The 71,255-nt window shown below is 50.0% G+C and overlaps 2 long non-coding RNA genes across 2 annotated transcripts in view; one reads left to right on the top strand and one right to left on the bottom strand.

The window, feature by feature from the left end:
* Window positions 1–2,794, top strand: part of LOC124231143 (uncharacterized) — a 4,292-nt gene extending 1,498 nt beyond the window's left edge. The window contains exon 2 of the long non-coding RNA XR_006886387.1: window positions 1–2,794. This exon is cut by the window's left edge and continues 1,221 nt beyond it. This is a non-coding gene — a long non-coding RNA (uncharacterized LOC124231143).
* A 31,147-nt stretch (window positions 2,795–33,941) lies between these two features.
* LOC124230696 (uncharacterized) lies at window positions 33,942–40,360 on the bottom strand. The gene is made up of 3 exons (XR_006886275.1): window positions 39,220–40,360; window positions 35,851–38,196; window positions 33,942–35,226 (listed from the first exon to the last, which is right to left on the bottom strand). It is a non-coding gene; the product is annotated as an uncharacterized LOC124230696 (long non-coding RNA).
* Window positions 40,361–71,255: the final 30,895 nt, after the last annotated feature.

The following is a 71,255-nucleotide window of genomic DNA, read 5'->3' as shown; positions in this document are numbered from 1 at the left end:
CCTGGGCTCGGGTAGACTCCCATCCCTCGGGACGATCTGGCACCGGGGTGCATCACTGGCGTTCCTTCACCAGCGAGCATACAGAGGCTCTGAAAGCTCCTGCAAAACAGTGGTGCACACGTCACTCCAAACGCTGCTGGTCGGCGTTGGCACCTGGGGCTCAGCGCCCTCCCTACTCTGCTCTCATGTGACTGTGGACACTTAAGATGTGTTAGATTGGACTTCAGGTTCAGCTTGTGTTGCATAATGTACCTCCGGCTGACCACTGGGCCTCGCTCAGCAACGGCTCACCCTGATGTTGAGACCTGCCCTGTTGCGGGAGGATGAGGCAGGATGGGGAGGCCGATTGCTCATTTCCATACAAAGCAGCCGGCCGGTCGGCACTTGCATCCATCTCCACTGTGGCAACAGGAAAGACGAGATCCACAGTAATTGGCTTCACCTCTTGATCTCTGGTCAGAGCTGTTCCCAGCTGTCACAGTGACATATTGCTCCCTGACACAATGGCCATTGCAACACTTTTTTTGTTTTTTTAAACAATATGAATGCAAGGAAATTTTCAGCTCCTTCGAGATCCCTGTGGTTGATGCGAAGGGACAATTCTTGTCCCCGAGATGTGACGTTGCTCATCCTTTCCTCTGGCTGGAAGACCTATTGTGTTTAACGCAACCTTTATTCTAGGATCTTAAAACGTCTTTTAACCAAATAGTGATGATTCATTTCTGGATGGGGCAGCAGCGCTAAAAGATTAAGACTTGCCGTTTTATCTCCTCATCTAACCTTCCCTTTCTTCCTAAGCTACCCCACCCACCTTCCTCTGGCCTCCTCTCCAAGCCCCAATTAGCAGATGGGAGGGGCTGCTTGGTCAAGGGCGCCTTGTTGTGGGTGGTCCAGATTGTTGCGAGCATTTCCTCGCTGCATCTCCAGCTCCGGGGAGATGGGCAGCTGACATCAGTGGGAAAATCTTCCTGGGAGATTTCAAAGCTTTGGAGACTCAACTGTTGATGGCGAATTAAGAAAAAAAACAAAGAGGCAAAGTATCCCAAAGGCGTTATTTGGACAAAGTCATCTGACCTCACCCTGTCCCAGCGTTCAGATCCTATGATCTTGGGCTTCCCCAGACCATTGGACTTTGCTATTAACGGGGAGAAGCAAGACAGCAAGGAGGAAGCAAGACAACGAATATCTGTCAAGAGCTTTCTGTGTGCCACGTGCTTGTTTTTTGTACCCATAGATTTCGTCACGCTGGGCCAACAATGGTGATGATGATGCTAGCAAACACAGATGGGGGGCACTATGTGTCAAAAATTGTTCTCAGTGCTTTGCATGTACTAACTAATTTAATTTTCGCAGCCGTCTTATCAAGCGGGAACTATTCTTATCCGATTTTACAGTGGAGGGTTTTGAAGCACCAAGGTGTTGAGTAACCTGATCAGGGTCACACAGCTCAGAGGTGACGGAGCCAGGAAAGAAACCTAAATAGTCTGACTCCAGAATCTGTGCTGCTATCCATTGTTTTTTTCAGACTGCAAATTACTTAATAGTGGTAGGCTCCCCCAGACTTTTGTAGCTGGCGGGGGTGGGAGGATGTTGACGAGTCGGGAGCATGGGAGTGTGGCATATCTAGACCTCAACTCTGACAACACTATGAACACAATTCTCCCCAACGCGCCTCCCTGGGCGAGAGCACAGGGTGGGCTCCATCTCTCTCAGACCAGGCATGGAAAGAGGTAGATGCGTCGCTATGACACAAAGCAGACCTCCACCCAGGGGAAATGACAGTGTAGGGCACACAGGGCCAGGGCCACAAAATAAGTCTGGGGTGGAAGGGGTCGGGTATCGTTGCTGCTGCTGTTATCATTCTCTAGCGAGGTGCTCTGGCTGTTGAAATCAGTCGGTGGAAGGGAGCTATGTTCACGTACACGATAATTACTAAGGCGTCCTTGCTCCACTGGGGCTTCCAACCTTCATCCATCCACCCTTTGGTTGCTCGAGTTGGAGAATCTCTGCCCACGTTGCTCCAGCCAGCGAGCCAGAGAGTGGATGGGTGGGTATGTGGAATGAGGGTACCGCCATCATCAGGCGGAGGGTTTCGGAACTGCACATGCTCGTGGGCAAAAGCCAATGGACTTCTGTCTGGCCAGGAGTGTTCCTGACTCCGTGTGTTTCCTGATACACATTTACATGTGCTTTGCTTTGTCTCGTCTTATTTCGTTTTATTTCCCTCTGATTGAATGGTTCCTCCTTCCCACGTCCTGGGGAGTGGGTGCCGGTCTCCGCTCTCCCAAGGATGAAGCAGCGACGGAGTGACTGTGGCCCCACTGGAGGACATACTTGAGGAGTGGCTGCCCCAGGTCGCAGATGTGACACCAGGCTCGGCATTTTCTTCTAGTTTGCCAAGGGTCCCCCACGTGCTGGGCCTTCCCTTCTGGTGAGTGGCTCCTCCTCCCGCTTTTCCTCCGAGTCTTCAGTGGAACAGGGTGGATGAGGAGACCGGCCACTGGGACGGCAAAGCCCTTCTCCTTGGTGACGGCAGCCACAGCTTTTGCCAGGTGCCAAGTCCTCTTGGCCTTCAAGGGTGCTGAGTTTGGATCCGAACACAGCAGCCCCTTTGGAGTTGAAATTTGTTTTCCTCTTGGAAAAAGGCAGCTTCCTGATTGCTAGAGAAAGAGAAGAAAGTCTTTAAAAGGCTCTGGCGTTCCTGGTGGCCTCCAACCCATCAGCCTACAAGATTTTGATGATATAAGTGTCGACGGATTAAAAACATGTGGTCTGTGTTTCCTCTGAATTCAAATACATGTTGAACTTAAAGGAAAGTTAAAAAAAAAAAAAGTCGAGAGTCAGTCTGAGTTTTACTCAACGCCCTGAGTTTGAAAACTTGATATAAGGTATGTACAGAGCACAGCTTTCAAATGGGTCCTCCTGGGACTTGGGGGCAGAAGGGACTTTTGTGGGCCCCGGATCCCCCAGGACTGGACCCAGGCTGGCTTCGTGCAGCTCTGCACACTGGGAGAAGTCTCAGGTTTGAGGAGAAAATAAAGCTTCCACTGCCTCTGTCCCGGAGACCCCCTTCCATCCTAAATTTGCCCAAAGTATATCAATGTCTGGCTGGCCAACACCTACAGATCATTTACTATGTTCCAGTATTCCACTGGATTCCATGGTGAGTGCCCCGTGCTTGTTCTTTCTCATCCCGTGCTCTATCCGGCTGAGCCACCCGCTGTTCCAGCCTCTGCCTTTGCCAGTGCTGACTGCTCTTCATGGCATGCCTTCTCCCCATGTTTAGCCAACCAACCCTTACCTGTTCACACCCACAATATTCACTCCAGGGCTTTGCCCAGAGTCTGTGCTCCATCAGGACTTGGGAGTGACATCGAAGGACTCACAAGAGACTGGGCTCCTCCAGGCCCGGGACTTATGACGAAATCTGTAATTGCTCCCCTTTAGATTCAGCACGTCGAGCCGAGTCACGGCATGTTGGCATTTGTTCCTGCTGCTAAGCTCCACCCCATCATTTTGGGAGGGTTTTCTCTGGCCCCTTCCCCCTCGTGCCTTGTTTACTGCAGGCAATGATTTTAGCTTAATAGAACAGGGAAGGAATTCTGCTTTCATGTGGTTGGGAAGGAGAGGCCCACACAGATACCCACGGAATTGACGGCCAAGCCGGGGGGCTGGTAAATTTGTTGGGGAGAGCCCTGCTCCCAACAGCTCCCTGGGAACCAGGCCTATAAATAGCTCCTGCCAGTCAAAGCATAATGATTTCAATCTTCCCACTGTATAAATAAACTGTATTGTTCAGGAGTTCTCCTTGGCTGCAGTTTTGGCCTGAACGTCTCAAAGACTTCCAGACGATCCAGCTGGAATTCTCAGTGAAGGCAAAGAAACTGATGTTTGGGGAGTGACTACCGTGTGCCCAGCCGCGTGTGAGACATTTCAATAGGAAATCCCATTAAAGCCCTCGTGCCAACCCAAGGATCAGAGTGGTCCCCGTTCAGGGGACGAGGAGCTGGGGGTTCAGAGGCAGCAGGAAGCGTGCCCGGGATGGCAGGCCAGGAGAAGGAAACGAGCTCACGTCTGTGGATTGCAGAACCCTGGCACCTTCACGCCCCCTCGTTGTCCTGCTCATCCTGCAACAACCCTACAAGATCAATATTTTTGTAAGACTTGTGTTTTCCCTGGGTGATATAAATAACACATGTTCTTTTCTCTTCAGGAAAGTTTGAACATTTAGAAACGCATAAAGAAAATTAAAATCACCTGTATCCTGGCTGCCCAGAAAAATACACACAAGTGTGTTTTGTTTATGTTCTCCCAATGTTTAGACAGATAAGTAGATAGATCTGAGAAAGAGAGATGACCTTACGAAGCACATACTGATGGATAAAAATTTGTTTTAAACAAAACCGAGAGAATAGAGTAGATTCTGTTTTGTAGGGTTGTTGCACTTCACGTTTAGGATGCAAATACTGTCCCCATTTTCCACAGGGGGCATTCGAGGCTCAGAGAAGTGAAATGACTCGTCTTCGCTTACACAGGTGAATGGGATCCACCTTCCTTCCTGTCGCCACCTTTTCTCCTCTCTCTCTGTGCCCCCATTCTGGTGCAGATATGGTTTGGGGCATAAATCGGCTGGTCCATTTGCATTTCTCCGGATGCTGTGGATCGCTGCAGGTCAGCGTTCCAGTCCTGAGTCCGGGACTTACTACCTGTGTGGCCTGAGGCAACTCAGCTTTCGGTGTCTCTCATCCACAAAGTGGGTATATTGTGACTCTGAAAGTCTTTGGTGAGGGGTGATCTACGGATCATCTTCGGAACTTGGGGAACAGGGTAAAATACAGGTTTGAGTTTTGAAGCTGGTTTTGCCACCATTTACTGGGAGAGCTTCGGAAAGTCATTTAACCTCGTCTCAGTTTTCACATCTGTAACACGAGGACAAGGATATCTACCTCACAGAGTTGTTGTGAGGTAATAATAATAGGAGATATTTATGGAGTTCTTGCTGGGTGTCAGGGGCTGTGTTGAGGTCTTTTCATGGATTCAATCATTTAGTTCTTGTAACAACTCTATGAGGTTTAGAAATGATTATTATCCCCATTTTCCACATGAGGAAACTGAGACAGAGTTAAGAAACTGAGGATTGAGGTTATACACCTAGGAAAATGGATCTGAGATGCATGAAGAAACTGGAAACCCTTTTGTATACAAGACTCAAGCCAGGCAACTTGTTAAATGAAGTTGGTTTAGAGCGTTTTTCTCTATTACTGTCCCTTGAAATGTATCCTAGTCAACAAATAATGAAAATGAAGCAATTTTTCATTTTCCTTGAAACAAGAAAAAGTCACAATCCCAAAGCATAGGACATAATGCACATCTTCCAAAACCTGTGACATGCAAATCAGCAAGAGGGTGCCCTGAGAATTGGTACCCATCTCCTTGGGGCTCGAGCAGGAAACACGTTTCCCTAAGAGTGAGAGACTCAGGGTTAAAAGGCATATCCAATGACCCATTGATTACAACAATATCATCTAGGGCGTGAGCAGGCGACGTCCCTATGGAGATGGAGGTGGACATCACGCAGGGATTGGGCAGTGGAGGTACAGGAGAAAGTAGGGGCTGGGACCAAGGCTCCTGGTTTGAGGAACGTGATGGGTATAAAGCCATGTGGAGGAAGACAGAAAGACAGGTGCTTCCGGATCAAATGCAGAGACCTCCCATGGTAGAGGAAAAGCCTGGCTTGAAAGCCAAGCAGTGCAGAGACGTACATCAGGGCAAAGGAAGTCACACGTAAGAATAGGGGCTTCCAGACGACAGGCTGTGTCCAGGTGTGATACGGTAATTCATTATCTTCCCCCCTCTGCCCCATGTCAACACAAGGCTAGCTCCATCCAATACCAAAAGTGACATAGAGGAACCAGCTTATGACCTATGTACTAGAAACAGAAAAAAACTTTAAACACAGAGGGAAAAAAATCCCTCATCAAAAGGCAAAGAAAGGGAATATATAACATAAATTGCCCAAGAAAATAGTAAGAAAATTTAGACAAATATTTCTCTACAGTATTGAAAATATTATAGAAAATAGGATGATTTTAAGATCGAGCACAAAGAAGAAATTATAAAATAACACCATAAGGGGATGAAAATTGAGCTGGTGTCAACCAAAACCACCCCCTACTTTCAAAGTGCAAGGATATGAAAGTGATTATAAAGATCTTATATCTTTATAACAGAGAGGCAGTCGAGAGAAATATGACAAAGGCATAAATTTGTCTCTTTAGGAAGAGACCAGAACAAACGACACAGAAAAATATTAAATGATATAACTGAAGAAAACTGCGGAAATAAGTAAATGGCTGATGAAATGGGCATCATGTCCCAGGAAAATATGACACAGAATGAGTAGCATCAAGGCACCCCCTTGTGAAAATACCGAATTTCAAGAGTCAGGAAAGAATTCTATTGGCTTCTAGGAGAAAATGTAAATTTTAAGATATAAAGGAGAAAAATAGGGTTATTTTAGAATTTTCTACAATGATAGTCAATGCCAGAAGACTAATGCCTACAAAGTGGTGAAGGCAGGAATGAAAGGTGCGCTTCAAGAATTATAAACCAGGTTGCACTGTCCTTCAGATATAACGGTTTTAGAAATATTGACAAGTGTGCACAACTTTGCAGATTGCAATACCTATGAGACTTTTAGGGAAAATAACCACAGTTCGGTTCTTCAGTTGAACCCGCTAATTTATTTTATGTTTTAAATCTAGACAACATAAAGATGAACTAAAATCAATAATGTAGGAATGATGACATTACAGTGAGATGGTGAACCTCACAGGCATTAAACATAGGACTAGCCTGCCCAATGGAAATTTTGTCCCCTGAACAAATATAAGGCTAGACAATAGTGACACAACTAAAACAAAGTCGAGAGGTTGAGAAGGAGAAATGTATGGTGTTGATTTCCTCCTCCTTCAAAGCAGGGAGTTAACAGTCCAAAATTAAAATGTAATTTGAACATGACTCCAACTCCAAGCGTGCCATAATCTCTTTTCTTAATTTAGAAGGATCTTTTCAGAAGGAAATCATATCCCATCTAGTGAAGAAAACCAATCTGAAATGAGTCTTCCAATTTTACTTTAGCTTCTTTTTTCTTCCATTAAATTCAAATAAGAGAGAATTTAGTACTTTTAAATATTAAAAATAGTGTGCCTGAATTCCTATTTTTGTCCCCTATCTTTCTTTCATTTTATCATCTCTTTGTCCTTTTATCTGTCTTTATACATCAAATAATGGCTGGAATGATGTTCACCAAATATTGATGACCATTGTTTCCGAGTGGTGGAATTTTGGAATGTGTATATGTTTTTTACCAGCTCTTTTGTTCTTTTCTTATATTGCTAGAGTATTTTCACAGTGATCATGTGCTATATTTATTAAACAAATGAAGTCAATATTCTAAAAAAAAGGAATTGAAGCTATCATAGTGGAAGAGGTATTGGAAGAGGAAAGGCAAAGCTAGTTTTGTTTTATCTCTACTCTAGGATGGGTGCTGCCTATCTGGGCTGCCCATTCTCTGAACTCAAATTCTAATCATGAGGGTAAATTGACCTTACCTGTTCCCAACCTCTTTTCCCAAGAATATCTGAAGTGCTTTACAACTCAGGTTAAGTCTCAAAGAAACGGAGCCATACAATGGAACAAAGGCAAGCGCATACACATACGTTAATTATAAAGGATGCATTTTTTTAACTATGGTGAGATGATACTGCAGACCCCAATGCCCCTTTCCTTGGGAACCGTCAGACACGGAGGCAGGTATGACTGAGGTGAATGCATCTGTTGTGACTTCAGATACTGACTTGGTGTCATCTGCTGATTCACTCCCCATAATATCCCATGATGCTGATGGGTAATTTAAGTCTGGTACTAGATAATGCTCTTCATCTGCACTCTGCTAAATGCTTTCAGCTATGTGATCTCAATAACAATCTGTGGGAGAGACAGCATCACACCCATTTTATAGACCAAGACACAGAGGTTTAAATGACTTGCATAGGAGTTTAACTTTTGAGCCAGAAATCTGAACCAAGATCTTGAGTTGTAGATGAAGGTGTGGGAACCAGACTGTCAGGAATGGACTTTAGAGTTTATTTCCTGAGACAGTGGTCTGTTACTTGATGAAGCCCTGATACACCTGAGGATGTGTGGCAGCACCTCTGTCCATCCGTGTCATTTGGATGGGGCTTACTTCATTCTATTAATCCAAGATTATGCAAGTGACCTGAGTGCGGGCTCAGGGTGCATTCCATTGCCCTGGGTACCATTAGTTTAGGGATGGGCAATGACTCCAGCTGGTCCATGGGAGTGAACACTGGGGCTTTTTCTGTTGTGACCAGTAAAGAGAGATTCGATTTTCCGTGAATACAATAGTAGCCAGGATAATGCAAGCCTGTACCTGCTAAGCACTACCACATGGAGCCCAAGAGTAGAACCAACACAGAGGAAAACAGAGCCAAGAGGTGGAGACAGTCTAAGTTCCTGTTGCATTGCTGAAGCTCCTGGATCCAGCCATGCCTGAATCTATCCACTATGGACTTTGGAGATATACAAGACGGTGAGTCCTCTTTTTGCTTTATTGAGTTGACTTCTAGTCACTTGAGGCTGAATGGCCCTTATGCATTTGGAAACACCCCACAAGGCAGAGCAGAGGTGGTAACTAGGTCTTCTGACTCTCAGTGTGGACTCCTTCCACCAGACTCCCTAGGATACCCTCAATGAACTCACACAACATTTTAGTCCCTGTGGGATGCGGCTTTGTTTGTGGACGAGGAAGCCTTACTCACGCCCTTAGAACCCAACATCTCAGGAATGGCTTTCCCATGAAAGCTGAACTGAAACAGACGAATGAATTACAACTAAAAGGTTGTCACTCGGAAAGTTTTGTTTTAAATGATCTAAATTAAAAAAAATGGTCTTTCCCTTTTAACGTGCATATAAAATCACTGCACTTTCCTGGTTAACAGTATAGCTCCCATTCTCATTATCAGGATCATAAAAATGAGTGAAGTGACAGTTTCTTTCTAAAATGCAAAGTGGTTTATGCCAGAAGTTATGAGAAATTAGATGGGACTCTCCTTCGATGCAGGTATAAAAGGGTGACTTTCTTCCTTTCTTTTGGTATTTTCCACAATTATCATCCACTTTTCTTGCTTTAAAAACAAGAATGGTTATATACACCATTAGCAAAGGAAACGAGAAAATACACACACAAACCTCTGAATTTCTATGGAGGCAAAGAGGAGGCAGGGAGCTGCTCAAAAGGAAAGTTATAAATGCAATGATAGGAAGACCACGTGATGCACATTAATTCAAAAGGGCCCCTTTATTGGATTGTGATCTGATTGTGTTTACAAATATATAGCCAGAAGGCTTTTAATTTTGGGGCAATTTCATTGTTCATAGATATATATCCGGCTACAGATATACATCTATGAAATTACGTGCTTATGTGTTTTAAATGAGATACAGCCTCTCTCCTCTAATGCAATAATGTTCCTATTTTATGATCCACAGTTGCCCAAAGTTGGGGCAATTTTATAACAATCTTATTTGAAATATCATAATAGATGAAAGATGTAAATAATGTGATGGTTAGAGACCTGGTTGAAATTTGAATTCATTGGAATTTAGCAACCGCGGGAGCTAACAAGGACAGACTTTATTAAATCTCACGGATTGGGTTCTTTTTTGCTTTTCCAGCCACTTTTTGCCTCCTTGCTGTTTATTTTTCTTTTAAGCCCGAGTTCAATAAATAAACCCAACTAACAATTAAAAAGTCCCCCAAATGATTCTAGATTGAAAAATTCAAAAATAGCCTGGCTGGCGCTGCACTCGCCGTGGAGTTTGATTAAATTCTCTAATTGCCTTCGAACGGGTGGGGAAGATCACAATGTGTTGGAGCTTTCAGCATGAGCCGCCGATGAAAAACTTCAATTACCACTAAAAATGGAAAATGTTCCTAACAGATAAATGCTCTTCCCATTTGAGAGCTGCCTCTTAAGAATTACATAAGTGATCTGGAGGAGATATGGTTCTCTTTCCTCGTGCAGTCTGTGAATCAATTTATGCCCCTGCCCCAAACCTAGGAACCTCCTCTCTCCTCTGGGGGAGACCCTTTGCCAATAGCCACTTGGCTAAAACAGCTCTTTTTCTTTCCAGAGACGAGATGTCTTGGGGTACGGATGATGGAGTCTGAAAGTTTCTCAGAGAGAAGGAAGAACAAAGACCGAGGAAGACGTTGGTGGGCAGGTTTGGAGCAGCTCCAGTGTCTGCTGTGGGTTTGGACGCTGCTGTGGAAAGAGGGTGCATTAGGGCCTCCCGCATTTTGGGAAAATGGACACTCACTCACACTGCCTGGTGCAAACGTCACCTCCTCCAGGGAGGCTTCCTCTGTGCTCCCATTATGCTGCGTCTCCTCTATTGTGGCAGGTCTGTATTTGATGGGATCATTGTCCAGGCCACCTTCTGCCTCCCCTCTGCACCCTTGGGGCTCCCCAGGGTCAGAGCTGTGTTTGAGTTTTCTGTGTCGAGCTGGTTGTTCCCTAGTGCTGTTCATATTCCCCTTCAGGATCTCCTCCACTGTGTGTCTCTCCTCGCTAGAAGGCCGGAGCTTTGGAATCACGCAGACCCTGGGTACTGCCCTGTGGTCAATGAGATGGGGAGACTCGAGCCTCGGTTTCGCCATTGGTGCTGTCTCCCCATCTGCTAAAATTGCTGAGCAGGATTAATGGAAACACAGAAGGTGCAGGCAGCTTGGGGGTGCCAGGAGCATGTGGATGAATACTAGTTTATTTCCTTTATGCTTTCTTTTCTTACTGAGTTCCCTCATTCTAACCACCACCCCCATCGTCACCATTTAATGAGGATTTACTAAATGCTGGACGCTGTGTCCGTGGCTTTACACAGATCCTCTCACGTAATTCTCTAGTTCTTAGATTTCTCTCCTTCTTCCCCTTTTTGCCACAGCCTCAGTTTCTCCAGCTCCTGGGCTCCCTATGGCTTCTCCTTACACAGGCCCCACAGGGGGACCCGGTCCACATTCGCTCCAGGCTCGGTGACAATTCTGATGACAGCCTTGGCCTCACTTTCTGACGGGCCTGGATCTGTATTTTTGCAGCCTAGAGACCCAATGTCCACCATATCTGAGAGAAGCCAGGCTGTCTTCCCACGGGACAGGGCAGACCAGATAGCATCACCCTGAAAGGCAAGAACTGCCCAGGGCCCCCTTCTCATACCGTCTGGTCTCTGTGCCCGTCTCCTGCCCTGGGTCTGCCATCCAGAGCCTCCCCGACCCGATCCTGGGCTCCCAAGGTCCTGAGCTGGCCTGACTCTCTCAGTCACTCCTGTTTTTGCTGATTCTTGTCACCTTGGCTTCCCCCCATCATGCTTCAGGCCTACCTGAGCCCACCCAGGTGTGACCCATTCCCCACACCCTCTCTTCTATTTTTCCCATGACCCTCCTCTTCCTTCTCCATTTTGCTGCCCTTCCTGTCATCCCTTCCTCTCCTCCCTCCATTCACTCCCTTTTCTCCCATTTCCCATTGGTTATAACTAAGCCCCTCATTTTTATGGCATGTCCTAGAATTTCAGATGTGCACAAGATGGGACTGCTGCTCTGGAGGGGCTCGGACCTGGTGGGGAAAACGGAGCAACGACCCGTGACCCTTTATGCCGTGGAGCTGGGATGAACGCAATGTCCTATGTGTCGGTTCAAAAAACCAAAGCAAGGTCAGGATGGGGCCAGTCAGCTTTGCAGAGATACGTGAGGGGAGTGCCTTGGGGATCTCACTCAATACAAGTCAACAGGATGATACGACAGTTTATAAAAAGCTAATGGGATACGAGGCTGCATTACAAGGGGTTCAGAGTTTAGAAGGAGGCAGATGGGACCTCTGATCTTCTCTGCATTTTCTGCAGGCAGTACGCTCACTTCAGAGTGGGGAGTGGGGTACACTGAAAAAAAAGCAGATTGGAGAGCAGTTACAGTAAGGTGATTCATGGGCGGTGGGGGGCGGTGACACCCTGTCACATAGACCAGAGGGGAATCAGGGAATGACCGGAGGGAGGCGAGCATGGTTCACCTGGACGAGTACATGATGCTGCCCACAACTTTCCGGTGGCTGCCTGAGAAAAGGGGGCAACGACATTTGACATTCAGCAGGGCTTGAGCAAGCAGAAGGGGAGACTCATGCAGAGGGAAGCTGACTTTGGCAGGGAGTAGGGAAGAGCTGAGCAGCCCTGCCACCCCTTGTCTGAGGGAGGCGGTTCCCTGACGTAGCAGGTGCTCAAGCAGGAGCACCCTGTCCTGGGGACGCTGGGCAGAGGGTTGGCATCCCACACCTAAACGCAGTCTCCTGCTTCCCAGCCTTGCCATTGTTGGTACCTTTATGAGGCTGAATCACAGAATGTGGTCCTGCCGTCCTTCCCTCCCTCCCTCCCCCCATGCAAGGACAGATCAGCGCTTCCAACAAAACACCAGGGAGCTGACATCTGGAAGGGCCACAACTTTTTCCGCAAGGACACTCTCAGCTCCTGGGGGTAACGTTTTGTGTTGGGAGTTAGTTGTCATTTCTTCCTTTTGCTCCTCAATGCACCTAATCTCAGGTAGAGGGAAAATGCTGAGAGTATTGCATGAGCCACACAGGTCCAATGGCACTGGAAGTCTTCAAACCATCCCAAAGGTGATCTGGAGAATTCAGCTGGATCCTGTTGTACAGGAACTGGAACAGACTGCCGACACCACCCTCCCCGCAGCTCCTGTTTCTTCTTCTCTTCTCTTTCCTCTCTGCAGGAATGTCGTCCACCAGAAACCTGCTAGTCATGCTGGTCCCCACTCTCTCACCACCCATGGCCAATGGAGCCCCCTGGTCCGGTGGCTTCTATTTCCCAGGTCTCTCACATCTCTGGCTTCCTCTCTTTCTCTACTGCCTGTGTCCATTGTCCATCAACCCTTGATCTCTCCCCAGCAGGCAGAAGTCTGAAACGGGTCCTTCCGGATGAAATTAAAACAGAGTATCAGCAGGACTTCACTCCTTTTGGAGACACTAGGGCAGAATTCATTTCCTTGACTTTTCCATTTTCCGGAAGCTACCAATTCTTGGCTCATGGTGTCTCCGCCGCCTTCAAAGCCAGCAGCACAGCCTCTTCCAATCTCGTTCTGATTCTGACCCGCCCGCCTGTCTTATAAGGATCTCTGTGATTACACGGGGTCCACCCGAATAATTCAGGATCATTTTCCCATCTCAATATCCCTAACTTAATCACAGCAGCAAAGTCCCTCTTGCCATCTGAAGTGACATATTCACTGGTTCCGAGGATCCAGATGTGGGCATCTTTGGGGGCCGTTATTCTGCCAACCACAAGACTGCGTGACCACGCCTGTGGACTTAGTGTCTGGAGTTCCACACTGAGTCGTCTCAAGGCTCTCAGCTCTCACCCTTCCCTGAGGGTGCGTGGGCTCCTTAGCCTGGTGCACAGCGTGTTCTCTGACCTGGTCCCCGCCAGCCTTGTCTCCTTCTGCTACAGAATCCACTTCCTGGGACTTGACACTCATGTGGCACCCTCTCTCCGCCCAGTGCCTTTCTGAGGCCACTTCTTCCTGGAAGCTATCCTATGCCTCGGGCCTCTTCCGCTGGCCTGTTCTGTCCCCAAAACAGCCCACCCTTCCCGGCGCTCCACCACGGTGGACTCCAGGATGACCTCGGTGGTGGCCAATCCCTGTCCTTCATGCTCTCCTCTAGTTCCTACCTGTGCCTCACTCCAGGGTGTTTGCCTGACCAGTTTCCCCCACTGACCCCTCCCCGACAATGTCTCTGACTATTTAAGGTCTGTCAGGTCACTTCTAGAGCAGACAATGAGGTCTGCCTCCCAGATCCCCAGTGTTGAACTCAGCAAGGGCTGAGACCCTGGAGATCCCACAGGGACCCTTGTCCTGGGCCCCTAGGCTAGCGCTCCTCTCCAAGCCTTCAGTCAATCCCAGCAGCTCTTCAGACAAAGATGAATTCCCCTCTGTGGCTCTCCAGGCCCCGCCTGACCTGGATCTCTCGCTTTTGTCCAGTCCCACCTCAGGCCAGGCTCTTCCTTGCTCCCTGTCCAGCCGCCTGGCTTTCTTGTAATTCCTGAAGAACATCGCGCTCCCCGCTGCACCTCGACTTTTCACTCACGTCTGTCGTCTGTCCTGTCCATCCTCTGCTGGACGGCTTTGTCCCCTCCCATGTTCCCCTGGCTCTCCCCTACTCATTCCTCAGCAGTCGATCAGCTCAAATTCTCTTCCTCGGGGAAGCCTTCCCTGACCCTCCAGATGGAGTCCGAGGCGCCCACTGCTGGGCGTCCGCAGATCCGTGTATCTTCATGCACAAACCTTTTAAAGCATCTCACAGTTTGTAATTACATACTTATTTGTGTGGTTACGTGATGAATTTTGTCTTATCTCCTGGGGCAGATAGACGCTGTAGTGGACACTGGGGTTCATGACATGTACACCATTTTAGGGCCAAGGGGCTCATTTCCCAGCTACTGGGGATATCGGTCAGGGCTGGCTCAGAGCTACATTCCTTTCCGGAAATTGCTCTTGGCTGAAGGAAGCTGCATAGTCTAATGTACTCCCTTCTCCTGGGGGTATCCCATATGTAGTGCCTGTACCGTGTGGGGGAACAAAGGCCTGGCCCCCTCACCTCGTTTCAGGATCTCCGATGGGTCATACCAGGTTCGACTTGCCCGTGGAATTGGCAGAGGCCTTCGTTGTGACTACATCACAGTCCAACCCCTCCCTCTGCTTGGTCCTTCTGCTCTTGCTCCCTTACAGGCGTTGATCCTGAGAGCTCTCCTCCATCAAACTCCTGCATGTAAGTTCCATTCCAGAGTCTGTCACCTGGGAACCCATCAGGCAACCAGTGTAAATGGAGTGGTCCAAGGACACAGACTCTAGAAGAGGAGTTTGGAGCTGGAGCAGCTGATGGTGGGCTGGCAATGAAGACCCCGTCACTGTAGTAGGTGCCTTGTGGATAGATCCTGGCAGGCAGTAGTGATGCAATTGTTAAGCCTTTGACTGGTAGTGAAATGGGATGGGGTATCAGAGGAAGGGATGCCCTGGCAGGTGCAACTTCTCAGGCAAGGAGGGAGGGAATGGTAATTAGAAGTTTTATGGAATTGGATACTTATTGCTGGGGGCAACCAATGCATTACAGAGAGACAATGCAAGGCTAAGGTGATTCAGCACCAATTAAAGGTTAAGTGGGAAAGCCAGAGGGCAGAACATAAAGAGACACACGCTCCCGAAAGGCAGAAAAGTCGAGGATCAGGTCCAGGTCTTAATTATAAGAGCAGCAGAGTGTTCCAGAAGAAGTTGAATTCTCAAAGCCTGCAGGTCTGCTTGGCCAGGGTCAGATCCCCAATGAGGAAGGAGTGGGGCTCACCACAGCTCAGCACCTCCCTCTGCCCAATCCTACTCCCCTTGCTTCCTTGAGTTCAGTTTTCTTGGTGGAGAAATGGGTGGTTTGTGCCTTCAGATCAGCCACCTGGGGCGGCGGCCGATGCTGGATGCTGGCCGACAATAGGAGGGATACAGAACAGGTAGGAGAGGACAGAGAGGATGAGTGTTAGATGTGGCTATGATACCAGGCCAGCAGCGGTGCTGGGAGTTTGTCCCATTAGCCTTCCTCTTATAAGTTTTCCCCGGAATAAGAACCAACCAGAATCCTGTAACAGCTGTTCCCAGATAGGGTGAACTTAGTATATGAAGTTAAGGGTCCAGATGGGCCAAGGAGTGGACTGTAGTGGATGCTGTGGTGAGACGCCCAGATCCCACTTCAACTCATTTTCTTGGGTGCTTGGAGTATTGGCTGTGTCATCCGTCTCTGGACATTGCCCTCAGCTAAAGGAAGCTTCCTTGCCCCAAGTTAGACGCCCTCATCCAGTAGATGTCTTGTTAACGCCAGAGTACAAAAACACAGCCCCTTTGCCTGGGTTTGGGGCATCTCTGCAGGTCCATCCTAGATGCAGAGCTTCCTGTGGGATCAGCTGCAGCTCCTCTTGCAACCGAGTCACAGTTCCACTTTCCCTCTGCCCAATGCTGCTCTCTTCAACTCCTTTCCCGCCTCTCCTGATGTGTTGTCCCCAAAAGGACTCCTCGATAAACCTTCTACACTCAACTCTCAGAGCCTCACAGCCTGTTTCCCAGGGATCTGGACCTGTGCACACAGTAAGACCTGGGGCTCTTGTCCCCTCCGTTGCTCTCTCAGATTAGTCTCCAAGTAGAAGTTCTCTGCTCCCTGACGGAGGCCCTGCTCGCTGTCCCCAGACTCCCTGAGGATGCCGCTGTGATTCTGTGCCTGACTCCTGCTACCTCCTTCCCTGGGGCCTGTCCTACGCCATCCCTCTGCTCCTTTTCAAGAGCCCTGGGCTCCAGCCTCTCCAGCCTGGCCAACCAGCTACAAAGTGAGTCCTGGTCTTGCGGGCAGAAGAGGAGAGGAGAGGAGGCCTTAACTTGCCGGTGCAGAATGCACAGGGACAAGGCTCCATAGAGCCCCAATGCACGGAGCCTGCCCTCCCTGTCACTCAGGAACCATTTGCTCCCCAGGGCCGCACTGCTTTGGGAATGACCAGAACGAGGAAGTGAGGTATGAGAGGTGGTGCCGGTGCCACTTCCCTTCCTAAGGACATCTGAACAAGTGGGTGTGTCACATGAGGAGGGCTTTGTCAGTGGGTTTTGTAAGCGTCTCCTATAGGCACCCTGAGTCCACTCTGATTTGCCTGGCTGGGCCACCAGACCAAAGTTAAAAATCTTTTCTCAAAGGTTTGGATTTGGTAAAGGCTAAGTGTGATTTTTTAAAAGGATGCTCCTCTGCTAATTTCCAAGCCTCCTATGCTCTGAGGGACCTTTAATCTGCCTGTTTCGAATTCATTTACATGCAACTCATCTCAGTGCTATTTTGTAAGATGGGTTTGCCGTCCGAGCAGCCATTAGAGGCTCTTTTGTTTTTTCTTCTTGACCGGATGACTTACGCTTTACTAATACTGAAAGGACCGCCTAGCGCTCTCATAAAGGAGTTCAGATTCTTTTCTAAATGCAGACTGTCCGATGTCCCGGTGAGATTTCAAAGTTGGCACAGTAGCTTGTCTCTTAGGCCTAATAATTTCCATACTTACCCTTTCATGAGAAGGAAGAGGACTTTGGAAGAAAATGACTTTTTTTTTTTTCTTTTGGTAGCCTTAACAGTCTGCATCATGAGAAGAGAGCAAAGGCAACAAATTATCTCCCCAACTTGTGGCTTTGCTGCAAAGGCCTCTGGGAAGCTCTTTTATCCGTGCCTCGCTGTTCTAGCTGACCACATCCTGCGACTCCGCAGGCAGAGCTAGACCGGAGGTGGCAGAACGTCAAGTTTGCCTCTCACTGGAACACGCTGGCCGGTCTTAGCCACCAGGAGAGGACGGGCCAGGAGCAGCTGTGACCGCTTTCAGGCTTACCTGAACGCGGAGGAATTTATTGAGCACGGTCTGGCTTCCGGGCGCTTTCACACCTACTCTGTCACTTGATCCTTGCCAGAACACCATGAAGTGGACATCCTTGTGCCATTTTACAAAGAAGGCAAGAGATGGCAAAAGCTTGCTTGAAGATTCCAAAGTGCCCTTTCTTCCTCCTGCAAACATTTAAATGGTTGAATGATTGCTGCTTATTGCCTCGGAGAGTTGAGAATGTTCTGAACGGAAATGGTGTGAATGTGGCTAAGTGGGCTGGGCTAGGAACCCATCCTCACGTGGCTTCCAGACTTGCTGCACTGCAAACACGTGGTGACTTTGTCCAGAGCAAGAGGCTTGAACCTGGGCCGGGAGGCTGGCCCGGTGGGGAGCGGACTGGACAGACCGCTCTGAACTGTGGTTTTCTGCCTGTGACTCGGGGCTGTTGTGAGGACTAGTGAGGAAAAGCACGTGGTGCGCTCAGTCCAGTGCCGGCCATGCAGTGCGATGGGCTGATTTGCATTATTATGGAGGGTGGGAGCCCATCCTCTTTCCTGCCTTCCTGGCTGGTGGCCACTGGGATCGGACGACAGCTGTCCCGGAGTGTTTCACATGAGAGAGGGGCTTTTGTTCCCTGAGAGGTGGCATGGAAATAAGCCCATGGGAGTGGCTTGCATGGTATTGACTCCACTAAGTGGGGAAAGGTGGCCCTCTGTGTATGGACCCTGGGAAAGAGGAGCTGGAGACGGTGGGATGTATGGGATCCAGAGGAAATTACTCGCCATCCTTGCGGGTGGGTTGAACTAGCCCTTGGATGGAGACACTGCAGTGGAACTCGCTGGGGGCCGCTCAGCAGAGACAGGCTTGAGGTCTGAGCTGGCAGTTTTACAGCCCTGCCAGGTGGTGTGTGGTGTGCCCGGGTGTGCACATGTGTGCAGAAGAGAGCTGGACCTGAGTCATGAAGAAACACGAATGTTGTGTGGGCAAGACCCTGCAGCTGCTTCTCAATCTGGACCTATGCTGATCGTTTCTTCTTCCATCTCTTTTCTTCCTTTCTTTCTTGCCTTTAGTAACTAGTCTGTGCACAGTTGACACCTTTTCCAGGTAAACTATCTGGTTTATTTTCAGTCTGGCTGGAAAATGTCACCTGGATAGGGAGGGGTCTGGTCCACCTGTGAGTGGAGGGCTCACAGGGCTGAGAACTGGGAGATGCCTGAGTGAGTGTCCCAACCCCTGCGGTCAGCAGTGGGGAAACTGAGGCACATAGAGGGTGAGGGATCACTGAGAATCTCATAGCTTCTTAGCCACAGAGATGAGATCTGAATCCAGAATTCTTTCCAGAGTATTTTTTTTGAAATTAAAAATAAAAATTACAATCACCTTATATTTCTCCCACCCAGAATTAACCAGTTACCTTTTCTTCATACTTGTTTCAATTATTTTCTATGTATTTAGTTGAACTATCCTGCAAGTAAGACATGAATGCTCCAGACCCTTTAAAAACTCTTGGAACCCTGGAGATAAATCTACAGCTGCCTCCGGAGACCATGGTTCCCATCCTGGCCGGTTTCCTTTTCCATAGACGTAGCCGTTATCATGAGTTTGGTGCCCTTCCTTCCAAGCCACTCAAAATTATACACATTCACATGAAATACGTATAATTGTTTTCATGTTTAAACATTTACCTTGTTACATAAATGGTATCACGTATCACAAGATGCAGAACCATCAGCAGCCTGGTGTTACTTCCCCTGGTGATGCGTGTTTGGAGGTCTGTGCGTGCTGATGGCGACAGAGCAGCTCCATTCCCTCCGTGGCTGAGCACATTCCTTTGCCTCCTCCTGCCTTTTCTCCGTGACCCACACACTGCTGGGTTATCATCAGGCTGCCTGGCTTGCCTTTCCATGACCTTCTGAGCAACGAACCTGGAAACCAGAAGGACTCTGGTGGTTTGCTTCTGCCCAGGATCTGAAATTACAGGAGGACCCTGAGAGAGTCATGTCACCACTCCATGCCTCAGTTTCCTTAGTGACCTTTAATTTCCTTAAAGAATTGTGTGGGTAAATGAGAAGTCCTGCCATAACTCTGGCTGCCCCCCACCGCAGGGTATAAGATAAGAGCTCTTGTTCCCATCCTGGGCCTTGTTTTGGCTGGAATCACTCCCTCCTCCCACCTTGTGTTGCCCTATTTGTACGTGTAACTTTTGTCCTGGGAATGCTGCACTTTCTGTAACATCTCAGGATACAGCGGGTCTGCAATAGGGGAAGTCACCCCAAGGAGTGGAGACTCACCTTCCTTCTGAAGGGTGAGGTCATTCCCAGTGTCTGTCACCTTCAGAACAGGGACTCTCAGATGGAAAAAGCCCTGGGCAGATAGCGTTCATGAAGAGGTCCAGATATTTCTTTTTTTTTTTTTTTTTTTGAGGAAGATTAACCATGAGCTAACATCTGCTGCCAATCCTCCTTTTTTTTCCTCAGGAAGATTGGCCCTGAACTCACATCCATGCCCATCTTCCTCTACTTCATACATGGGATGCCTACCACAGCATGGCCTGCCAAGTGGTGCCATGTCCACACCTGGGATCCAAACCAGCAAACCCTGGGCCGCTGAAGTGGAAAGTGTGCACCACCGGGCTGGCCCCCCAGATATTTCTATAACAGTTCCAAAAATGGAGAGTCCCTCCACTAGGGGATAGCTGTAACTAGGAGGTGACTTTCCTAAGAAGATAAAGCAAGCTTGAGAAAACCCTGAGGTCAAACTCAGGGCTTGGTCTGCTGTCTGTGGGCTCTTCCCGCTCTGCCCATTATGAAAAAGGACTGTGTGAAGAAACTTCAGCTTGCCTCAATGGAACAGATTGCTGATTGGTGGAATTTCAGGCAGCAATACGAGGTTAACAGCAGGTGAAAGATAATTAACTCTGCTGGAGTAGCTGCAAAAGCCTTCATGTGGGAGGTAACATGTAAGCTGAGTTTTGAAGTACGAATAGGAGTTTTCCAGATGAGGTGGGGAAAAGGCCACTCCAAGCAGAAGGAGTCCATGGTCAAAGACGTACAGGTATGAAAACATCAAGGAAGAATTCGTGAATGGGAAATGGCTCAATGTGCGTGGAGAAAGGGGAGGATGTGGGAAAATCAGGCGGTTGGATTGATTGGGGTATGACTGTATCATAAATGCTGCAAGAAGCCATAAGAGAATTGAGAGCAGGGAAGCAACAAAGTGAGGTCTGTGGCTCGGGAAGAGGACCGGGAATCTCCAGGGTGGAGGATGGCATGCAGTTCAAGGCAGAGGGACCAGTGACTGTTGCAATGGTGTCACTGGGAGATGCCAGGCATGGGGGGTGGGAGGGTAGAGGATGGAGGACTTAGAAGGGAGCATGACGGCGAGGGTGGGAAGGAAGGGAAAGGACCTAATGGGATCAAGCACATTTTACATGCATTAGCCCATAAATTTTCACCGTAACCTTGTGATGGAGGCATTATTGCCCCATTTCACAGAGACAACATGGACCCACGGAAGTTAAGCACTGAGGTCCCACAAGTCCTGAGAGTCTGAGGGGATTCCAGAGTCAGGACTCTCCCTTGCTTTCTGGCCAGGGGAGAAAAAGCATTCAGCAATCCGAGAAGATTAGGGTTTCACCCTCGGGAACCAGGGTGAATAGTGATATTGGCAGACATCCCTACTGCTTACCAAAACCCTGTCTCTTCTCTGTGGTAAGGTGTGGCCATGTGACTAGTTCTGGCCAATAGGATGTGAGCATGCTCCCTCTGGGCTAGAGTATTTAATAGCTGCTCTGAGACCCTCCAGCTCTACGCTTCCTCTGCTTGGGGGAGCAGGGAAACACACGCTGAGAAGCAAACTCCATCAACTTGGATGCCCGAGTGATGATGATGAGCAGAACCCTCCCCCCTCCCCATGCTGCCATCAGGTGTCCGTGGGAAATAAATCCTTGTTGTTGTTTTTTTTTTTTTTTTAAAGATTTTATTTTATTTCCTTTTTCTCCTCAAAGCCCCCCCATACATGGTTGTATATTCTTCGTTGTGGGTCCTTCTAGTTGTGGCATGTGGGATGCTGCCTCAGCATGGCTTGACGAGCAGTGCCATGTCCGCGCCCAGGATTCGAACCAACGAAACACTGGGCCGCCTGCAGCGGAGCGCGCGAACTTAACCACTCGGCCACGGGGCCAGCCCCAATCCTTGTTGTTTTAAGCCACGGATATTTAGAGTTGTTTGTTACCACAGCACAACATACCTTACTCCGACTGCAAAGGTGGTGCCGTTCCTTGAGCAACAGAAGAAAGGAGAAGGAGCTGAGATGGGAGGTGGGAAAAATGACATTTCTGGCTTTGGAGCTGTGGCAGAACATTACAGCAAAAGGAAATCAGGCTTCGGAGCCTAGCAGGCCTGGGACCAATGTCACCTCAGACACCTACTGTGGGAGAGGTTGCAGGCCAAGGCCCCAGCCTCTCTGACCTGGGCTTCCTCACACATGAAACAGGGAGAGTGGTACCCTCTACCTCATCATCACGACCGTTAGGATAACCCAGGCTGAGATGCACAGAACATCCAAGTGCCCTGTCCCCAGGAAGCACTCAGCAAACGAGTCACTACCCTTGGAAGATGGTCAGAAGGAAGGTAGTGATTGAAGCTTTGAGAGATCAGACATCTTTCCCATCTTGTTCACGAGAATGGTGCCTAGGCACAGTAGGTCTTCACTTTGTATTCACTGGATAGATGAAAGAAGAAAATGTACCGTTATTATTTGCTTTATGTGCTCATTTCCACTCACCAGACTGAGAACCCTTTCACGGGAGGGACCTAGATGTATTAATTTAGCTTTTTCCTCAACGCTCAGTGAATATCAGATCTCAGGAAATTTTCCTTGAAAGAATGGGTTATCCAGGGCTTTAGAAACAGCCAGATCTGTAGACCATTTCTCCCTGACACATCGATACCATGCCCAGCCTTGGTTGTCCAGGAGATCCCCATTTTCCCAGCTAGGTCTCCATTCTGACCTCTGGCATCTCTCCAAGGACCCTTCAGGCCCGAGATCCAGGTGCCCAGAAGTCCCCACCCGGCAGGAGCCCTATCGCCTATCCATTTTCTTCCCAAGGCTGGCAGCATCTTAGATGGCCCCAACGCCTGCCTATGCTCAGACCCCACCTGCGGGTGGCCGGGTGCAGACCTTGGCAGGAGTGGGCTGGCAGATAGTCTCTCTCCTTCCCAGGCAGACGTGTATGGAGCAAGTCTGTTTATCAGACAACGCCTTGTTGAAGCCAGAGGTGGCGGCTTCAGTGGCAGAAACGCCCGTGTTGCCTCACAAGCTGCAGGTTACTAAGATGTGCCCTTGGCTTCAGCGGGCAGATAAGCACCTGCATTGGAGAGCGAGCCCTTGATCACAGGCCGATAAGCTCAGGAAAGGATAAAACAACAACAAGAAGCTGAGCGACCCGCCGTCGGAGGCCTTTTCATGTTCCCACGGGCGTGTTCCTTGTCTTCGCCAACACACGGGGTGATGCAAAAGCTCTGATTTTAATTTAATTTGGTGGTCACGCAATCATGGAACCAGGGCATGTCAGAGCTGGAAGGGACTTTGGGGATTGTCTGGCTGAACTCTTTAATCTTCCAGGTGAGGACACTGAGGGCCACAGAGCTGTAGCGACTTGTTCAGGATCACGCAGCAAAGTTTTGGCAGAGCTCAGACTAAACCCTGGGTCTCTAGACCCCCAGGCCAGTGATCTTTCTATCGCATGGGATTGCTTCACAGGCCGCCACCTGATTCCTAGCCGCATCCTGCAGGTTGTACCCCGGCGCCTGAACAGTCTTCTCAAACAACCCTGATTTACATTTACCTCCACTGCTTGAGAGTCGGACGGCCCTCCGTCATCCTGCTCCCCTACTGCTGGGGTTGGCCGGTTAGCTCAAGGCAACGAGGTCTGATGCTCCAGACCCCAACTATTCCACAGCTTGTTATTGTATATTTGAAAGAGTGAGGTCCAGCTCAGAGAGGTGACTTGCCTAAGTGATACGACTGGAGAAAATGAAACATCTGGGTCTAAAATGTCCAACAGCCTAACTTCGGTCCTTTCTGAGAAGAGTGGATTAAAACCAGGGTGTGCATGAGGTGTGGGTGTGCAGAAGGGCACCTAGACTCTGCATCTCCCCCAGTGGCCTTCTGTGGGGGAAAAGTCCCCATGTGTCACCCCCAGAAGGACAGAAGTGGAGGCTGGCAGCTCCTGCCATATTGAAAATATCGTTGTTCTTAGCAGGCACTCGACAAAAGATGGTTAGATAAAGGAATCCTCAGTGGTAGGATTTTGGTGGGGTATTCACACCTCAAAAAGTGTTTTCAAGCAGCAGCTTACTTATTTTTCTCTATAAAACTTGCTTCCTGGGTTTGATCCGTGAATGGAATGAAACAGAGGAGTGTAGATTTTAGTTTAAAATCATTTCTGGATGAAAGTGATAGATGTATCAGCAACAACAAACTAATAACATCTCAAGATCATAAATATAGTTGGTATGCCCCAGTCTCAAGTTACCTGTGACTACCACATGAAGTCAAACTTAGTTTAAAAGTGGTATCTAAAAATATTTATCAAATACCTGTGTGTCATTAAAAAATCATACAGTAAAGCTCTATTTCTAATGAGACGCAATAGTCCTTTGTCATTCTAGTCCTTTTCTCCTGAGTAAACCACTTTCAATTCTAATTATTTTTTAAAGATTATTGAGGTCTATTGGTTTACAAGATTGTGTAAATTCCAGGTGTACGTCACTATCCTTCAGTTTCTGTATAGATGGCATCGTGTCCACCAGCAACAGTCCAGTTTCCACCTGTCACCATACACGTGTGCCCGTGTACCCCTTCCTCTCTCCCCACTTCCTTCTCCTCTGGTAGCCACTAATCTGTTCTCTTTGTGTTTGTTTATCTCCCACACATGAGTAAAATCGTTAATTCTAACTCTTTTTTTCTTGTTTGCTTTTGTCTGTCCCGGTGTCTATATCTCAGTTAAATATGTTAGTAATCTTACTTTTGGTCGATGGAGTTTAGACATCACAGATCAGCCCCTGCTGGGACAGACGAGGAATTCCTTCATTTAAACCAGCATCCACGTCTCTCTCCTCCAACTCATTTTACACACACACACACGCACACACACGCACACACACTATCTTTTACTTTTTTATTAGTTGCCTTTGAAAATTGAAATCATGCATGCACACACGTTTTATTCCTTTGACTATACACAATAACATTTGATGCACTGTAAGGTGAGCACTTGAACACCCCAAACCTTATCACCTCCTCTCCCGCTTTCCCCTCTTCCACTTCTCATTTCTAACAACTATACTTTTAATTTTATGTTGTTGAGATTGCTAACATTTATTTTCATTTTGTAAACTAAAGTCTACCAAGCTTTGTTTATAGGTGGATTCTAGAAGTTGAAAATCCATGAAGCAAATCGTGTTTACTGTGACTATAAATATTGTTCACTTCACAGCCAAGTGGAGTACTATGATTATTACTATGATTTCTGTCCTTTTCTTTCTTTTTTTTTAGTTTCTATGGTCTTCCTTTATTTTCTTGCTTCATTTGTGTTTACCAACTCCTTGAAGAATCTCACATTCTCAAGAACAAATTCAGATTCCTGGAATCTACCTCCTTTTCACAGGTGACCCCCTCTTCTTCTCCTCCCAACCTCCTCCCCTCTATTCTCCTGGTTCCATAGAGCTGTCAACCTGGGACCTTCTTTTACTAACCTCCTGGGTTGAATACCATCTTTCTCTTTGTTTACTCCCTGGTATTGCACAAGCATAGCCTCCTTAAACTCCCTTATAAATACTTATGTGTCTGATAACATCTTTATTCTCCTCTCACCCTTTAGTGACAGTTGAGCGGGGTATGGAATTCTAACCTGACACTTATCTTCTCTTAGAACTTTGGAGGAATTTTGCAATGTGTTCTTAGGTCCACTGGGGGTAAGGAAAAGTATGATGTTGGTTTTATTCCCCTTCTTTTGAAGATGACCTCTGTAGGAATTTGATATTTCCTCTTTGTCTTTGATGCTCAGTGTTTTTGGACAAAATCTGTTGACAGGATTCCCTCGGGGGTGAGAAGGTGGAGAGCTGAGTGTCAACCTGGGGGACTCCTCTTCCCCAAATCTAGAGGGCTTTGCTCTCAGGAACTGGTGCTTATTTCAGCAGCCCTGGCTCTTCCAATGTAACTTCTTTAAAGAAAAATTATCCATTAAAAAAATATATGGAAATAGATATTTGGCCACTTTTTTCTCTGTTGGTGTGGGGATGGGCAGATAAAGAGTTCAGTTCACCTCCTGTTTTCAGCCCCACTTCTCACGCCCACCTTTTCATACCTGACATTTCTGATGCTGAGTCCTCCTCCTGCTTCCTCTGCTGAAGGCCCCCCCCCCGTGAGTGTTCCGGATGGTTCTGGGTGATGGTTTCTTCTGCTCTGATTCTTCCTCACTCCTCCTCTCTCTCTTTCCATCTCGTGGACATTTGTTGCGCTCCCTTATCTGCTGATGCTCCTCCCCCAACCCTTTGTGGGTTTATGCTTTCCAAAGAACGTTACCTGTTTTAATAATCTCAGAATGGGGAGGTAAGGCATGTACCTGGTCCCATTAACTTTTAATTTGCAGGTTATGGTGACATCTGCCTTTCTGCAGCCTAATAAAGAGACTTGTGCCTTTTACCAGCGTCTCTCTAAGATTTGTGAAAAGGGATCCATACTCCCCAAGTCTGTCCCAGTGGTGCCTGGGCAGGTCAGCCAGTGTGACCCAGCCCTCTGCTCTGCATCTCTCTGCTTGCTCTGTGCAAGCTTCTCTCTGGTCCAACCCTGGAACAGATCCCCTTAGGAAGCAGAGGCAGAGCGGAGGCTGAGCCAAGATTTCCCCACACTCTGGGATGGTGGGAGGGAAGAATAACATGGGGATTAATGCACAGGCATCCTTGGATGGGCCTCCGCAGGCTGACCCTATCCTCAGGGGCCTCACAAGGCCTTCCCTCCTGCTGCCCTGTCTTGGGGTCAGCTCAGAGCCCTCAGTGGGAAGGTCCTTTCCTCACCGGGGAGCCAGCCTACGCCCCTCTCCACCTCCTCAGGGCTCTGCGAGAAAAACCAGCTCTCTCCTCTAGTCTAAGCCTGGCTCTCCTCTCCTCTCCTCTTCCAGGACAGACCTCTTCCCAAAGCAGATGAGAATGGGAACGCCTGCTCCCTCCAGGAGAATCCTGCACGTCTCGGGAACAGCCTAACCCCCTGCTTTTTGAGGGCAATCCTCTCATGCCCACGTGTCGGGGAGCATTTTCCCAAATGCCTTCATTATTCAGACTTGACTCACACCAGGCGGGGCACACGTGACATCCATTCTCCATCCTCCTCACCAGGTCCTCTCCAGGTGATAGTCACGCTTGCACACACTTGATGCCAACTCCTGGGTCTGGACCCTTATCTTGTTGCTGTGTAGATTCCCCCTCTTAAGTTATTATGTCTCTTTCAAGACTGTACCTCTTAACCTCATTCCCTCAATGACATCAGGGCCTTTGCACTTGCCATTCTCTATGCCTCGAAACTCTTCATCTGGAGGGCTTCTGCCTCATCTTGTTTAAGTCTTTGTTAAAATGACCCCTTCTCAACAGACCTTCTCTGATCACTATACTTAAAGTCATACCCCTCCTACACTCCCTACTTCTTTCCTTTATTTGTTTTTCTCTAAAGCATTTAACATCGAATATATACCATAAAACCTATTTACTGGTATTTATTATCTGTCTTGCCAATGAGGGCAAGAATTTTTGTCTGTTTTATTCATTACTGTGTTCCAGAGCCTAGAGCGGTGTCTGGTACATAGTAGCCAGCCCTGGGGGTCTAGTGGTTAAGATCCGGTGCTCTCAATGGCATGGCCTGGGTTTGTTTCCCGGTCAGGGAACCAAACCACCCATCAGTCAGTCGTCTTAGTGTGATGGCTTGTTGTGGCTGTGATGCTGAAAGCTGTGCCACCGGGATTTCAAATACCAGCAGGGCCCCCCATGGTGGACAGGTTTCAGTGGAGCTTCCAGATTAGATAGATTAGGATGAAGAACCTGGCCACCCACTTCTGAAAAAGCTGTCCATGAAAAGCCTGTGAATAGCAGCAGAGCCTTGTCTGACAGAGTGCTGGAAGGTGAGAGGATGGGGCAGACTGGGCAGGGCAGTCTTCTGCTGTACACAGGGGCGCTGACAACAGCAAAGGCGCTCAATAAATACATGTCAAATTGAATATAGAATAATGTGGCTCACAGATATTGTTATATCAGCTGCAGGTCTCTGCTTTAGATCCAGAAGAACCTATTGGATGTTGTTTTTCACAAAACAAAAGTATTTTCTTTCTCCAGGGGTAAATTAAAATCCTCCCATCTTATAAACAAAAAGCAGATTTGTTTGAAGCTTTGACATTACAGACGCCTCCAATCCTGAATGATGTTTCAAAAATCTCAAGACCAATTTTTAGTCCAGGCCAGGGCATAAAGTACGTCTCTCCTCCTCTCCTCCATCCCTTTCACTTCCTAGTTCCTGCCCCACCGATCCAGCCACAGGGAGGCGATGGTCTTTTCCTGTTGTATAAACCTACCTCAATTCACTTTATTGAAGCCAGGACCCATTTGGTCCAGATGCCGAGTGGACCTCAGTATGGGAAGCAGAGCTCCACTGGCAAAAGTGAATTTAAAGGCCAATTTATCATTACTTGCATTTCTCTAAGTTCAGCTGAGGGAGACCATCATTAAAGTCTAAGCTCACCTTCCATATCCTCTTCTCCTCTTGCCACTTCTCTCCCGCCTTGGCTGGGTGACTTCCTAGCAAGCCTTTTGTCCTCCTCTGTAAATGGATGGAGTAAAGGCTTCCCTGCCCACTTCTAGGGTTGCCACAAGAGCAAAGAAGGTTCTGCATGCAAACAAATACTGGGTGGGACTAGCCCTTCCCTCCGGCTGGGGTGTGACGTGGCCAAGGGGGGCCTGGCTGCAAGTTGGCAGACCGGGGCCTCACAGGGCATCTGCTGGTGCACTGGGTGGCCTGGGGCCTGGTTCTCTTGCTCTTGGCCTGGGTGAAGTCAAGGCAACACTGAGGGGTTGGACCAGGTCATCCATCCTTCCTTTCTTAGTATCTGAGGTTCGGGTCTCTGAACCTCAGGTCTCGATGAAAAGGGAAGAGTCACAGAGGGTCTCATGCTGGGCACAACTGTGAAATGTGTCAGGGCCATCACCATGTCAGGGCCAGTGAAGAGAGAAGCTGGGGCAGGAGTTGGTGTCCCCAGATTATGTCCCCTCTCCACTGGCATCCAAGACCAGTCCCATCTCCCAGAAATGGTCAGGGTCCATAAAAATGTAGGAGAAGCTATTACGAGAAGCTTACCTTTGATTATCATGAAACATTATTATTATTATTATTATTTTGGAAAGAAATCCCAACCCCTAAGCAGATAAGGTTGACCTTTTTCAGGGGTCTCAGTAGAAGGGATTTAACTGATATGGGGAGCAACTGGTGTAGAGTGAAGCTGGGGTGTGTGACTGAGGAGGAATGGATGCGGAGAGGAATGGGGTATCCGATGAAAATTCTAGCCAGTGAGTGTCCAGCCAATGGGAGGTGTAGCTGGAGAAGGGTAGGAAATGGACAGCTGAGCTGGGGAAGTGAGTCAAAGCAGGTCAGGTGGTGATAACGAACCAGACAGTAAAGGGAGATGAGGCTAGAGAGGGAGGCTGGGGCTGAATTATCGGTCCCCAGTTGACAACCTAAGGACTACTCTGCTCGGCACCGGGGGGGTGTTTGTGTGTGTGTGTGTGTGTGTGTGTGTGTATTTCCACCTAGTTCACCCTTACATCCTTTGAGACTCTGACTTTTTATAAGGAAGGTTTCCCCGTGGACTCCCCACGTTGAATACGCTCTGGGTTTTATGTCCCCTGTACCCTCTGAGGCTCTGAAAACCCGAGATCAAGTTTCCAGGTATACCAGATGTCCTTTGAGGAAAGGTGGCTTCACAGCTGTTCTTTCTCTAACTCCCACTTAGATTTTTGACCCAACTTTCTACTATCTTACCAGCTGTTTAAAGCATTTAAGAAGATACTTTGTACATTTTACCTGAAGTTTTTTTGTGGTTTCCAGCGTACCTGGCTGGTTTGATTACTGGGAATGGAACTCTACTGTTGGCCGGCTCCATGGCTGGGGCAAGATGCTCTGGTGCTCAGTTTCCTTTCTCCAAGGGTGCAAGGAAACAATTCTTTCTCCGTTAACCTGTCATGAAGATTGAACGATACTAAAGGATGTGATATTCTTGCAACGATGCTAGCTCGCGTTTGTATGACACATTGGAGTTTAAACAGAGCTTTTGCATCCGGTCTCATTTAGAACTCACGACAGGGGAAGAACTGCTGTCCCCATTTCCCAGCCAGACGTCTGAGCTGCACGGAGGAGAAGTAAGTAACCCAAGATCACCCAGTCGGAGGCAGCATCAGGACTGGAAACCAGTTTTTCGGATTCCATATCCCGTTTGCTGTTCTCTTTACTGGTCCATCCTCTGACAAGGAACCACAAACCACTGTGTAAATGAGGTCGATGAGTTTGAGCCCAGCCAGGGATATAAGCAGAGTGGGTGGAGAGAAAGAGCAGTTTCACTGAGATTCCAAAAATGGACTAGGGTCCGGGTTCTCAAAGGTCTGTTTTGCATCGACCCCTCAGCCTGAGAACAGCTCAGGATGACGGTGAAGAAGTCGCCGTGGTTGGGCTGCATCCTTCTCTCTCAATCAAGGACTAGGTTAACTGCTCAAGATGAAACTCGGCTCCTTGTCACAGATATCTGGTTACGGAGGATTAGGGAGGAGGCTCCAAACCATGCACTTGCTCTCCCCTCTCTTCTCTGGGTCGAAAGAGATGACACGTGGGATTTTGATGACTCCATGGAAGAGGAAGGCAACTCTGTACATGGAGCTACCTTAATAAACAGAGAATTTAAGACTGGAGTAGGAGAAGCCTGGGTCTTAATCAATCTATATGAGACCAGTTCTCCTACAGACACAAGAGCAAGTCTCAATTCTTTTAAGACTTAATTTGCTCTTTTCATGTTGAAGCAGAAATGAGATGCAACTGCCTATCCACCAGCGCTGAGAAATTATTTATGAAAGGACAAATTCCCCACAAGGCCTGGAGAGAAGGGGGCAATACGAGGGGAGCAAAAGGAAGAAAGAAAAGAAGGAGGGATGAAAAGGCAGCCAATAGGCCTGATGCTTGACACTAAAGGCTTAACATCAAATGCAGCCAGAAATCCATTTCCACAGTTTTATTGGCCATTCCGGACGCCTCATTTCAAAGGGAAAGATTTGAATTCAGAGACATCACGTCCCCTTTGTTCTCTTGCCCTCCAGCCTTTGGAGCCAGTGTGGACCGTACTACAGGGAGAGGGTGAGATCAAAACCCCTCCGCTCAGCTACCTGCCCCCAGAGCTGGCCCTTGGCATGCTTAATGGCATCGGCTCTGCTATAGACTGACAATGCCCTGTCAATTATAATCATTTATCTTGGCAAGCAGAACATCTGAACACTTAAAAGAGCAGGGGTTCAGCCGGCCCAGAAAAACCAGAATAAAATTATACTGCCTGGTAATCAGAGCGAGAGTATATTGCTCACGTAAAATTTTACTTCAACTGTCAGAGGGACCCATAGGATTTTACGTCTCATTTTCTGCCCATAGGCTGTTTGCGGTCCCATTTGGGTCACTTTCTGCTAACTCTGACCTTAGAGGGGGTTTGTGGAGTGGTGGAGGCTGGGGTCCGGTCAGTGGAGGCCACCGGGTGCACAGCAAAGGAGTGGGGCGTGTTGTCATGGCTGTGTGCTGGGGACACTGGGATGGGTGTGCAGTGGCCCATGATGTAGGAAGGACAGGGTTAGAGCGGATTCCTGGTTCTCCCACTTCCTGAGTGTGGACACGTGGCTCCGCTGTCTTCTAGATGATGGAGGAAATAGAGAAGGTCTCTATTCTTAGGGCACCGTGGCAAACATACATTTCCTCCATCTCGCATGGTATTATCAACCCTGACTTTTGGCTGGGCAGATGTCCACCCAGAGGAAACCCCTGCCCCTCCTGGGATCAACTTTGGGGGGAAGTGGCCAGAGCAGCCCTGGATAAGCTTGAGGGGCCAGCAGAGAGAACCTTCCTTCCTCCTCTGCACGGGATTCAGACTGGAGCGCCAGGCCCCACCGGCTGCAGGGCACGGCGTGGCTGGGTGAGGGACGTGTGGGCCTCACAGTCCTGCAGCCTCCCGCATGCCACCTGTCTGGGAAGCTTCTGGAAGGACCTGAGTCTGCTGAGGTGTGGGGGGATGCTGACTGAGGGCTGCAGGACCCAGCAGAGCCTACACCTAGAACAGGAGGACCTCGTGAATGGAGAACACAGGAGCCAGCTAGCCATCGACCTCAGATACCCAGCTAAACCAAGACGGAAGCTCGCCAAGGCCAGCGGACACCGAGGACAGCTGTGGGCAGTGCCCATCTTCCCCTGCAGCCAGAATGATATGTGCTCCTCTTCCTCTTTGCCCCTCAGGCCTTTCCTGGAAAGGCGGAAAGGGGAAAACGCTGATCAGACTGGGTGCTTCGCTCAAGGTGCTGGTTAAATGAGACGACACTGAGCTGTCACAGCTGACGGCTTCGTACATCGACAGGAAGGACGCCCCACAGCTAAGTGAGTTCCCCCTGCACCGCGGGGCTTGGCCTATGAGCATATTCAGACCTGCCACATCGTTCTTGTTTGTCTGCTGCAACCCGATGAGGTAATTTCAGTAAATAATGTAAAAATAGAACCCACCTGCGGCCAACCAGGAGCGCACTCCGCTTTCTGAGCGGCCGTTTCCATGGGCATTGACTGAGCTGCCAATAGCCTGGCTCTCGGCCAGGCACAGCCCGCACAGAAGCAGCAGCATGTGGTACTCTGTCGGCGGTGGATGGGCGACAGGAGCCAAGATGGGTGTGTCCGCCCTGGGGTCTGGGGCTGGGGTGGGGCTGGGATGAGCTCTACCTTGCAGGAGCTGGGAGGGGCAGTCTGGGCTGGACTTTTGAGGGCACACTCCACGGCAGGCCTTGACCTGGGCTGTCTGGCATCCGCCATGTCACCCTCACCGTCCTGGCACAACGCGGGGCGAGGGGACTAACTGTACTTTACAGTCGGAGAAACTGAGGCTGGAGAGGGCAAGGCCTCCTGGCCCGTGAGTGACAGAATGGGCAGTCTTCTTCCGCTCGCCTGGGAAAGCCTTTTGTTCCTTCTCCCCCTTGGGCCCCCATGGCCCAGCCCCCCAGTTTTCAGTGCTGTGGGCCAATTTACTGCAAGATTTAGCTGTGGGCAGCTGTGTCCAGCTGTTTAGGAAAAGGGCTTTATGAGGCCAAAACATTGGCCTCCCCAGGCTTACTGGATTTCTCCCTTGTGCTTCTGCCCATGAGGGGTCCTGGCAGCTGAAGCTGGACAGTGGGGCCTGGGCGGAGGTGGCGCTCAGCTTTGCTCCCTTCCCAGCTGGAGCCCTGTGAGGTGGAATGGGGTCTGGGGTCAGGTGCCCTAAAGGGTGATTTCTGTATTAATTAAGGCAATGACATACCTAATTCACAGGGCTGCTGTAAAGCTTAACAGAGACATGATTCGATGAGAATGGGAAGTCACCCCGTAGACAGAGTCACATTGCCCAGGGAGGTTACGTTCCCTGGCCAAAGTCACACAGCTCTCTGTGCTCCCACCTCACTCTTCTTTCCTGCACACTGACTTTTGAGTCCTCAGACATGAAACAGCTCGCTCCCTGGGACCTTTCTAATAACATTTCCTTTCTCTAATTCATACATCACAAATGTACTCCATAAATTAAAAAAAAAAAAATCATACAGCCGGTAGGAATGAATGAGCTATTGTAAAATGACATGAATAGGAATTAAAATCTCAAGCTATGTTTTTCTTTTCGGGGGGGGGCGGGGCGGACACTAAATCTCTCAGTGGCAAGCAGGGCGCATTATGTCACAGAGGGGAGGGAAGCTGACGCCCGGGTGGGAACAGTGCCCTTTGAGAGGGTGAAATGGGAGTGTCGAGGTTTGTAATCATGTTCCCCAGAGATCGTGTGGAGCAGGCTGCGGAACAAGGGGCCTTCTGTGTGGGGTCAGGCAGCCGGGGGAGCAGTGTCAGCGTCGTGCTGGCCACAGACGGGGCTTTGGGAAAAGAGCTGGATGCAGACATTTCTCCTACAGCATTCTCCCTCCCTCCCTTCCTCCTTCCATCCTTCCTTCCCTCCTTCCTTCCTTCCTCCCTCCTTCTTCCCTCCCTCCCTTCCTCCCTTTCTTCCTTCCATCCTTTCTTCCTCCCTCCCTCCTTTCCCCCTCCCTCCTTCTCCTCTTTTGTCCCACCACCTGCTACAGCCCAGACATGTGCAGAGCGCTCTGTTAGTAATACGACCATCTGAGGATGCTCTAAAGCATTGGGTCATTGCCCAAGCTGCCCCCTCTGCTTGGAAGGACCCTGTCCCTCAGCCCTGACTGTCCAAAGTCCCGTCTGTCTTCTTTCCACGTCATCTGAAACCCCTGCTTCCCCAGGGAGCTGTCCTGGCTCGCTCCACTTTGAGTCCTTCACAGCTGAGAGCCTCAGCTCGTACCCGCCGGGCGATGCCCGCCACGGGCAGAAGACACACGTTTATTCTCTCACGTAACCCTCCCCACACGCTCTCGTGGCCTCGTGGTGCTGGGTTAATAACACAGTTCTGGAGCCTTATCTGATGCATGACTATTGCTGATGGAAACTTCTCCAGGAGCGGGTGGAAGCGCGCCCCGTCTTACAGGCAAAGTGCCGGAGGCGCAGAGTACAGAGGCTCGGGCGGGAGGGTGGGATCCTCAGGGAGGGGCAGAGGCAGGATATGGACCCATAGCCATGGACTTCCAGCACTCCTGTTCCTCCACCTCTCCCTCCCAGACACCAGGCCCCCAAGAGTCCTATTTGACTCTGTTTTCCCCCTTCCAAGGGTCTTGTTCCAGAGTGATCTGCAGACATCCGGCAGTGAGGGTGGGAGGGAAGATTGTGTGACTTGAAGTCAGACAGTCCTATCTCAACTGCCTCTGAACTTGTATTAATAAAAAGCCTCGTCTGGCGCTTGCTGGGGGGCACACCCCGTTCTAAGAGCTTACAGACCAAGGTTCCCCACATCACCTATGAGGAAGGTACTGTCACCGTGTGCCTTTTCCAGATGGGGAGACCAAGGCACAGAGAGGCAGTGTCACTTGCCCAGGCTCACACAGCTGGCCTTGGCAGAGCAGGGCTTCCCTCTCAGGCAGCCTAGCTGCAGCATTGGTGCTCCTAACCCTGAAGCTGTCTCTGGGGCGAGCATCTGGGATGAGCCTTAGAAACAGGCAGGGGAGGTGCAGGGCACAGAGAGGGTCCACGTGAGAGCTGGCAGCTTCTGTATATTACTCCCCTCCCCTCACTGCAGTGGGAGTCCCGCTTGGCCAGGGGCAAATCTGTTGTCCCCATTTCCCGTAGCCCCCAGAACGAGGCTGGGTGTGAAGTTGCTGTTCAGGGTGCCGGGTGCATTGAACTGGTCTTGAGCCTTATGTACCATCATCGTGTGCCCAAGTCAGGGGCAACTCATGTCACCCTTGCGGGGTCCTGCCAGGAGCGAGTTCTTGGAGGCTGTGGTCAAAGGGCGCTTGGCTGCTGGGTCTAAACAAAACAAAGCAAAACTCTGCCAAGTAAAGAAAATAACCCAAAGGTGAAACCGACTGTGAATTTTGTTAAATCTACAGCATAACTTCCCTGTATTATTAAAAACTCCTCACTTCATCCTCACACTTCACCATTCTGCAGAATATTCTATATGATGAGTGTTTTTCTGCGTTCTTAAGCAGCACATTATTGCCGACAGAGTTTCTATTTTATTATTAGAACAGTACTGCCGTGGAAATTCTTGGGCATAAATCTTTGTCTTTTGGATAATCCAAAGGCAGATTCCCTCGAAAGGATTACTGGTTCAAAGGAAATTCCATCAGTTTTAAACACACATGACTGTCTCTGAGGTTTGGAGACAAATTCCTGAACTCAACCTAGTGGACGTTAATGGAACATTCCACAGAAAGAGAACCTACACGGATTAAGTGCCTGCAAAGTGGCCTTGTATTGCATTTAGCGCGACCCTGAGTTCTGAGAGGTGGGGACTCATATTCCCATTATATGGATGGGGAAGCTGAGGCCTGGAGGCCAAACCAACTTGTCCAGGGTCGCACAGCAAGATGTGGTCAGAGCCCAGGTCTGTCAGGTGGAGGAGGGACATTGTTGGTGTGAACGCACCTGTGAATCTGTGCATTCAGGTCCCCATGGCCACTTGGAGCTCCTCTGTCTCCCAGGCACGTGGGACCCGAGTATCTGGCCCTTCATTTGCTCAATGCCCAGGGGGAGCTGTGGACAGAATAACCGAGTCACCAAGGACACACCCCCTAGAGAGCAAAGGACTGACTTTCCCCCAACGTGCATCTTTTTATTTTCCTGTTGATTCTATGAAAATATTTACGTTGTAATTCCATACCAACCAAGAGCGTGTTGCCTCGGCAGCCATCAAACCACGCTTTTCTTGAGCTCTTCATTAGTGGCTCCCTGTGTCTTCCACTTTTTTGATCTCATTTTCTGTGCATCAGATTGCTGGAGAATGCTCCCTTCACGTGCACTGCACCGCGTTGGCAAGACCAAGTCCATCCTTCAAGAACCATCTCCTCCTCCTTCAAGAAGGCGCCTTAGCGAGTACCCCGTGCTCTTGATGGGCGGCGCAGTGTCTGTCCACCGATGCTCGCTAACTCCCTTTTACTTAGTTGGAATTCATTTGTTTATTTATCTAATTATTCATCCACAGTGGTCAATTCCATTGTAGGGTCTTGGAGAAGGCTCTCCAGAGAAAGGGACAGCTGAGCTGGCACTTATGGATAAGTCAGAGCTTCTAGGGAATCCTGGGTGAACGATGACCTCCAGGCCTTCCACTGGCCCTATGGCACTTTTATGTGAATCAGAAAATCTCACCCCTTTGGGCACTTTTGTGCTGTCAACAACCTCCGCAACCTTACTTGGTGGGCCTGCGGGTCAGCTTCTTTCCTCTGTCATCTCTCAGCACACATCCCAAACTTCTTTGTGGCCCCTGCCACGGAGGCCACTGGGGCTACGTATTTGGTTTATGAGCTGGTCTCACCCGTTTAGATGGCGGCTCCTTGAAGAGAGACAGTACCTTTTACATCTTTGTACCACTCAGGTCCTCACGGAAAGCAGCACTGGAAACATTAGTAGAACATTCCTAACATCAGAGAATTTCATCTCACTTATAGTGGTTCCTAAAGGCCAGGCCAAGGACCCACTACTTCAGAATTATTTGGGGGAAGATTTAAAAAAATACGCCCACATGGTTTCAGTCTCGGAAGCTCTGATTCCGTGGGCCTGTGATCTGGGCTGAGGGTCATGCGTCTTTAAACATTGCCAGCGTGTGTCTGATGATGATAACGAATCCTGATGGGGCCATTCGCAGTGCCAGGCAGTGTTCTAGTGTTTGCACTATAACGTCATCTCAGTTCATGCTGTGACAAGCACACGCGGCAGAGAGGATCCCAGAGTTCTGCAGATGAGGAGACAGACTCATGGAGAGACCAAGTGACCTACTTGAGCTTGTCCAGCCGGTAAGCTCTCAGGCCACGGTCTGAACCCAGGTGGACGGAGCCCGGCGCCCACGAGCTTCAGTGCTGTGTAAGACCACTCGTCCCAGAACTTGGGATCCAGGAAATCTGAAAACAGTAGGTGTGAAATGGTCCTGAGGGCTGCTTCCTTTGGACGGCCCATTTTAGTGATGGAAGCACTGAGTTCCCCAATGGTCCACAGACTTGTTCAAAGCGTCTCGTGAGTCAGCCATGGAACTGGGCCTGTGAGCACCCACTGCCCAGCCTCTAGGGCTCTGTCACCAGCTCCTGGTGATGTTTTCCCACCGACAACAGGCCAGTCCCTGATGATGGTGATGATGATGATGATGATGATGAAAGTAATCATCCCGCCACATCTGGCCAGCGTTCGTTGCACCGTGCTCTGTGTACCATGTGCTTTCTGGGCACGATCTCTGCTGAATTTCTCAATGCCCTTGAGAAAAACATCACAGCCTTTCTTTCAGGGAAACAGAAGACTGACAGGCAGTGGTTCTCAGCTTGGGGGGAGATTTTGCTCCCCTCGGGGGACATCTGGCAGCGTGTAGAGACATTTTTGTCGTCACTACTGTTTGGTCAGGAGGTAGGGAGTTTGCCACTGGCATCCAGGGAATGGAGGCCAGGGACGTGGCTCAATGCCCCCCACTGCCTGGGACAGCCCCTCACGCCAAGCATTATTGGCCCCCAAATGTCCACAGCGCTGAGGCGGAGAAACCTGCTTGCCGTGAGGCACCCTCAGGTCCTCCTCGCTTGGTCTCCAAAGGGAGGGACGGGAGTGGCAAAGCCATCGAGTCCGTTTCCCAGCCAAGTGCCCTGCCAGGTCCCAGGCCAGGGCTCCCACTCCCGACCCCAGCTCACCTGTGCATAAGGTGGGCCAATGGCGCCTACCTTGTGGGCCCTTGGAGTGGATGCTCCTGTACGCAGTGTCCACAGCCCAGGAAAACCCTTGGAAAGGTGGCGGTTCTTACTGTAAGTAGGATAAGAGGCACCAGAGGTGAATTCCACCGGTCCCCTCGGAGGCGTGCGTCACCTCGAGCAGTGACCTGCTTGACCTGCCGTTTCCTCATCTCGTCAGTGGGCACCATGAGACAGCCACCTCTCAGGGTCGATGAAACAACCGGCATGGGCGTGCTGGCTTAATTAATTAGGTCCTAACATCAGTGTCGCCTGGCCGCTCTACTGAAGTGGAGGGCCGGAGGGCAGGGCACCACCCACTCCTCCCCCAGCCAAATGGACAGATCCAACAGGTGGGGCAGGAGAGAGGGCGGGGGAGGGGGAGAGGGAGGCCAGGAGCTGCAGATGGAGGAGAGCGAGGACGTTGGGTAACCAGCCGTTGGCAGCAGATGGAAGCGCTCCCGGTGCTGATAACACCCTGAGAGAGCAGGAAGGGAGGGAGTGCTGCGGGGGTGGGGTGGGGTGGGGCGCTGGGATCAAACCTGCCACATTTTAATTCGGAACCAGTGCCCCAGGGAGGGGTTTAGACACAGTTGGGCTGCTTTGTACAAACAACCTCTCATCCCCAACAGGACAGCTGTCAGGGTGAGTCCTGCACAGGCCCCGTCTCTCCCCCGGGAGAGGGAAGGGGCGGGCGGGGTGGCTGGGGGACAGGGAGGGTGCACAGCCCCTGAGACAGGCTCCAGGCCAGCCAGCGGTGTCCCCTGCTTCCTGCTTCCTCACTGCAGGCCGGTCTGGGCTTTGACCCCGTTGCAGAGGGAGGCGCGGAACCCAGGGAGCAGAGAGAGCCCATCTCAAATCCCACAGCTGCCGGGGCTGAGCCAGCTGCTGGATCGAACGAAGACCCCTGTTCCTTCCACGGCCTCCATTCTAGGGTGAAAGGACATGCTCCTGGCATGGGGCCTCATCCATGGTAGGTGCTCAGTAAAAATGAGTTGCATGAAGCTGCAGAATGACGGTGAGGGGAAGCCGACAAAGAGGGACAGAACAAGGATCACAGGAGGCATAAGAAGGAATAAGTTTAATAAAAACTTACCACTGCAAACTGGAGAAACGCCAAGAAGATATTTTCTCCAGTGATTTTAGGGCTTTGTTTCAGCTGTGTCACGTTAGATCAGACTGGGCTCCTGGCCCCTGTGGGTCCCCTGTAACCTGGAGATGACGACAGCTACCTCACCCCTGGGTGGGGACAATAATGAAGAGAGAGAGCAGATCACAGATCTTGAGAACAGCACTTGGCCTCCAACGGGGCCCTCCTTCGCTCTGCTCACTCTTTCCTGAGGTCAGAATGGGGTACAATGACCACCCAGGCTCTTGGCCAGGAAACAAAATGAGTTTCTGGCGCTGGTTGTGGTCTCGAGGACATGTGGGGTGCCCTTCGATCTCACAGCACAGCCGCTCCCCACGCGGCCCCCAGGGTGGGGCCGTCAGACAGACACCAACCGACAAAGAGCCCCGAATCCTAGAGCGTGTTCTCTTGCCCTTCCCTCCCCGAGGCTGATTCAGTCCTTTTAACAATGAAGACACGTGCTTTGAGTCAGGCTCTGAGTCAGAACACGGCGGTGGAGAAACATTCGCTTCCAGGTTAGATGGAGCTGAGGTTAGAGCATTTACTTCATCTGTGACTCAGTTTCCTCATCTGCAAAGTGGGCAGTAAATATTAAAAAGACAGCATATAAAACACTGAGCACGAAGGAGCCAGTCGGTACACTGCGGCTGCTGTCAGAGGCATCATTCCAGAAGCATCCATCCTACTCTCTGGAAAAGGCAGGACGCAGCTCCCCAGCGCTGAGGAGGCCTGCGTCCTTGTGGCCATTTGGGGTTTTGGTTGTGAGTGGGTCCTCTCCTTGGGCTTTTGAACAAATAGTTCCCTGTGATCTTAGCTGCCCTCTCTCCCCCGGAGCACAATTTCAAAGGATTTCTCCATTGGGCTCCAGCAAACCTCAACCATCTTTGTGCACAAACACCCACCCAGGCTATTTGTCTGGGTCCCGAGTGCTTGGCACGGGGCCCAAGAGAAGCCTTCAGAGGGAGCGCTTAGCAAAGAATGCTGGCATTCAGGTGGCGTTGACTGTCCGCCGTGGACGGCCCCACCCCTGTACTCTGCCTGGGGCTCTTGGCAGCCCAGGGTAACCACAAGACAAGTTTTATCATCTGTTAAACCTGTCGTTTGGAAAAAAAAAATGACTTCAATAAAATATTTCTACAATTATAGTCCATTTTAATTAGGTGTGTGCCACATAATTATAGATTAAAAAAAATGTATAGGGTTTCAAAACCCAGCACCCTGACCATACAGAGTTAGCTGTTCTCCCGTGGAATTTCCAGCTGAATTCTCCACCTGAGGGGCTGCTGCGTAGCTGAGGGGGCTGCCCCCTCTTTGACTTGGCGCAATTCCCTCCTTTTCACCATTCTTTCTACTTTCATCCGGGACCTCAGAGTCCTGTGGGAGCGGGGTATGGATGGCAGCTGGCCCCTGAAAGCCTGGGAGGTCCATACTGGGACAGAGGGAAGGCTGGGTGACGGTAGGCAGTGTGGCAGTGGGCGGACGCCCTGGACTGGGACACTGAGGTCTGGGGTCTCCTTCTGACCACATCACAATTTGCTGGGTGATCTTGCGTGCTTGTTTTCCCTCTCTGGGCTTCCGTTTCCCATCTTTAAAAGAAGAGCATTAGACCATCCTTTTTCAGAAAAGTTTTCTGGGGAGAGGGAAACCCACTTCTCAAGTTAAATTTTGAAAGAAAAGCCAATTATGCAAACAGTTAAAAATGGAGGTGCTTGGGGCAGCTGGGATGTGGCCCGAACCTTCTCTGGGGCCCCTGTAGCACCTTAAAAGCAGCAAAGTTTGAAAATGGCTGGACTAGATGATTTCTGAGCTCCCTTCACAGGTAGTTTGTTTGTTCAGCGAAGATTTCCTGAGCGTCTGTGACGTGTCAGCCCTGCTCTGGGCCTGGACCCACGGCGGGGAACCCGGCTGGCCCTGTCTTGGTCCGGGTCCTCAAGGGGACTTCTGGTCCCGTGGAGCACAGACCAGGACACGTGCGATGGCTGAGCACATGGGTCTCTGCACACCGTCCTCTATACGTGCCTTGGAGTCCTCGGAATCACCTTGTGTGGGGGTCATGACCCCACTTGGCTGTGAGGCGCACCCAGGATAGGAAAGTCGCCCAAGGCCCGCAGCAGCTCAGAGGCAGTTCTAGAACTGAGCCCGAGATCCTGTGGCTCCAGATCTCAGGACCTTGACTGGGACACCCAGCCTCCTGCCTCTGTTTGCTAACTGGGCAGCCGCCAGCTGAGGTGGGGGTGCCCGCTCCACACCTTGAGTCTGCGCCACCCCATATTTGCCTTGGGAAGTCTCCCACAGCCCCAGGACGCTGCCCACGGGGGAGAGCTCTCTGGTCACCCCCTGCAGGAACTGGCTTCTGCCCCCGTGCCCTGAAGAACCTCAGGTCTCCTTTCTCTACCTCGGGGAACCCCTGTCTTCCTTGTCATTTGCTTCCTGCAGTTCCCGGCTTGTCGCCTGCAGGCGGCTGAGAGATGCCAGAGGGGCCACGTCCTGAGAGCTGTACCCTACGCTCTCAGCGGAGTACAAAGCTTTGTACACAATCGGAAGGGAGCTGTTTCTTGAGTGAATATACAGTCACGCGTCGATGAACGACAGGGATATGTTCTGAGAAATGCGTTGTTAGGCCATTTCACCGTTGTGCAAACACCGCAGAGTGCACTTACACAACCCTAGATGGTACAGCCTCCCACACACTTAGGCTCGACGGCACTAATTGACTAATTGACCACCGTCACCCACTCGGTCTGCCGTTGACCGGAACATGGTTACTCAGTGTGTGACTGTCCGTGTGAGTCAGTGAGTGAATGAAGTGATCGAGTAAATGGATAAATGGACGAGCGGATGGATGGATGTATTAATAAACACATTAATAATGTGAGTCAATGGAGAAATAAATGGATGGATGAATGGGAAAACGGAAGAGCAGATGAGTGAATGGTGGATGAAGTAATGAATGAGCAAGTAAACAAGGGAATCCGCACCTACATTTATATCTGTATCTGTATCTATATCTCTACAGAAACTAGCTCAAGTCTGAATGAACGACTGAGCGAAAAAGAAAATGAGTAAAATAATTTAAGCTGCAATAAATTTAGGAACGGATGGATGGGCGAGTGAGTGAACTGATAAGTGAGCCAGTGCACAGATAACCTCCCTCCTTAATTAGCTGCTCCAGCGCCCGCCGGGCTTCTCCAGAACCAAGCTGGGCCGAGGCACGCTCGTCATGGGAAAGCTTTGTAATGACGGCTGCAAAATCCACCTGAAACTCAGGGAAGCTTCGCAGACAAGTCCTGGCCCAGCGGAGGCCGGGAATGACAAGAGTGGGCACCTCTTGTCCGCAGGCTGGCCTGGCTGCAGCCCTGGCCAATGACTCACCGACTGCGAAGCTTTCCAGGACTTTGCTGAGTTGCGTGCCCAGAGAGGTTCTTGTGTCTAGCCCAGGGAAATTCCGGGAGCCTGCGCTTAGCCAAACTGCGAGGTGGGGGCGGTGGGGGCGGTGGGGGTGGCAGGGTGCAGGAAAAGGCGTTGCTACTTTTTTCTGCCATCACCCAGCTAAGAGAAGTCAAATGATTTCCAGAAAATTCTAGGACAAATGTTTGCCTTAAGGCTCAGGACTCTGGTGCCAAGTTTCAACCCAAGCAAAACCTTCTGGGTTTCGGAGTCATGTGAGAGAGGAGCAAGAAGTGGAATGGAAATGGTCATGGTGGGGCAGGGAAGAGAGAAGAGGCCAAGGGCAGAAATGTGGAGTGTCCTTTGAGGACTGAGGCCCTGCCAGGTGGACCTGAGGAAACAGTTAGTGAGCTCTGCCCACTGCGAGGCAAACTCGTGTCAGGGTTGCAGTGGTGAGTGATGCTCTGAGGGCCGTGAGACGGCCTCGCATCCCCCCAAACTGGGGTTCGAGTGTGGATCCACCTACTCCAAGGGAAGGTGAGTGTGGTCGTGTTTGGGGAGAAAGGATGTGAGAATGTATAAAGATGGAGCAGATTCAAGGTCGAACCCAGCGGGGGTCAGCGGGAAGTCCAGTAGAGAGAGATAAAGACTTCCCGTCGGAGCTGGAGTCTGGGAGTTGGTTTATCCAAATGCCCTCAGGGCCAGGCAGCTTCCCCCAGTGAGGTTGGCCAGGTGATGCTGCCAATGCAAGGATGCATGGAGATGGAAGGTCCCCCTTGGTGGGCGGGGGTGACGATTGGGAACACTGGGGACTGTGGCAAACTGGAGGAACCAAGCTCACCAAGGTGAGGCCATCCAGAGCTCCAGCTGACGGTCACCAGGCTGAAGGTGAGGGAGCCCATGGAGCCAAATATTTTGGATTTTGAAAAAAAGCCAGAAGTCCAGATTTTAATTAGAAATTTCCACTGAATAAATGTTGGTGATGGATTTAAAATAATCTTTAGAACTACAACTAGAAGAACCCACAACTAAAATATACAACTATATACTGGGGGGATTTCGGGAGAAAAAGCAGAAAGAAAAAAAAAAAAGAAGATTGGCAACAGTTGTTAGCTCAGCTGCCAATCTTAATAAAATAAAATAAAATAAAATAAAATAAAATAAAATATAACCTTTAGAGCACTGTGCTGGTCAAGTAAAACCGAGCTTGCGGTCTCTGACCTCTGGCCTTGGGACTGAGGGAACTGAGATGGGCTGAGAAGAGGCAGAGAGTTTGGGCACTCAAGGTCCTCTGCAGCCCCCCTGGGCCTGACTCAGTGCCCCTCGTGCAGCATCCCCACGTTCCCTGGGGGACACACCCCAGGTTCCCCCATGGCTCACGCAGATATGCCTGTGGGTGCCCTCTTCCAGCTCTTTTTAAGTCCTTGACTTACTGGCTCTGCTCAAAGGGCTCTTCCAGGGAAGACGTTGTCTTCTGCTCATTGCTGGCAGCCCCAAGTCACTCTCATCTTTTTATTCAGTTTGCAGGATTTCCTAGGCAGCTACAAATGCCGCATACGGTGGGCACAAGGGGGTGCCTTGGAGGAGTGCGGTCTTGGTGGTGGCGGTGGGGGGGTGGGTAGCAGAGATGACTTCCTATGCGTGTACAAAGTAGAAGCAGCCATTCCAGCCTAGGAGGTCAGGGAAGGCTTCCAGGAGGAGGTGACTAATTCTTCCACAATCAGAAGGAGTTAGGCAGATGAGATGGCCAAGGGGCAATGGCACCCACTTTGTGCCTGAGAAGGGGTATTACCATGGTGCAGAACATGCTTTGGAGACAGACACCTGGACTTGTGTCCCAGATCTTCCTCTTAATCAGTCATAACCAGTAGCTCTGAGCGAGCCGCTTCACCTCTCTGAGCCTCAGTTTCCTCCCCTCTGACAAAGGTCTATTGACAGCTTCCCCGATGGGTGGTTTTAGGGATGGTAGACCCATGTGTGGTGCCCAGCACCGAGCCTGGCACTTGGCTGCTTTTTTGCTGCTGCTGCTACTGCTGTGGCTGCTGTCCTGCTCAGCACCCAGCACTCTCCAGGTTTATTACGACTGTTGGTGCCTGTGCCCTTTGGGAGGGAGAATGGTAGGAGGAAGGGTGCAGAGGTGGCATGGCCCAGGATCATTCAGGGAAGGCTCTGTCTCGGGGGATGAGGCTGGGGGCTCAGAGCAGGACACAGCCTGTGTGTGTTGGGGCCCACATGCAGGTCTGGGGGGCTGTAGGTCCTCTCTGCCAAGGGAGGGAGTCAACCAAGGGTTGTGGTTGGGGGTGCCGGGAGCCCTGGTGTATTAGGAAGATTTTCAGGCAGCCACTGTGTGTCATGGAGGACGGGCACGATGGGGAGGAGTGGCAAGCAGGGAGGCCAGGTTGGGGACTGTGACAGTGGCTGGGCAGAGGACCATGGAGGTTGGGCTGCAAGTGGCTGCCGTGGGGAGGAGAGCAGGGCCACAAGAAGCAGACTTCATAAAGTGAGAGGCAACAGAGACTTGTCACTGGGCACACAGCAGAGCGCGGTCTGTGCTGTCATTGACTTTCTGAGTCAGGAAGGCAAGGAGAACACTGGTGGCACCAACAGGGATTCAGGCGTGGGCAGGAGTGTGAGGACATCCAGGCAGGGAGCTGTGAGGGCAAGCTTCTGCCTCGTCCACCGGGTCAACTCCTCAGAGTACAGGCCATTAGGACAAAGAGCAGGGGACACCTCCTCTGAGAAGCCTTCCTGGAGTCCCTCAGTCTCCAGGGGATCCCACTCTTCTCTCCTCTGTGCCTGCTCCATGTCCTGGACGCACGTCTGCTGATGGCTCCTGCAGCTGGTCTCGGCCCTTGTGACATGGCCGCTGTCACCTGCTCAGGTCACCTACCGAGGTTAGGAGCCAGTTCCCAGTTCTCAGTGTGGCCCCAGGACCCAGCCCACAGCAGGGCACTTACTGTCTGCTGAGTGAGGGTGGATGAATCGGTGAATGAGGGAGAGAGAGTCAGAGGGAAGGGAGAAAGGAGGCAGGAAGGAATGGAGAAAGACAAGAAACAAAGAAGAGAAGAAGGAGGGGGGGAGGGCAGGAGGGTTTAAAGGCTGGGGTTGGCCCAGGTCTGTCTGTTTGCCAGGGTCATTAGAGCCAGAACTGGCCCAGTGGAGGGGAGGGTGATGCAGTGGGAGGTAAGGCCACTCCCTGGGGCTGTGAAGGGCACTTTCTCTGGTGCCGTGGCCCAGGAACCGCTGGCTGCACTGCCACTGGGCTTGCTAACGAAGGAGGTGTCTGGGAGGCCCTATGCTTGTAAAACAGCAGCTGACAATCTTCGTTCTCCTGAGGGGGCTGCGGTCTCCGGGTCAGAAGCACACACCCGTGCTCTGCGGGCGCCACCGGGCAGGGGCAAACCCAGGTGTGGATAGCTGCCTTCATTCATTTATTCACCGACTCCCTCATTCACTCACACATGCAGCCAACAGGATCTGAGCTTGTAGGCGGTGTCGGGTACCGTCCCGGGGGCTGGGGATAGAGAGGTGACTGAGACCGTGGATGGAGCTCCGGGCTTCAGAGTTAAGCCAGCTCTGCCCTAACTTAAGGGTGCAACTTCGGGAGCATCGCCAAGCTGAGTTTCTTTCTTTGCAAATCAGATCAAAGGGCCGGCTTCCGAGGACTTAGGGAAGACAGGAGACGATGCGCACGAGTCACCCAGCACCGTGCCTGGTGTGCAGGATACTCCCTAATGCTGGCTCTAATGCTGTTGTAAGAAGCCAGTGCAGAGCAAGGCATATGAACCAATACACACACACACACACACACACACACACACACACACAGACACTGTACAATGGATGCTACAGGACGGGTATGAACACAGTATGGTGGGATCTTAGGAAGCACAGCATTCTGCTGCCTGAGAACGCCAGGGAGCGCTTCAGAGAAGTGACAATTGCTTCTCTAGGACAGGAAGAGATAGACGGGCGGCAGGGGCACATGGAAGGTTTTGTCCAGCCACACTCGGCGTGCGCGGAGGCCGCGGGAGGCTCTGGGAGCATCAGGCACCTCTCTCCTCACGGGTCTCCTCCTACATCTCTCCCATGGGAATGGGTCTACCTTGGCCAGACCCTGACCCCTGGGGCCGGGACAGAGCGATGGACTGGATGTAATTCAGAGGGTTGTGGTCTTTGCCATGAAGATTGCTTGCTGCATTTTTAAGTCAAAAATTGTCATTTCATTTAATCTAAGTCCATATCATCTGGTGGGTGAGAATGCACCTGTGGGATGCTGAGGAGGTGCTGTGGCAGCTGGGCCACCCTGCTAGTCTGAGGGCTGCCGGCTTTGCAACAGAATGAATGTCATCTACCATTCCTAGAAAAGCTGCAGGTCCCAGGACTGGTCCAGACACCACTTTGCATGTATCGTGTCACAGACACACTATAAGGATCATCATTCCCATTTTACTGGTGAGGAAAACCAGCCCTCAGAGACGGCAAGTGGCCAAGGTCGGTTTGTCCTTCAAAACCAGCGACCAGCAGGCGTGGCCGGGGAAGACTGAGGCAGCTCCCGGAGGATGCTGGAAACCACAGCAGGTTCGCAGAGCTGAGGGCATCAGGGTTGCTGAGATGCCTGGAGAGGAAAAGGGGGGACGTGGCCATCACTGCCCTCAGGCTGTGATGGAGCAGACAGCTGCAGGCTGTTCCAAGTCTAGGGAATGTCATGAGGACAGACTCGGAGAGGCAGGAATCATGTCCTGTAGAGTGATTCCCTGGAGTACAGCCTTGTGAGAACATTCTAGCTCTGGGGGCAGGTTGCCTAGCACTGGGGAGTGGCCCCTCGGGCTTCTCCCCCTTGAAAGTTCCACACTTGGCTTCCACTTCCATTGCCGGGAGGGCTAGGGAGCTGATAGCCTCCGGCTGGATGGACACGGAGACTCGGGGAGTGTCCCTTAGAATCCAGGGGGTCTTGCCCTCTTTTGCATTAAGATTGCCGCCCCCTTTAGAGGAGGCCTCTCCCTGGGAGGGGCAGGTGCCTCGAGCGTTCAAATGAATGATGCCTGTAGATGCTTCCTTGCAGCTAAGGTCAGAGGCGCAAAGAGAGATGGGGCTGGAGCCCTGGCTGGGGCCTGAGTGGAGCATGAGGGTGGGGTCCAGGAAGGGAGCAGGCTGTGCATTTCCATAGCCTGGGTGAAAGGGTGAGAGGCCAGCCTGGCTGCTTTCTAGACGGTAAGTCACCTCGGTTCCCACATCTGTGAACGAGAGGGTCCAGGGAGGCCACCCTGGCAGATTGACGGGAGGCACACGAGACACAGCCCAGGCAAACGCTTCGTCAGCTCCGACGGGCTGTCCAGATGCTTGGCGATTACGACAGTATGTTTGCAAAGCACTTAGCGTGCTCCTTTGCTAAGTGCCTAATAAATGTGAACTATTATTATTATTAGCATCATTATTATTACTACCATCACATTCAGTTTTGTCCTCGGGGCTGTTCTACTTTCTGCAAAACTATATGGCACCACCCTGCGCAGCCGGTGGTAATTATATAGGAACTTTTAACAATGCGCTCTTTGCTTTCCCTCGTGAGATATTAAATAATGTGCTGATGCGGAACTGCGGGTTGCCCCCGCTATCTGAACGCTTGCATAACGCCCCTTCAGCTTAGGAGGGGGTCTCCTGGGACCATCTGCTTTCGGAGAGCGGGGAGACTGTAGTCCCAGCTCCTTGAGGGCGGGAGCTACACGGCAGTAGCTATCATTTATCGAGGGTCTACTTTGTACAGGCCCTGCTGGAAAGTGGAGTGCCTGCACCAATTTGTTTAGTGATCACGACCAAGCTCTGATGCAGGCCCTCTGACAGCCCCACAGGTGCGGACAGGGAGCCACAGAGAGGGTCTGCTGCCAGGCAGGGTGGAGCTGGGACCGGAAGCAGGAACCAGGTATTCGGTGCCAGCACATGTGCTCCTGTTACCCTGCGGAGAGCCCTGGGCCTGAGGAATTGCTAGTGGTTGAACTGTGCTAAATAATTGACTTCACGGCCAGTCAATCATGGGCAATAATGGTGGGGACAGAGTCACGCACCCAGATTGGAAAGAGCATCCTGAAATCAATGTGGGAGGTGGACGTGAGCCGGGCAGTGAGGAGGAGCGGAAGGAGCACCAGCTCCAGAACGTTAGGCTGACCGGCTTTACATTTTACTCAATCCATTCTTACTTGCATAACGGTGGATAAAACCGGGGGTTGGCAAACTAGGGCCTGTGGGCCAAGCCTGCCCTGCTGCCTGTTTTTTTTGTTGTTGAGGAAGATTAGCGCTGAGCTAACATCTGTGCCCATCTTCCTCCACTTTATATGTGGGATGCCACCACAGCGGGGCTGACGAGTGGTGTGGCTCCTCACCCAGGAACCGAACCCAGGAAGCTGGGCTGCTGAAGCAGAGCTGATGGACTTCACGACTACGCCACGGGGCGTGCCCCCCATGCCTGTTTTACACATAAAGTTTGATTGGCACACAGCCACGCCCATTCATTTACATGCTGTTTGGTGTTTTCCGGCTACAAGGGCAGAGTGGAGTATTTGGAACAGGGATGGTCTGGCCTGCAAAGCCTGAAATATTTACCATCTGACCCTTTACAGCAAAAGTTTGCCGATTCCTGGACAGGTGATCGCTTTTCCAGAGTCTCAGTTCCCTTGGTAAAAAATTAGTTGTGAGGCTTAAGTGAGTGGAAGCAGGAGAAGATACACGTGGCTGTGAGCTCTTCAAGGCCCTGTTGCTGCTGGTTCATAGGAGGCGTGGTTAATGGATGGATGATGTGGAAAACTTCCTGTGGTGCCTCATGCCACAGGAGCGGGGAGAGGAGAGTGGTCAGGGGCAGACCAGACTCAGTGAGAGGCAGAGCCGGGTCCAGCTCTGACCAGCCTGTGAGCTTGGGCGAGTTGCTTCACTCCTTCGGAGCCTCAGTCTTCCTATCTGTCAAGTGGGAATAATGACCGCCTCTGTCTCTGGGCTGTCTGTCAGGATTCCACAAGTTAATTCATAAAAACAAATTGCGTGGCTGTAGTAGAAAAGATGGCCCGTAAGTGTGGGTAAGTTTCAAAGAAACTGGACCCTTATCCACTGCTGGTGGAAATATGGAATAGTCTAGCCATCTTGGAAAATACTTTGGCAGGTTTTTACAAAACGGGCATTTATCATACAAACCAGCAATTCCAGCGCCAGATATCTATCCAGGAGAAATAAAAATATATACCTACACAGAGACTTGCACGTGAGCGTTCACAGCAGCGTATTCATAGTACCGCCAAGGTAGAAACAGCCTAAATGTCCATCAACTGATTAATCGATAAACAAGGTACGTTCTATCCATCGGTGGACTAGCGTAGGCAGTAAAAGGGAGTGAAGTCCTGATACATGCTACAAAAAGCATCAGAGTTCAAAAACATTATGCTGAGTGAAAGAAGCTAGTCACACAAGACCACATATCATGTGATTCTGTTTACACGTCCAGAGCAGGTGAATCCAGGGAGAGAGAAAGTAGATTAGCTGTTGCCAGGGGGTCTGGGGAGGGAGCAGGGCTTGCCCACAGGACCGATGGATTTTTTTAGGGTGATGCAAATGTCCTAAAATTGGATTATGGTGACGATTGCACAACTCTGAAAATTTCCTATTATTGGGTTGTACACTTAAATGAGTGTACCCAAAATCCACGAGTGGATTTTATGGCATGTAAATGAAGTTGTTGAAAACAATCGACCTTTGGCCCCAGATCTGGTCCAGAATAAGACGCAGCAGCTGTCATCGTGGTGAATCCTTCTCTTCTCTCTGGCTGGAGTTGAGATGTCAGTAAACGTGGAGTGTTGATTTAGGTCTGGAAGTTCAGAGGGTCCAGGAAGATCTCAGCTTCCACCACCAGCTACCTCATTCCTCACAGCTGTGTGGCCATGAGCAGCCGTTTCCTCTACTGAAAATTGTGGATTGTAACATTCTTCAATCTGTGCTATCTTTTTTTGGTTTACGTGTAAAATATGTGAGGTGCCTGGCATTAGACTTTTCTTTCTCAGGTGAACAAATGAACCCAGTGGCCAGGATATCACACAATTTCTCCTCCAGCTGACACAAATTCTCATTTTCTGTTCACAACTTTATTTTGGAAGTTTGGAGACCAGGATGAATGTTGGGCTTAAGGGTCAGAGGACAGCACTGGACTCCAGCTCTGCCCCTAACCGGTCGTGTGACTTTTCCCTCTGGATCTTGCTGGTAAATGAGGGCTTTCAGGCCAGAATCCCACCTGTCAGGGCCTTGGGAGGGTCTGACGAGAGACTAGCTCTGAAGCCCTCTGTGGTCCGTGGCTGCACCCTGTGGTGTTAAGGGCTTATTATGCTCAACTCCAAAACAGCACGAGGTGCTCCCATGAAAGGGGTCCAGGAGCCCAAGAAGGGAGGGGGAACCTTGCACACCTGAGAGGGTCCCCCAGAGCTTGAGTCTTAACTTGTCGAGTTAAGGAGCCCAAGGTCCTGTCTCTGAGTGGGGGTGCTGTGAATGGGAAAGTGAGGGTCCTCGGGGAGCCCACCCAGCCAGCCCTCTCCAGGGGGCCACCATGACCCGGGGCAGGGAAAAGCGCCACCACGCTGGAAGCGTTATCAGCTTGTGAGTCTTGCGGCTTGATGTGGTCTGAAGGCTTGTCGAGCTCTGGAATCACCAACGACGTTGAGCAAAGATCGGGGTGCAGGAAGAGGTGTGGGGTGTGCCAGCTGTGTTGGTGGGTTTTAATGGGAGGGTTTCGAGGAGAGGCCACGTGCACTGGGACTCAGGGCAGCAGGACTCCTGCGTTGTGTCCATCCCTGTCCTTGAAGCTACTGCTGACCTGAGGCACATGCCTGTCTCTCCTGGAGCTTTGCTTCTGCTCTGAGAAGACCACAGTATTGATTGATTCAGACTGGTGGCCTGGTTTTTTTTTCCGCCCACAGTATAGCCAACACTGGTTTTTAAAAAAAGTTGAGTTACTAATATTTAAACACTAGGAGATTTTATTGAAAAGCTCAAATTTTTGGCTTCTTTTTGGAAAAAAATCCAAACGTCTGGCACCACTGGGCCTGCATTCCATCCTGGCTGCAGTAAGGCTTCGAGGGAAGCTGTTGTCCCCATAAAAGTTGGCTGAACAGATGCCTGCGCTCTGCTGCTGGCTTTTCTTGAGACGGGGGTGAGCTGCTCACTCTGGTCTCTGTGTCTTCATCTGTAAACCAAGCAGGGGCAAAGGCTTGATCACCTGTGTCCTGCCCAGCTCTGGACTTCGTGTCCTCTGATCCAGCCTCTGCTTCTGCATGAGCTCATGCCACAGAGCCGGCCGTGTCCTTAGGAAATGACCCACGTTCCAGGCATCCAGACCGTTTACACCTGAGACACCCTTGCTGGGCTCACACGGTCAATGTATGCCAAAAGGATGTGCTACTGACCACTGAGGCCTCGCTTTATGGGATGTTCGATCTAATGGCATTTTTGCCTTGCTCAGGTGATAATTCTGCTACTCCCAGGACACAGGAGGTCTCTTCTGTCATGAAATAATACACACCCAGAAGGGAAGACTGTAGCAGCCAAGATGTGCTGCCAGGAAGCCCCCTTGATGGAAATGAGCAGGCACCATGCCCAGGACATGCAGAGGACTTGTCTGGAGACTGATGCTCACACTTCACTGCCCGGGGGTCCACTGCCCTGGTCCATGGCACCTGGTGACTCAGGAGTGTCTCCCCTCTGCACCCAGTCAGAGCCGCATGACGAGTTGAGAAAGAGCAAAGCTTAGGACCTGGGGCTTGTCCTGGACCACCATCCCCTGGCCGCTTGTACAGGGCTGTGGACGTCATTGTCTGCATCACATCAGGATGGGAATAGTCGTTCTTGAAAGTCTTTGCCCACCTGAGTGTCTGTGATCATCACCCTGGCTCTGCCCCTTGCTGTGTGATCTTGGCCGATTTGCTGCACCTCTCTGAGACTCATCCATAAAGCTTTTGACTTGAAGAATGAAGAGTAACAATGTAAGTTATCATTTACTGGGTGCTTGATATGTGCGAGGCACCATGCTAAGTGCTTCCCAGCATTGTCTTATATAATCCTCAAGACCTCAAGACAACCCTTTTGATCATTATTATCATTATCCAGGTTTTACCATTGTCACCTCTGTTTTCCAGGTGAGACGACTGAGGCATCGACAGGTCTACGAGATACCTTCCCAAGGTCTCATGACCCTATGTCGGGGAGCCGGGATTTGAACCCTGGCAGACAGATTCCCAAATGGGCCCAGCTAAGTCACTGCGTTCTCCCTGGGGTGTGGTAAGCAGAGCTCTGGATCAAGGATCAGTAGAACTAGGTAAAATTCGTACTTTTACACCTTCTAGGTTTGTGGGCAAGTCACTGAGCCTTGGTTTCTGCAATTCCAAAGCAGAATGGGAATCGGGGTCCACCGCCCCCTGGGTGGGAGAGGGAGCTGCTGAGGTCACGGATGCAGAAATGCCTCGTAATTGCGCCCTTGTTCTGAAATCCCTGTGTGCTTGGTGATTTTCTGCTTCTGTCCTCACTATCCACGTCTGCCGGCATCTGTCCTCATCCTCCTTGCAGAGATGAACAGGAGTCCGAGCTGCATTGCCCACCCCTGACGCTCACGGGGAGATTCTCCCTGACTACGACCTAATGCTCTGAGAGCGCCTGTACGCGAGCTTGACTGTGTGTTATGTGCTGATCCCTTCATCGGTGAGGATGGTGATGAATCCAGGGACAAGATACGGGCACCGAGAGGGGAAGGGGACTCCAAGGAGGGGACCCTATAGTCAAGGCCAAGGGGTGGAGACCACAGAGAGGAAAAGGAAACACTGGGTGGGTCACTTTGACCCTCTTGCTCATAGGACGCATGGAGAAGGAGAGCAGGAGAGGCGTTTGGACAGGTGAGTGTGACCATGGATGGTCTCAGAGGTGGCGATAGCTCCAGAGACAAGGACTACCTCCCCTAGCAGGGCTTCGCAAAGGGCCATGGACCGCGCAGGCCGGTGGCGCTGGGTGCCGTGTTCTTGCTCTTCCCGGGTCCACCTGACCCGAGCCACTCCCAGGGATTGCGGGCAAGAACAGGATTGGGTTCCAGCAGCCGCCGCAGAGAGCCTGGTCGCCCTGCCTCCTGTTTACCTGGTTGCTTTAATTTGAACAGTTTCTTCCTTGGAAAACAGGCTTGGTAAACACGAGCCTGCGCTGTCATCAGAAGAGTCAGGGTTTGTCTAAACGTAGACATTTGATAATTACCCCGGAAGTCTTCATTCTGGTGCAAAAACGGATCAACAGTGCACTCGCTCTTTGGCTGTTCTTGCCCCTCGAAGGAGGAGAGGCGGGGCCTTCCAGGTGCATCTTAGCTTCTCAGGAGCGGAGCCGTCTCAGCAGAGACTCCGGCCCCCCTTAGGCACTACTGTCGATCTAGGATCAAACTTTTCCCCTGCATTGGAAGGTTTCTCCCTCAAAGGGGGTGTTAGGTAAAGTGGTTACATGTTTCCAAACGACTTTCAAACCAGAGGGCTCTTTCCTCGCTGTTATTTTTTTTCTTCTGTTGAAATGAAAACTTGTGCGGCTAACCCGGTTATAAATGTGGTAAATCCAGTTACACAATGAATTCCAATATACACTTCCAATTTTTTGCTTTCTCAATAAAGGCTACTTAGGGCCAAGAGCGTTTCTGACTCGAAGAAGCGTGTAGAAAGTGAGTCACGTTAATAGGGTGAGCTCTTTGCTTTGGGATTACGCCCCAGCACCGGCACCCTGGTCTCTTTATTCGTTGGGACTGGGCCAGGAGAATGCTTTGTGCCGCTCTGAAAAAGACAGAATTAGGCGTTCCATTTATTCTATTGATCTTAATAACCTCGTCTCATAAATATCTACTTTATGACATCCGTAAAAGAGGAATCGTGGCAACTCGGAACAATAGAATTTTTCCGTTGCAACTGAAGTGTTCCGTGAGCGCCTTGGTGAAATTCTCGAGCGTGGTGCCGGCAGGAGATTTCCGTGCTGGCTTTTATAAGTACTTGCAGAAGGAGAGATTTCCACCTCTTTGCCTGAAAAGGCAAACAAACCGAGTGCTTAGGATCAGATACTACACCCTCTTGTTTCTCAGAGTCCTTATGATTTTTCTTTCTTGCCTGGCTCAGACTTAAGTTGTCACCCACCGAGTTACACGGGTCTGCCTTTGGCATCTGTATTTCGGTAAAGCAAAGACTTCCCAGTGAACAAAGTTTCATGGATAATCCTCTCTTCACAGGTCCGGTGCAAGAGATGCTTAACGCGTACGTGGTACTTGAAGGTGTACCAAACGTGCCCACCTCCTTTATTTTGTTCTCTCACTTTGTAGAAGAGAAGCCTGAGGGTCAGAGAGGTGCCATGACTGAAGCCATATCGAAGTCCTTTGTGCTGTCCTACCTTGCCCCTTAAACAGAGTCGCTTCCACCCCACACCCCTTCTCCTCTTCCATCCCACTCTAAACAGCTTACCACAGGCTGGTCTCAGGGCTGCCAAAACTGCCATTGAGTGGGACCAATTGGACTCAGAGCCAGGACTCTTGAGGGCTGCCAGGTATGGTGCCTGAGGGAGCCCTCTCCCTCCCATCACCAATTTTGCTCCAGGAGAGGAAGGTCTCAGCTTGTCTGCCCTCCAGGGCCAGTGACAGGTCGTGGCTTAGCTGTGGAGCTCTGCCTTCCAGTGGGCATAGCTTTAAGCCGAAGGGACAACATGGTCAGAGGAGTTGGAGCAAAGGGTTGCATTTCTGTCCCCAGTGTTCCTGAAATTCCCCCACGATGACGTGTTTTCTTCAGGTCATCACTGGAAAGAGTCGAGGGGAAGGCGGCAGGCAGGTGAGTCGAGGCTGATTGCATGCCAAGGCTGTGCCCCGCGGAGAGGACCGAGGCCCCCAGCCAACGGCCATGACTGCCAGACATGGGGGAGATGCCACCCTGGACGTTCCAGCCAAGCCAGCCCTCCAGCTGATGTGTCCGCAGGTGCTTAGTGGGTGACACCAGCAGAGGAACTGCCTGGCCAACATCTGGGATCAGGAGGAATATTAGATCTTTGTGGTTTTAAACACTAAGCTTTAGGCTGATTTGTTATGCAGCAGAGGCTGACTGAGCATCGTCTCAGAGCCTTCTCTCTCCTCACTCACTGTACTCCAGCCATGCTGGCCTTCTTGCTCCTGCTGGAAGTTCCCTGCGTCCGGCTCACTCCTCCTCCAGGTCTTCCTGTCGCTCAGGTTTTAGCTTAAATGTCATGGGGCCCCATGAGATTTAGGTCTCCACTGCTGCATGGGAAAAGCAGCAAATCATGCCCATAGGTGTGGGCTTCCTGGGGTAGGAGGAGTTTGGGGCCTTTCAACAACGTTCCAGAGATGAGAACGGTCCGAGACAGGCAGGCTCCAGCATAGAGCGTGGTACCAGGGCAGGAAGCTGAGATCTTAGTTCGCATGTGATGGGGGCCCTGAGAGGGTTTCAACAGGGCAGTGAGAGGATCTGCTCGACAGTGTTAGAAGGGGACTCTGATCTGCAAAGAATGCAATGAAGGAGGGCAGGAGAGAAAGCAGGGGGACCAGGTAGGAAGTAAGAGATGGTGGCAGCTTGGACGAGGGTGGTTCATATGGGAGGATGACACAGAGATTCGGGACATATTTTGGATGTAGGGTTGATGGCTTTGCCTCCAATGATTTCTTCCACTTCAGCCTCCAACCCAGACCTTGTTGTTAACTTACCACAACTTCATCTCTTGCAAAATCTCTTCTTTAAACGTCCTCTCCTTGCACCACCTGCCTCTTCCTGGCTCCTTCTCTCTGGTATCCCCACCTTGGGGCCCCAAACCCCCCCATGGCACCTGCCTGATAAAACTGCAGCCTTGGGGAGTCCAGCGTGGCCCCCATTCCAGCCTGCACAGAAGCAGCTGAAAATTGCTAGGAGCAAAGGTGCTTGGCCATGCTGACCGTGGACCAGCGAGGAGGGCCGCTGCGTCGATGAGCCTGGTTTCTGGGCAGAGAAGCTGGAAATAGGGATAGAGGGTCATCAGCTGGACCTTCGGCCATGGTTTCCAGCTGGAAGTGAAAAACGAAGAAAGAAAGAGAGGCCACAGCCTCAGAAAGCCCTACCTCCTGCTGGATCTTTGCTTTGATCTCGTTTCTGTCTTTCCAGAGGATTTCCAAAAGCGAGGGTGAGAGAGGATGGAGGTGGTCCTGTCAGGGTGGATATTGGGTCATCCCTGTTTGCCAAGTGCTAATGCCCTGGAGCCTCAGTTTCCTCCTCTGCACAGTGGAGCACAACATGTATATGATGCTTCCCTCTGCGCTCTGTGGATGCTAATTCACTCATCTTCACGATAATTATACAGATGAGACACCAAGGCAGAGAGAGGTCAAATAACTTGCTCCAAGTCACACAGCGCTTATCTAAAACCAGGCCGCCCAGCTTCAGAGTCCAAACGCTGATGACAGCTCCATTTGCCTCCTGGTCGTACGTCCATCGCTCCATCTTCCTGCTCCACTCAGCAGATTGTTGGGAGGGGGCGTGACAAATGAATCCATGCCTCACATGACACATGACATTTAAAACAGTGTCTATCAACCTTTCTTTTCAAGTGGCAGATTTCGTTTTTAACTTGTCTCCAGCCCAGAGGAGGAAAGGGCGGCCTGTTAGGCCCCGGGACCTGCCAGCCCCTGCAGCTGTGGGGCAGGCCCTCATCACAGCCTCACGTGGGGCCTCTCTGCCATCCCGCAGGCGCTGTCTGCCCCGGCCGCTTCCTCCCCTCTCTCACTGGGTCATGTCTGTCTCCAGCCACCCTCTTTCAATGCCCTGCAGGCCCTGCCTTGACCTGCTCACCCCTCCATCCACAGTCTCACGGGTCTGCCTTTCCCGCTCAGCAGCTCCGGCCAGGAGGCCAGCCGACTGCCTGCCTCACTTGCCTGCGGCTCCCTGCTCACCTGAAAGGTCCTTTCAGAGGTCAGCCTGCCACCCACTCCCCCAGGCCAGAGGCGTTTCTCCAGCTGCCGGCCTGCAGCCTTTCTGGAGCATTCCTCCACCTGGCTCTTGTTCCCATGGCTGATCCTGACCTCTCCCCATTGTCCTGTCTTCCCTTTCTGGCTGGAGCTGTGGCCTCTCATCCTCCCCCAGCCTCTCAGGGGACAAGGCCCCCCTACGTTTATCCTCTGCCCGCTTCTTTCCCTCGAAGGCCTGCTCTGCCCTGTTCTTCAGCTCCTGCTTCCGTCCTGGGAGGGCCTCTGGCCTCTGGTCCCACTTTCCCTCTGTCAGCTCCATTAGCGCTCCCCACCCCCCAAGTGTCTTCACTGCTCTCAAATTTACTTCATTTAAAGAGACACTTCAGGGACCGGCCCAGTGGCGCAGCGGTTAAGTGCTCACGTTCCACTTCAGCCCCCAGGGGTTCACTGGTTTGGATCCTGGGTGAGGACATGGCACCGCTTGACAAAAGCCATGCTGTGGTAGGTGTCCCACATATAAAGTAGAGGAAGATGGCCATGGATGTTAGCTCAGGGCCAGTCTTCCTCAGCAAAAAGAGGAGGATTGGCAGCAGTTAGCTCAGGGCTAATCTTCCTCAAAAAAAAATTAAAAAAAAAAATAAAGAGATGCTTCCCGCCTCAGCCTGCTCCCCATGAGTCTCCATGACCTCCGAACAGGAACTCCACAGAGGCCTCCAGTGTGAGCAGAGTGAATACGGGGCATCACACTAAAACCCACCCCTACACTTCCTTTAGGAACAATGGCTGGTATTGTGAGCTCTGGGCACATGCCAGGCTGTGCTCTGAGGCTCAGCCTGTGCCAGCCGACTGCCTTCCCATAGGACCCCGATGGGGTAGAGCTTTAACGACTCCATTCTGCAGACGAGGAAACCGGGCCTCAGAAAGGTGAAATATCCCAGCCAATCAACTAGACTTTAAACCCAGGCAACCTCGGTCTAGAGTTCATATTTACTTTATTTTTTAATAGTTTTCCATTTTATTGTGGTGAGAACACTTAACATGAAAGCTACTCTTCACAGATTTTTACGTGAAAAATACTATGTGGTTATCTAAGGGCACAATGCTGTCCAGTGGATTTCTAAAACTTACTCATCTTGCATAACTAAAATTTTATACCCATTGGCTAGTGACTCCCTTTCCTCTTCCTCCCAGCTCCTGGCAACCCCGACTCTATTCTTTGCTTCTATGAGTTCGGCTATTCTAGAAACCTCACTTAAGCGGAATCTCAAAGTATTTTCCTTTTGTGACTGGGTTATTTTGCTTAGCATAATGTCCTCAAAGGTCACTGGTATTGCTGCATATGACAGGATTTCTTCTTTTTTAAGGCTAAATAATATTCCGCTGAAAGTATAGACCATGCATCCTTTCTCCATCTTCTTTCTTTATGTCCATCACTGGGCATGGAGGTTGTTTCCACATCCTGGCTATCGTGGATTATGCTGCAATGAATGTGGGGGTGTGGATATCTCTTTAAGATCTTGATTTCATGAACAATTCATACAATTCAGCAATCCTACTTCTGGTTATTTATCCCATACAGTTAGTGTTTAAAAACATTTTTTTATTGTAGAAAATTTCAAACAAAAGCAAATGAATCTTCATGTGCCCACCTCTGCATCCATAATTATCAGCTCAGGGCCAATCTCAAGTCATTTGTGGGAACCCCCTCCCACTATGCCGCACCCTAACCCACTCGGGATTTTGGGAGCAAAATAATTGCGTCAGTAAATACTTCAGTGTGTCTTTCGAACAGAGAAGCTTAACGAGAAGCAGAACCTTAACACAATAATCGGACCTAAACAGAAGCAAGGATCCCTTAACATTATCAACGACTCGGTGTTCAAATTTTCCCAATTGTCTCACAGTCTTATGAAATAGACTTTTTATTTTGGAATCCTCTTGGGTTTCCAGGAAATTCTGCAAACTTCTTGCCCAGTTTCAGTTCCCTGTAATGTTATCATCTCACATTACCCGGTACGTCCGTCACAACTAAGAAACCAGCATGACCGTTAACTAAACTACAGATTTTTTTTGGATGTTCTAGTTTTTCCATTCATATCCCTTTTCTGTCCCAGAATCTAGTCCAAGGCACCACATGGCATTTTTTCTCATAAATCTCTCTTCCTCCTCAACTGTGGGCTCCTCGAGGGAGGTGGGGCGAGCTGGTGCAGCCATCATGCACCACATCTTTGCACCTGCTCCATCTGCTATTGCATCCTGCGTTGTGCAGGACAGACGCCATGTCACACTCATTAGCTGTACACTTTTCCAGCAAACCTTTCTTGCACATGTACTATTTGCCAGGCGTGTTCTCGGCTCTGAGAATCCAAAATAGGACATGAGAGTCCTCTCTGTTCTCTCCCCCCATATCACACTAGGAGCTTGGCCACTGGTGGGGAGCAGATGGACCCGTGATGTCTCACAGTGCAATGGCCTACGAGCCAGTGGAGACCCACGCTGCTGGGAGTGCAGGATCAAGAGAGGGAGCCCAGTCATTGTGTTTAATTAGCTCGTTGTTCAGATGTGAGATCATCTTAGTCTTAGTACATCTCTCTTACACTGGTGTCTGCTGTGGGGCCTTCGTCCTCTCTCCCCTCTGCCTAGAATGGCCCTGGGTTCCACCCAGTTAACTCCCCCTGTTCCTTCCATTCTCTGCTCCAATGTCCATCCTCAGTAAGCCTTTCTGGGTTTGACGGATCCCCATCCCACCCCTTCGTGGCTGGGCGAGCTTGGGAAATTCACACATCCTCTCTGTGCTTCTCTTTTAAAATGGGGGTGATATGAGAGCCTTGTTCTTAGGGTGGTGGTGAAGAAATACGTGGAACAGGGCCCAGCACGTGGTACGGGCTGTATACCTAGGGCCACTATTATTACTGCTGTTGCTGTCTTTCCCTGAGCTCCATCCTCTCCTTCTCAGCACATACTAGGGTTGTCACTCTCCAATTATCTGTGGGATCATTTGGCTGTTATTTGACCCAGCCCGTCACTTGCATTCCAAGCTCCATGAGGGCAGAGAGCGTGTCTGTTCTTCTCACTGGTACATCCCCTGAGCCAAAAATAGGGTGTGGCTGTGTTTGTGTTATCAAAGTAGAGGCAAAGGAAGTTATTTATGGGATCATAACAGTTTTCTGTGTCCCAAGGTCTGCCAGGGCCAGGCTGACTAAATATTTATATTTATTGAAAAAAGAAAGAAGGAAGAGAGGAATGCAGGAAAGCAGGAGGGACAGGGTCCTGTTCCCCGGTACCTCCATCCCTGACAGGGTGTGGACAGAGCAGAGCCCGCTGTCTGGCCGTCTATGCAGGGATGCTCACTGTAGCTTTGCTGGTTTGGGAGGCAGAGCCCCAGGGCAGGCCGGGACTGCTTCCGCTGTGGCTGCAGCCCTGCCACCGGCATGTTTATAGATGGCCCTCCAGCCTGTGGTTGCCTCTGTGGCATGCAGTTGCACTGGGCAGGCCTGCTCGAGCCTCCCCCACAGCCAGCCCATGTGCCTGCAGGACTGGCCCTCAGCTGGCTGTGCTCAGAGCTGAGACTGGTTTGGTCAGCCCAGCTCTGGTGGTGCCTGGGAGCCAGCGAACTTTCTTAACCTCACAGTTAGCCCGGGACAGAATCATTCCTTTCAACGTACCACAATGGCACTCAGAGAGGAGACCAGTGAATATGCGCCTCATCTTTTGTCCTGGCAAGGAGACGGGCCCTTCCTACACCCTCCGAGGAGAGGGGAAGACAAAGCTAGAATAAAGGGCAGATATTCTGGAGCACAGAGACAGGGGCTCTGCTGTGGGTCAAGCCTTGGCCCAGAGGCTGAGATTTGGATACGAGAAGATTTGGTTCCTGCCATCACCCGGAGGAGCAGCATCCTCTTCCAGAACCATGACAGCACGGTTTCCCAAGTGTAATGCTAGACATGGGACAGAGACTGTGGGAGCCCCTAGGGGCTTCCTGGAGGAGGCAGTGCCTGAGATGGCCCCTCAGGGGTGAAGAGAGGAGGGAAGAAGAGAGAAGAAAATCCAGACAGAGGGGACAGCACAAGTCAGTAATACGGAGGGTGAAAGAGTTGGGGATGGGGGTCACGTGTATGTCAGTAATTCTAGAACCACGGGGCGGGGGCGGGGGGGGGATGATGAGCTGGGGAGGTGGGCTGGGGCCGGTCAGGAGGGTGGTGGGACTTCACCCCGCTCACCTGGGCCTGTGAAGCAAGGGGACGATTGATAATGTGTGTGATTTTGAGAGGTCTCTCTGGTGGTCACAGGGTGCAGAGAGGGAGGAAGAGACGCAGGGAGACTGGTTAGAATGTGACTACGGTCCGAGAGGATGGAGACGGAGGAGCGAATGAGAAGGAGAAGCAGGAGTTTGGATGCACAAGTCCCTGGAGGAGGTTGGACACAGAGGGTCAGGGAGATGCCCAACAAGCCCAGGGTGACTCCCCAGTCTTAGACGAATAGTCGGGTTCTGCAAGTAATCATTAGAATGAATTCATTAGTTAGTTAATTATGATCATTTCACTATTCTTTTGTCTTGTTTTTAGAGATCTTTGGTCTCATACGTTTGAAGAGAAAATCTTCCCCTATTGTGGTGTATTCAAAAGAAATAAGTGTAAAAATAAAATAAACAAGAGGAAATGCACTCTGTTTCATTGTAGCGGACACTGTTGGAGCCTGCCCACCCCCACAATGACTGACATAATGGGTGTGTACATGCTCCAGCGCTCTCGCCCCAGCCGGGTAGCTCTGAGGCGGGTGCTCTACAGGCGATCCCAGAGATCCCCCGTGGGATAAAGCACCAGTTGCCCACAGCGGTAACTGACTTGGTAACAAACCTTTTCATGGATGTCTTTGCTTCCCTGCCTCACTTCTGGCTCCTCAGCAGCCCGGCTTCAGATCCTGCTGTTCTAGAGGCTGCCTTCTCTGGCCGCCTGGCTCATGGCGGAGATGCTGAAGCCTCTCGAATTTCCTATTTGTCTGTCCCTTGCCTGTAAGACTCTAGATGAGGGGGAATTGAAATACACTTCAGGGGTCCTAGGACTGGCTATTGAAATATGTTTCTTAAAAAACTCTGGGCAGGGAAGTTGTCTTGGTCTGTTCAAACTGATGTAATAACAGACCATTGACGGGGGGGCTTAAACAGCAGAAATTAATTTTCTCGGAGTCCTGGAGGCTGGAAGGCTGAGATCAGGGCGCCGGCGCCATCAGGTTCTGGGGAGGGGGCTCCTCCTGGCTTACAGACGGCGGCCTTCCCCCTGTCTCCTCACCTGTGGAAAGAGCTCTCTCTCTCTCTTCCTCTTCTTATAAGGATGCTGGTCCCATCACAGCCGCCGCACCCCACAACCTCATCGAACCCTGATCACCTCCCAAAGGCTCCCCCTCCAAATACCATCTCCCTGGGTGTCAACATGTGAATTTGTGGGTGGGAGTCACGAACATTTAGTCCATAAGAGAAAGAGAGTGGGCAGAGTCTTAGACTAAAACTTCTCTCTCCTTTGACTCACCTTTTTTGGGCTGAAAAAAATTTTTTTTGTTCTTAAGGAGAAATTTTCATGGCTGGGCTTTTGCCGATAACAGCAACCAGCATCTTTGCACGGCATTCAAGGCTCATCATCGTTCACTGCAATCATAGAAACAGCTTCAGCTCAGCAGCTGTGGCAGTGACTTGGTGATTCTCCTGCTTTTTTATTTATTTCTAAATGTTTTTTTTTTTCCCTTCAGGCAGTCCTTTACTTTTTAGTTATTGCTGATTTAAGGTCCATAAAGAGAAAGAAATTAGATAATACTTAATGAGCTTTTATCATACGATAGGTTTTTGTGTGTGTGTGTGTTTTTTTCTTTTGGTGAGGAAGATTGGCCCTGAGTGAACATCTCTTCCCAATCTTATTCTATTTTATGTGGGACACCACCAAAGCATGGCTTGATGAGTGGTGCTAGGTCTGTGCTGGGGATCCAAACCAGCAAACCCCAGGCCACCATAGCGGAGAGTGCAAATTTAACCACTACGCCACCAGGTTGGCACATTTTGCATGTTTTTTTTTTTTTTTCCTGAGGAAGATTAGCCCTGAGCTAACATCTGTCAATCCTCCTCTTTTTTCTGAGGAAGACTGGCCCTGAGCTAACACCCATGCCCATCTTCCTCTACTTTATATGTGGGCACCTACCACAGCATGGCTTGCCATGCAGTGCCATGTCGACACCCAGGATCTGAACTGGCGAACCCTGGGCCAGAATATGCACACTTAACTGCTGCACTACCGGGCTGGCCCCTGCATGTATTTTTATAAAACAAATGTGTGTGTAACCTGGCACAGCAGATTTATTGCCTAATTTAAGAGATCATGTGATACAAAAACTCATAGTCCAGGAAACTGAGGCTCGGAGAGCTAGATCCTTGCCCACATGCATGCAGCCATTGAGTAGTGACTCTTGGACACAAATCATGGTCAGCCTGACGCCAAGGCTGTGTCCTGACTACTCTGCCACCCCGTGGAAGCTGGCTGTTTCAGTCTGGCTGTGGCCAAGTGACTGAAAGTGAATGGCTCTAGGTGGGTGACACGCTCCTGTCTAACTTTACTCGACCCACAGCTGACTTCTCCCTTCAGTGGATGGCGGCTGCTTTAGAGGTCAACGGCTACCCCCGCACTCCCTCAGTAGAGCCGTGATCCCTCTGTGTTATCTGTGGTCTGATCACCTTTCTGTCCTAAGACAAGTGGCTCGAACTGCCACAGGGATTGGCAAACTGTAGTCCATGAGCCAAATCTGGCCCGTTGCTGTTTTTTTTTTTGGTTATTTTTTTATTGTGGTAAAATACACATCACATAAAATTTACCATCTTAACCATTTTTAAGTGTACGTTCAGTGGCATTAAGCACACTCACATTGTTGTGCAACCATCACCACCACCCATCTCTAGAATCTTTTCATCTCGCAAAACTGAAACTCTGTCCCCATTAAACAACTCGCCATTCCCCCCGCCCCAATCCCTGGGACCCACCCTTCCACTTTCTGTCTCCAGGAATTTGAGCACTCTTGGAACATTATACAAGTGGAATCATACAGTATCTGTCCTTTGGTGACTGGCTTATTTCATTCAGCATAATGTCCTTAAGTTTCATCCACGTTGTAGCCTGTGTCAGAATGTCTTTCCTTTTTTTTTGTTTTTGTTGGGAAAGACTCACCCTGAGCTAACGTCTATTGCCAATATTCCTCCTTTTCTTTTTCTTCCCAAAGCCCCAGGGCGTGGTTTTGCATTCTAGTTGTAGGTCCTTCTAGTTCTTCTATGTGAGCCACCACCACAACATGGCAACTGACAGGAACTGATCCTGGGCTGCCAAAGTGGTGAGACCACTGAGCTTTAACCACTAGGCCATCCGGGCTGGCTCAGAATGTCATTCCTTTTCAAGGCTGAATATTATTCCATTGTATGGATAGAGTAACATATTGTTGATCCATTCATCCATGGATGCACACTTGGGTTGCTTCCACCTTTGGCTATTGTGAATAATGCGGCTATGAACATGGGTGCAGAAACAATAACTTGTTTTTGTAAATAAAGTTTGATTGGAACACAATCCTGTCCAGTAGTTTACATATTGTTGTTGACTTCTTTTGTGCCTAAATGGTAGAGCTGAGTATTTGCAATACAGGCTACATGCCCTGAAAGTATAAAATATTTGCCATGTGTCCTTTTATGGGAAAAACTTGCCAACCCCTAAATGAAGGGAACGGGGGCCTGGGCCTGATTTTGCAGTTGCATTTGAGCAAGGCATTTCCCTTCCCTGGGTCTCAGTTTTCCCATCTGTAAAGTTAAAGGATGGAGTTAGACTGTGATTTTCAAATTGTGCTTTTTGGATCCTTGGTGGGCGCCAGTAGACCCCAGAGTTGAGTAGGAGGAACGGACACTGTTGGGAGTGGGTGGGGTGACGCTCCACACCCACCGATTGATCTAGAGCATCTCCACTTTTACCTGTCTTATGCCCCCAAGGTAGACATGTTCTGCCCAAGGTTTCCTTGAGCAAAGGATTCCTAGCTTTAGAAAATGTTTTGGGCCTGGGGACAAGAACCAGTTGGACAAGTCCTGATTCTCTTGATTCCCAGGTGGATCGTGGGTGTCATGAGATTTGTGAAAGGCAAGCTGAGAAGAAGGCACTCAATCCTCTCAACTGGGAGGGATTTCTGGTGACCAGTGCAGCTCTTCTCTTTTGGAGTGGGGGAGGAGCCGTCAGAGTCCCACTGGATTTTGTTGTGATGCCAGTCTTTGAAGGGGAGGAGTAATCTCTGGGGACTGTGGCACCAAGGATTCCTTCAAGACAGAGTGGACAGAGCAATGCCCACTAGCCTCTTCATCTCAGCAGCAATGAACTTATTTGCTGTTAAAATAACAACAGGGTGAGGTTCTCTGGGATAGATGAACAGACATTTGGTCCTGTCTAAAACATCCATCAGATGTCTGGTCCATAAGACATTTGGTCCATGCCAAATGGTCCCTGACATTTGGTCCTGTCCAAAATGTCCATGAGCATATTTGGTCCATGCCAAGTGGTTTTGGACAGGACCAAATATCAAGGACCTTTTGGTGTGGACCCAACGTCTTGTGGACATTTTGGGTAAGACCAAATATGACCAAATATCAAGGACCTTTTGGTGTGGACCCAACATCTTGTGGACATTTTGGACAAGACCAAATGTCTCATGGATGTTTTGGACAGGACCAAATGTCCTGCAAAGCTGGGATGCCAAGTGCCCAACAGGAGGCAAACACATCTCTGCTCACTCGCTGATGTAAACGCCATCCTACAGATCTCCTGCGCTGTGATGCCTTCTGGTCCTTTTAGGCTGGAGCAATGCCTGCGTGGTGGCTTTCTCCTTCTCCTGAATCCGTATTAGATGAATGGAAGCAGAGCTCTGGCCATACCATGAAATCAACGAGGATCCTGATGTATTTCCAAAACTCTCTGGCCATTGTCTCCAAACTGACCTTGTGAGCAAATGCAAGTGGACTTTCCAGTGTGTCCTCTAGAGCATCAGTTTATCTTACTGTTTTGGAGGCTTGCAGATGTGAGGTGGTGACATTTGTGTTTTCTTATCCTGGATTAACAGCTGTGTGCCCATGACTCTACTTGGGGCGTTTATTTGTCAGTCGAGTTGGAGACTTGGGGCACCCCAAGAGGAGCTGACCTTTAAGAGTGTAAACTCCGGCTAGCCCTGATGATCAGTCCCTTTGAGCTTCAACAGCATAGACAAGGGAAGCCTCCGTGCCCATCACAGGTGGGAGCTGTACGTACGGAGAGGAGGCTGTTACCATTCCCGTCAGAGGAAGCTGCGACTCAGAGAGGGAAGGTGCCCTACCTGAGATGATAAGATAATAAATCCTTATATAACAAAGACATACAGAAATAAATCCATTTCTGCATTGCACAGCTGGTAGGTGACAAAGTTACATTTCTGACTTAGGTCCTCCCACAGCCCTCCTTGTATGGCCTGAGGCATCTTGCATGGCCTGAGACACCAGTGCTGACCACCTCGGTGTTTCTTTTGTAAAGCCCAGCTTTATCTAATTGATTTCTCATCAGTGGCCTTTGGTGATTGTTTGGTTCAGAGTCCCTCCCATCCCAAAATGAAGTGGATTCTGGACTCTACCAAGAGTTTTTGAAATCGTCTTCGTGATCTCCTGGCTTGGGTTGGTGTCTTGGACTTGGCCATGGGGGGGTTGCTGACCCCACTGGGACTCACCCCCAGCTCATTTGGTTCCTGGGACAGTCCTGCCACACTGGTTCCCATTGTTTCACTTCTGTTCCCTCCTCCAGGAGCTCTGTTCACCTAGAGGGTCACATGTCTCTCTCCATCCCCTCCTTAGGGTCTCCGATGCCCCGTCTCAGAAAGCCCTCTCTCTTCACCTACCTTAAGTAGCAGCTCCTGCTGCTTGCTACCCTCTTAGTCTGTTTCATTTGCATTCTCACATCTCATTACCTGATACTCTGTTACAGGAATTGGCAAACTATTTAAAACGTTACAGAGAGTAAATATTTTCAGCTTTGCGGCTATACTGTCTCTGCTGTAGCTACTCATCCCTGCCATTTTGGTGGGAAAACATCCACAGACGACACGTAAATGAATGAACGTGGCTGTGTTTCAATGAAACTTTATTTACAAAAACAGATGATGGACTGGATTCCGCCCACCGACTGCAGTTTGTTTGTTCCTTCACGTCTCTATCATCCAACAGAGTGTAGAGTACTGAGGCAGAGTGGATTTGTTCCTCTATCCCAGAACCCAGAACATAAGAGTCATTCAGTGAATGTGGAATCATGAATAAATGAAGGTTTAAATTTATCCATTCCCTTTTTAAAAACTGCTTTATTGAGGTAGAATTCACATACATAAAGTTCACCATTTGAAGTATGCAGTTCAAAGACTTTTACTATATTTTCAAAGTTCCCCAAGCATCACCACAATCTAATTTTAGACCATTTTCATCCCTCCAAAAGGAAACTGTGCCTACTAATAGCTCTCTCCATGCTCCTCGGCCGCCGTCCTCAGCCTTAGGCAAGTGTTAATCTGCTTCTGTCTGTGTGGATTTGCCCATTCTGGCCATTTCAAACCGATGGAATCAGACAACATGTGGTCTTCTGTGTCTGGCTTCCTCCACTTAGCGTAATGTTTTCAAGGGTCATCCATGTTTCAGAATGTGTCAGAGCTTCATTATTTTTCGTTGCTAAATAATGTTCCATTTTTTTCGATATACCACTTTTTTTTATTCATCTGTTCCTCTGGTGATGGACATTTGGGTTGTTTCCACTTTTTGTTCGTTTTGGAATGTAGACAATGAATAGTGCTGCTTGAACATTCCTGTACAAGCTTTGTGAGAATGTATGTTTTCATTTCTCTTGGCTGTATACCTTGGAGTAGAATTGTTGAGTCATACGGGAAGTCTATGTTTAACGTTTTGAGGGACAGCCAAGCTCTTTACTAAAGCGACTGCACTGTTTCACGTTCCCACCACGGGTGGGAGTCCTGTGCATCCTCACCAACTATTGTTACCGTCCATCCTTTTCATTCGGCCATTCTAGTGGGTGTGAAGTGGTGTCACGTTGTGGTGTGGATTTGGATTTCCCTGATGACTAACGATGTTGAACATCTTTTCATATCCTTATGGCCATTTGTGTATTTTCTTTGGAGAAATGTCTATTCAGATTCTTTGCCCTTTTTAAAACTGGGTTATGCCTGTTTTTATTATGGAGCTGTAAGTGTGTGTTGTATATTCTGGATACATATCCCCTATCAGATATGTGATTTGAAATTTTGTTTCCCACTCTTTGGATTGCCTTTCCAATTTCTTGATGATATTTTATGAAGCATAAAAGTTTTAAATTTAAGTGAAGTCCAATTTATCTATTTTTTTTTGTTTTGTTGCTTGTACTTTTGTTGTCATATCTAAGAAAATGTTGCTTAACTTCAGCTCACAAAGATTTACTCTTACATTTCTTCTAAGAGATTTATAATTTTAGTCCTTATATTTAGATGCTTGATCCATTCTGAGTTGATTTTTGTATATGGTGTGAGGTGGGGGGGAGGGTGCCTAATTTCACCCTTTTGCGTGTGGATATCCAATTGTCCCATTTGTTGAAAAAGGCTATTCTTTCTTAATTTTATTGTCTTGACACCCTTGGAAAGAATCAATTAACCATAAATGTAAGGGTTTATTTCAGGACTCTCATTTCTATTCCATTGATCTATATGTTCATCCTTATGCCAGTTCCATACTGTCTTGATTCCCATAACTTTGTCGTGAGTTCTGAAAACAGGAGTGTGAGCCCTTCAACTCTGTTCTTCTTTTTCGAGGCTGTTTTTGCATCCTCTTCTCTTTGATTCCCACATGCAGCCCACAGGCGATTACTGGGCTGAGTGACTTGCCCAGAGAGCTTTGAATCGCCTCGAAGGAGCTGTAAACGCTGTGCTGAGCCAGGTGACTGCCTCTTCAGACCCTAGGCGATCTGCAGTGGCACACCTGTGGGTTCTACTCCTGGCACTGCCACTGACTGGGTGGCCACAGGCAGTCCCCCCCCCGTCTATCTGAGATGCATCATGTTCAAATGAGAGACTCAGACTGGGTCACACCTTCTGTCCTCGCTGGAATCAGATCTGCAGTCCTGTGACTTTTGAGATAACATCCAATCGGGGAAAAACATCACCGGGTCCAAGAGTGCTATTCTACCCTTTAGAAGAAATGTTGAAAATGACAAATTCGGGGTGAGGGAAAGCAGATGATATTCATTTAATTGCCTGGAGGATTATTACATATTTTTAACCTCATTAGAAAGTTGTTGTTTTCAACATTGACCTTAAAAATGAACGTGGGATCTGTCAGACTCCACGATAAGGGATTTGATGACAATTCGATGATTGTAATCCAGAGTTAAGCAATCCGTTTTTTTTGTGTCTTGTTTCCTTTCTCTTATATGAATTCTTAGCCAATTATTAAGAGTACTTTTTAAAAAAATTGGCCTCAAGAAAGGAATTTAAAATCAGAGCAAGGGAGCCGGTGACACAGGCAGAAGTGGGAAATGTCAGTGACATTGTTGTCACTGCCTGTGCACACACAGAGTGTTTCAGCATCCTTAGAGCATCCTTCACAAAACTGTGGTCCCATCTAATCCTTGGGAAACCCTGGAAAGTAGGCACGATTAATATTATCCTCACTCTATGGATGGGAAAGTCATGGCTGAAGGGTGACAAACAGATATCAGGTGCCCGCCTCTCACCCACATAGTTTGTGGAAGTCCCATCGCCTCGGGTCTCCTAGCAGGCCGCTCCGAGCTGGGAAAGCTCCCCCCTTCTGACGGGCTCTCCATCCTGTGCTGGAATGGAAACCCTCGGGGTGAGGAGCATCTTTACCCTGCAGATCGTGCTGGGTCTGGGCCCTTTACCCACTCCTTGTGACTCCTCTGTGCTGTGTTCTGAGTCTGGCTTGGGCATCTTCCCCGGGTGCCTGACGGTGGATCAGCTGTGGTCAAATGTAGGTTCTGAGCGACAAAGGGCACTGTTTCTTCAGGGACTTGGTGAGGACGAATGTGTGGTCTTCCACTGTGTCTAAAATGAAACCGGCACAGGAACAGTTTGAAGGGGCGGAGCTGGGGGGGAGTGTGTGAGAGGAAGCTGAGGGGTTTGGGTGGACAACCAGGGGATCTGAGCCGGGCGGGTCCCCTGCCATGGATCTTGTTGATGCTCTGCCTGCATCCCTCCGACACACCCTTCCTCTGCTCGCACGTGCTTTGGCTTCTCACCTGCTGTATCTGTGCCTTTTTTCGGGACAGTCCTCATGCTACTGGAGCTGCCTCATCATCCCAAGGAGAGAAAAGGAGCTGCCTGGGAGGTTACGATGCCTTGGGGTTTCCTTAGCCAATGAGTGACTGGTGAGAGAGTCGAAAGCTTCCTTGCAGGGGCGGTCGGAAGCTGCCTTTCAGGGAGCTTCACAGCCTTGCTGGGTTTCTTCCTCCACTCTCTTACTAGTTTCCCCTAGGAGAACACCTGTAGCAAATCCCTAGCCCCTGAATCTTCACCTCAGGGTCCACCTCTGGGAAACCTGACCGCAGATATCTGCTAAAGCAGTGTATGCTTTGGTTGC

The sequence above is a fragment of the Equus quagga genome, chromosome 20 (assembly GCF_021613505.1).
Source record: "Equus quagga isolate Etosha38 chromosome 20, UCLA_HA_Equagga_1.0, whole genome shotgun sequence".
Lineage (NCBI taxonomy): Eukaryota > Metazoa > Chordata > Mammalia > Perissodactyla > Equidae > Equus > Equus quagga.
This window is presented reverse-complemented; position numbering and strand designations above follow the sequence as displayed.